Source organism: Cannabis sativa, chromosome 1 (assembly GCF_029168945.1).
Source record: "Cannabis sativa cultivar Pink pepper isolate KNU-18-1 chromosome 1, ASM2916894v1, whole genome shotgun sequence".
Lineage (NCBI taxonomy): Eukaryota > Viridiplantae > Streptophyta > Magnoliopsida > Rosales > Cannabaceae > Cannabis > Cannabis sativa.
Genome location: NC_083601.1, coordinates 51,062,629 through 51,132,789, shown reverse-complemented (window position 1 = coordinate 51,132,789; position 70,161 = coordinate 51,062,629). Strand labels below are relative to the sequence as shown.

At 31.9% G+C, this 70,161-nt stretch overlaps 9 protein-coding genes and 3 long non-coding RNA genes across 16 annotated transcripts; 4 read left to right on the top strand and 8 right to left on the bottom strand.

Annotated features, from left to right (window-relative positions):
* The first annotated feature begins 5,589 nt into the window (after positions 1-5,589).
* LOC115705213 (ALA-interacting subunit 3) lies at positions 5,590-10,332 on the top strand. Its single transcript, XM_030632477.2, has 8 exons — positions 5,590-6,107; positions 7,283-7,341; positions 7,455-7,529; positions 7,627-7,740; positions 7,910-7,980; positions 9,003-9,297; positions 9,662-9,951; positions 10,040-10,332. The coding sequence occupies exons 1-8, from the start codon at positions 6,020-6,022 to the stop codon at positions 10,092-10,094; spliced, it is 1,047 nt and encodes a 348-aa protein (XP_030488337.1). The 5' UTR covers positions 5,590-6,019; the 3' UTR covers positions 10,095-10,332.
* A 14,216-nt stretch (positions 10,333-24,548) lies between these two features.
* Positions 24,549-26,121, bottom strand: LOC133029318 (uncharacterized). The gene is made up of 3 exons (XM_061101836.1): positions 25,436-26,121; positions 25,023-25,348; positions 24,549-24,943 (listed from the first exon to the last, which is right to left on the bottom strand). The coding sequence occupies exons 1-3, from the start codon at positions 25,631-25,633 to the stop codon at positions 24,805-24,807; spliced, it is 663 nt and encodes a 220-aa protein (XP_060957819.1). The 5' UTR covers positions 25,634-26,121; the 3' UTR covers positions 24,549-24,804.
* A 222-nt stretch (positions 26,122-26,343) lies between these two features.
* Positions 26,344-28,593, bottom strand: LOC133033593 (uncharacterized). The gene is made up of 2 exons (XM_061108513.1): positions 26,808-28,593; positions 26,344-26,710 (listed from the first exon to the last, which is right to left on the bottom strand). Exons 1-2 carry the CDS (start codon positions 27,741-27,743, stop codon positions 26,429-26,431), a joined length of 1,218 nt encoding a protein of 405 aa, XP_060964496.1. The 5' UTR covers positions 27,744-28,593; the 3' UTR covers positions 26,344-26,428.
* A 992-nt stretch (positions 28,594-29,585) lies between these two features.
* LOC115707731 (uncharacterized) lies at positions 29,586-32,685 on the top strand. The gene is made up of 3 exons (XM_030635765.2): positions 29,586-29,844; positions 30,911-31,114; positions 32,152-32,685. Exons 2-3 carry the CDS (start codon positions 30,929-30,931, stop codon positions 32,341-32,343), a joined length of 378 nt encoding a protein of 125 aa, XP_030491625.1. The 5' UTR covers positions 29,586-29,844; positions 30,911-30,928; the 3' UTR covers positions 32,344-32,685.
* A 1,393-nt stretch (positions 32,686-34,078) lies between these two features.
* On the bottom strand, positions 34,079-35,372 carry LOC115707199 (uncharacterized). Its single transcript, XM_061110708.1, has 3 exons — positions 35,100-35,372; positions 34,325-34,909; positions 34,079-34,240 (listed from the first exon to the last, which is right to left on the bottom strand). Exons 1-3 carry the CDS (start codon positions 35,370-35,372, stop codon positions 34,079-34,081), a joined length of 1,020 nt encoding a protein of 339 aa, XP_060966691.1.
* A 63-nt stretch (positions 35,373-35,435) lies between these two features.
* Positions 35,436-36,378, bottom strand: LOC115710774 (uncharacterized). The gene is made up of 2 exons (XM_061110706.1): positions 35,996-36,378; positions 35,436-35,889 (listed from the first exon to the last, which is right to left on the bottom strand). Exons 1-2 carry the CDS (start codon positions 36,376-36,378, stop codon positions 35,436-35,438), a joined length of 837 nt encoding a protein of 278 aa, XP_060966689.1.
* A 2,237-nt stretch (positions 36,379-38,615) lies between these two features.
* On the top strand, positions 38,616-49,296 carry LOC115703692 (uncharacterized). 2 transcript variants are annotated; one of them, XR_009685736.1, is made up of 4 exons: positions 39,980-40,194; positions 42,814-43,310; positions 46,964-47,103; positions 48,811-49,296. It is a non-coding gene; the product is annotated as an uncharacterized LOC115703692 (long non-coding RNA). The 2 variants fall into 2 exon arrangements; XR_004009252.2 differs by lacking the exons at positions 46,964-47,103; positions 48,811-49,296 and having other exon boundaries at positions 38,616-40,194; positions 42,814-44,209.
* LOC133033592 (uncharacterized) lies at positions 40,642-40,947 on the bottom strand. The gene is made up of 2 exons (XR_009685739.1): positions 40,897-40,947; positions 40,642-40,744 (listed from the first exon to the last, which is right to left on the bottom strand). It is a non-coding gene; the product is annotated as an uncharacterized LOC133033592 (long non-coding RNA).
* On the bottom strand, positions 41,125-41,992 carry LOC133033590 (phosphatidylglycerophosphate phosphatase 1, chloroplastic/mitochondrial-like). Its single transcript, XM_061108512.1, has 2 exons — positions 41,419-41,992; positions 41,125-41,327 (listed from the first exon to the last, which is right to left on the bottom strand). The coding sequence occupies exons 1-2, from the start codon at positions 41,591-41,593 to the stop codon at positions 41,230-41,232; spliced, it is 273 nt and encodes a 90-aa protein (XP_060964495.1). The 5' UTR covers positions 41,594-41,992; the 3' UTR covers positions 41,125-41,229.
* An 893-nt stretch (positions 49,297-50,189) lies between the features above and the next one.
* Positions 50,190-52,650, bottom strand: LOC133033591 (uncharacterized). 2 transcript variants are annotated; one of them, XR_009685738.1, is made up of 3 exons: positions 52,323-52,650; positions 50,462-50,612; positions 50,190-50,314 (listed from the first exon to the last, which is right to left on the bottom strand). It is a non-coding gene; the product is annotated as an uncharacterized LOC133033591 (long non-coding RNA). The 2 variants fall into 2 exon arrangements; XR_009685737.1 differs by having other exon boundaries at positions 50,190-50,612; positions 52,323-52,459.
* LOC115707528 (uncharacterized) lies at positions 52,417-58,063 on the top strand. Of its 3 annotated transcripts, XM_061108511.1 has the most exons (8): positions 52,867-52,982; positions 53,894-53,947; positions 54,348-54,782; positions 54,952-55,029; positions 56,011-56,109; positions 56,358-56,550; positions 56,679-57,103; positions 57,378-58,063. In XM_061108511.1, exons 2-8 carry the CDS (start codon positions 53,945-53,947, stop codon positions 57,594-57,596), a joined length of 1,452 nt encoding a protein of 483 aa, XP_060964494.1. In that variant the 5' UTR covers positions 52,867-52,982; positions 53,894-53,944; the 3' UTR covers positions 57,597-58,063. The 3 variants fall into 3 exon arrangements, with proteins under 3 accessions (XP_060964493.1, XP_030491391.2, XP_060964494.1); XM_061108510.1 differs by lacking the exons at positions 52,867-52,982; positions 53,894-53,947 and adding an exon at positions 52,417-52,556; XM_030635531.2 differs by lacking the exon at positions 53,894-53,947 and having other exon boundaries at positions 52,846-52,982.
* An 8,560-nt stretch (positions 58,064-66,623) lies between these two features.
* On the bottom strand, positions 66,624-68,530 carry LOC115704037 (organic cation/carnitine transporter 3-like). The gene has a single exon (XM_030631260.2). The coding sequence runs from the start codon at positions 68,329-68,331 to the stop codon at positions 66,799-66,801; it is 1,533 nt and encodes a 510-aa protein (XP_030487120.2). The 5' UTR covers positions 68,332-68,530; the 3' UTR covers positions 66,624-66,798.
* Positions 68,531-70,161: the final 1,631 nt, after the last annotated feature.

The following is a 70,161-nucleotide window of genomic DNA, read 5'->3' as shown; positions in this document are numbered from 1 at the left end:
TTCGCAGAACCTACTTCACTACGGATGAATATTTAAGATATTCAAACTCAACTAAGCATGCATTGATAATTATTTATACTAACAAAAGGTTAGTGGATGGATATACCTATTGCAAATTCGATCAACACCGAAATATGTCGACCCTCAAATATTAGCACACAACCAATAACATAATGCAATATACAACCAATTTAAAATTTTAATTATTAAATTACTTACTAGTTATTAAACAAAGTAGCAAGTTACTAGCTAGTTACTAATTTCAATAGTTAATTTTTTAAAAAATAACATATAAATATATATACATATATAATCAATTATATATTCACACTACCATTATTTTAAAAACTTTATCTCTAAACTAATTAAATTCCTACTACCTCTCATTCTCATTCACAACAAATATATATACAATACAAATACACAAAATACACAAATAGTATATACACACAAGATATATATAAACACATATTCAATAATAAAACACAAAATATATACATATATATTATATATCAAGTTAATAAATATTTACCTTATAAACGCAATCCGGCGATAAAATGCTACAAAAATCCGACCACCTCTAGAACACACACAATATAATATTAATAAAAAAAAAATTCTAAAAAAATTTACAAAAACGAAATAATACCAATGTACATAAATAAAATGAATAGAAAGCATATTTATACCTTAATGGACGTTGAGACTCAACGTTTTCTCCGCTAAAATCGGTGGCCGGAGTTATACCCACCACCTTTCTTTGTAATAGGTTCGGTTTGGTATATAGAGGGGAAAAAAACTAAACTTTTTTACAGTATAGGTTTAGGTATAGAAAATAGAAGATTTTAAGACAAAAATGGGGTAAAATGGTTAAGAAATGAGGGAGAATGAGGTTGTTTTAGTGGTGGTTGGCGAGGGTTTTTTCGTGGGTTTTGGTACAACTTGTGGGTGGCTGTTCTTCGTGCTCAACAAGGTGTGAAATGAGGAAGTGAGGAAGACGAAGCAGACAGACTCTGATATATAACCCTATGGCGTCGGTTATTAGGTATTAACCGACGCCATAGGTGCCACGTGTCGAATAAAGGTGGCACCTATGGCGTCGGTTAATACCTAATAACCGACGCCATAGGGTTATATAAAAAAACCCTGATTTTTCCCAACCCCCAACCGACGGCATAGATATATATACACTCTATACCTACGGTTTTTACCAAAAAACCGCCTCTAAATGTCAATGCAGATATTTTCACCCCCTTTAGCTTCCCTTTTTATAAATTAGATTGAAAAAAGGGAAGCTAAAGGCTTAGATTGTAGTAGTTCATTGCACGTATACTTAATTATAGTTTTTATTTTTGTTAGGTGTATTTTTAAAATTTTATAAATTAAAGAAAACCACTTATTAATTTACTAAAATATTTATATTAATATTGTATATTAAACAATATTTTCTAATATTGTATATTTAACATACTCCCAATATTAAATCTATATCTATCTATATATATAAAGGAATGCACAAGACAATGTAAGGTGGCATTCTAAAAATTCATTTCTCTATGTTTTCTTTTTGGTTATTTTTTTGTATTTTTTAAGAAACTTTGTTAATTTTAACTAAATAATAGAAAGTTCTTTAGGAGAAGCAAAAATCCCACATCGTTTAGAAATCATTAAGAATGTTGTATTATAGGCTATATGAATGTGTAGTAATTTTTGTGAATGTTGTATAATGGGTGATTAATAGTATTAATCTAGCCCACATAGTTATTTTTTTTAAGTAAAATATATATTATTTTATTAATTATTTAAAAATCTAACAAATGAAAAAAAATTATTAATTTACTTTCAAAATTAAAGTTTTTTTTTTAAATTATATTTTTTTTAATGTTGACAAATCTATATTTCTATATGTATATATATTAGGTTATTGTTACGTTCATTGCACGTATACTTAATTATAGTTTTTATTTTTGTTATGTGTATTTTTAAAATTTTATAAATTAAAGAAAACCACTTATTAATTTACTAAAATATTTATATTAATATTGTATATTAAACAATATTTTCTAATATTGTATATTTAACATACTCCCAATATTAAAATAACAATAAAAAAATAATAATTTTACAAATAATATATTAATATTTATATATTTAAATTAATTTAAAATTATTATAAGTTCAATTATCCTAAAACAAATAATATTGATATTTATATATATTTAAATTAATCTAAAATAAATAATATTAATATTTATATATATTTATGAAAGTAATCTTACTAACATCGTTAAATTTAACATAATATTCTTATATTTATAAAATATTATGTTAAATAAAAAAAATCATTAAATAGGCACATTTTATATGTAAGATATAAAGGAATAAACAAGATAATGTAATGTGACATTCTAACAATCTATTACTCTATGTTTTCTTTTTTGTTATTTTTTTTTTTATATTTTTTAATTAACTTTGTTAATTTTTGACTCAATATTAGAGAGTTCTTTAGGAGAAGAAAAAAATCCCACATGGTTTAGATACCATTAAGGAGGTTGTATTATAGGTTATATAAGGGTGTTTAGTAATCTTTGTAAAAATTGTATAATGGGTGATTAATAGTATTAATCTAGCCTACTTAGTCATATTTTAATAAAATATATATTATTTTATTTTCAATCTTGGTAAAAATTTAAAATTTTAAAGATAATATATATTTTTTAAAATTTTATCAAAATAAAAATATTTTATTAATTTTTTAAAAAATTTTGAGTTTTTTAAATTATATTTTTTTAATGTTTCCAAATTAGTTAAAACATAAACATTTAAAAATAAAATCCTTTAAAAAAATTATTTGAGATTTTTATAAAATTAACAAATTATGATATAATAATTTTTCTTTTTTACATAAAATTTGAAGTTCCCACAAAATAACTAAATTGAAAATACAATTATAAAAAGTATGAGAAGTCAAATTCATCACTTCAAAATTAATAAAAATATAAGAAACCACTTTGAATATATATATATATATATTTATATATATATAACCATGAGTGGATAATTTACAAATTTTGAAGAAGAGAAAAAAATCATTCAATTGGTATTTATTTATTTTTATAATTATTTTAAAGTTTTCTAGATAACTTTGCTAATATAGTTTCACAGTTTTATTTTTTAAATAGCCTTACATGGTTTAAGAGCTATTTTTGGTGATGCTTGTGAGATATAAATAAAATATTTTTTATTCGTTTCGCTTTGATTTGTCTAAAAATATATGAGTGATTGATAACTTAATCTTCTCCAATTAATTATAATTTTATTATTATTATTTTGAGTCATCAAATCAAATCTATATATTTATCTAATATATATTTGAGGCAACATCCAATTATTTTAGGATTCTATTTTTTCTAATTTTTATTCATTTCTAGGTATTTAATATACTTATAAAAAAATTATACACAACAATATATTATAAATAATGATATAATAAAATCTAAATATACTTCAATTAATGAATAATAGGTAATCAATTTTTTTTAGTAATTAATAATGATATCTAATAATAGTTACATAAAGAAATAAGAAAAATTAAGGTGATGAAATATGAATTAAAATATTATTCCAGCTTTATTGAAAAATGGTAAACGATTATAATTTATAATATTTTACTTATTTAGTAAAAATGTTAACAACTACTTAAAATATGACTTTTTGAAATAAAAAATATAAAGAATAATCATAAATTAAAATTTATTTTTCAATGATCATAATGATTATGCGAAACACGATATGATTATAACAATCGCGCAATTGTATAACCAACTTCATACGTTACTTATTATTTTAATTATCGCAAAATAGTAAGATAAATAAATATTTTATTATGGAAATAATTAGTCATATGGATTATGAGTTTTCTTTTCATCATTACAATTTAAGGTATAAATTTTACATTCATATAATTTATTAAAATTAATTCTCTTATCTAAACATTTTGTATAGAAATATTCTATCACTAATAGTTTTATATAAATCTCGTAATTTTCAACTTTTTATAAAAAGATAATGTTACGACAATCCCTTTTATAGTTGTTATCCTACATTCATTTTTGTAGAGAAGGTATTTTAACAGCACCATAAAATAAAATGTAAAAACTTTTATAAATAATAATTAAATACACACATTAAAATATTATATTTTAGATATATCACTCAATATAAGTATAATAAATATATATATACAAATAAAGATTATAAAAGTTAAACAATACCGCGCGCGAAGCGCGGCTTAGTTACCTAGTAATTGATATTATATATCTTCATTAAATTATAAATATATAGTAAAAGTATTATTTTCTATGACGTTTGTAGAATCATTCTTTTAAATATATTTTTATATTATGTGAATCCTATTATGTTTTATAAGAAAACAAAATTACACGAAAGTAAAAGAAAGATAGACATAATAATAGACAGTATCAATATTTTTTTTTACTCTTTTAATTTAGTTTTTGAATTTTATTGGTGATTAGTTTTTGAAATTTTATTAGTGAGTTGAACAATTTTTCAAAAATTAATGTGTATTTCTGTTTTGATAAATTAATGAAAATAAAATTGTTATTGATGAGCAAGACACTACGAGTTCATCCAGGGTTGGGATTAGAGCATCTCTATTGGAGAATTATAAATATAGTGTATAATGTATTGTTATTTTTTAGAATATTTTGCTCAAATTTAATTCCGATGGTAATGTAAAGTGTGTGTCAAATTTGGCTCAATCTAAAAATTGTGCCAAATTTAGTACAAAGATAACACAGACCAAATTTAACCAAATTTTAGACCACAATAAATATTACATTTTTACCACTTATTAATATTATTTATTGACTTTCAATAAATGGTAAATACTATTTTGGACCATGTGTTTTGTAAAAGTTACTAATTGGACTCTTTGTTTTGTTAAATGACAAAATGGACCCTGTATTTTCTAAAATGGTACAAATAGGATCCTGAACTGATTTTTTGTCAAAATAAAATTTAATAATAATCCGATTTAAAAGTGTTATGATAAAACTGTTTATATTTTTTGTATTTGTTCGTGTTATGAATTATTTTTAAATTAGTCATATTAAAAAAAGAGTTATTAAAAATTAAGTTCAAGGTCTATTTTGTTATTTAACAAAACAGAAAGTCCAATTGATAAAAGTTTGGGGATTAATTTATCAAAAATAAAAGTTTAGAGATAAATTTGTCAAAACGTATATAATTTGAAAACTAATTTATCAAAATATAAAATTTAAAGATTAACTTGCCAAGATAAGCCTAATATTAATAATAAAAAAGAGATGCATATTTTGTTTGTGATAATTCAGTTACCACTTTCGTCACGAGTTATGTAACATTCTTACATTTTGAATATTAAGTTTTAGAGCAATAACCATGACCTTTTTTTTTTGTTTCCAAACCTAAAGAATGATAACTTTGACCATATTGATTTTGTATTTTGGTTAGAAAACGTGTGTAGTCTAGTCTGTCTAACTTCCCCTAATATATATATTTTTTTTGAAGAGAAAATAAAAGTAATTCAACATCTCTTACAAAATAAAATAAATAATAGTCTTTGTAATTTCCGTCCTCTCTTCTCTCTTTCTTTTATCTAAATTAAATTAATTAATTTCTTATTTTACTTCTAGAAAATTAGAGAGGCGGTGTCCGGCCGCCTAAAAGTCCTAACCTTGAATATAGAAATGTATATATATTTGTTCTCAAAAGAAAAAGAAAAAGAAAAAGAAAATATAATTTAATTTAATGGAAATAGAATAGGGGTAGAGAGAGAAATTTAGAGAGAGAGCTTCCAAAGTCAAAACAATCAAATCCATACCCGTTTTCCATAACCTCAAAACCTCTCTCATTCCCAAATCCCATCTTCGTCTTCGTCTTCATTTGGGTCTGGAGGTGTTGTTTTGTGTTGTGGTTGGGTTTCAGATCGATTAATTACAAATATCTGCCTTCTCTCATGAGTTCCAATACGGCAACTTCCAGCTCAGCGGCCGCTGGATCGGCCGATTCATCTGCCACCCGAAGAAATTCTAAGCGACCCAAATGTAATTATTCCTCTTTCATTTCTATATATATTTATTGTTATTGATATTTTGACGAGTACCGATATTTGATTTCGATTTGTATTCGGATATGAAATTCTTGTTTTAGAAGGGCTCTGGGGTTTTCTTGTGAAGTGAAAAAAGATTAGCGTTTATGAATTTGATGGTCAAATTGGTTATAATTTATTGTTTAATTTAAATTATGGATATGGGATGTTGTTTAGATTTAAGTTTCTACTTTTAATGTTTTAATGTTAGGGTTAAATTGATATATAAGACTGCATATTTGAGTCAGGAAGAAATTAATAACTGTTTATCACATGAGATAATCGATCAAAGTGACTCCTGTAACAATTTTTGAAACCAGGCTCTCTTTCTTAACCATACAATATTTGGGTACCAGAAAACTATATATATATTTTTTTTTTGGAAAAGAGACAGAGGTCACTTGTCTTAGACTGACCCACCCAAGATTATTGTAGAGCCTCACTTATGGCTGAGGAAAACTGTGGTAACCGTGGTACCAGAAAACAATATCAATTGCTATGTTATTACTCAGAAGAAACTAGAACATCAGACAATAATGTGGGGGGAAATCACATACCTGCCCCTTTGAGTTACCCCTCTTCGGTTGTCCCGTAACAACTTTTGGACCTGAAACCTCTGCACTCTGTGATTTCTGTGTTGTTTGTTTGGAACTAGACTTTGCAGCCTGATAGGTTGTAAGTTGAGGATTAGGAGGTTTGTTTAAGTTTGATGTGGAATTATATGGATTGACAACTTTCAACTCGGGCGTGCCTAAGCTTTTGAGTTTAATTTTAAAATGTCTATTGGAAGAGCGAAAGAACATCATGGTTGCTGCAGATTGTCATTTTGATATTGACACGTTATTCCATTGGTTGAATGCATGCTGTTTAATTTATTTAGTATCTTTGATCTTACAATATCAAAGAAAAGAATTTTTCTAAACAGACATATGGAAGTCACACAACTTTTGTTTTGATAAAAAGATGATAGGGTTAGCTATCATCTGTATTATAGCTTAGACGCTAGCAAAAAGTCTAAATCTAAAACATTGTACTAGAGTATGAATTATTTTATTATTGTTACCGACTAACTTCTATAAAGCTTTTCGTTATAATTTTTTTCTTAAATGATTCTACTTGAAACAATGTCAGATTCAAGATTTACTCAACAAGAACTTCCAGCATGCAAGCCCATTCTTACTCCAAGATGGGTAAGAAATACTTTTGTTGTTGCTCTAGATATATGTGTACATCTATGATGTTTCTAGTTGCTTTCTACAATCCAGAGGAATTGACTTATGTGTGTATAATTATGTTGCTGCAGGTGATTTCTGCCTTTATGCTTGTTAGCATTGTATTCATCCCCATTGGAGTTGCGTCACTCTATGCATCACGCGATGTATATTTACTAATCCTCAACTCTTCATCCTTTCATAAAATTACATTTTAGAATATCTAGTTGCATAGTTGTTAATCAGGAAAGACCTTTCTGGCAGGTGGTTGAAATTGTTGACCGATATGAAACTGAGTGCATACCTGAGCCTTTTAGAAAGAGTAAAGTTGAATTCATTCAGGGCCCTGGAACTAAATTGTGCAACAGAACAATAACGGTAGGACTATTCTTTTCTTATTGTCTTTTTATACCACTGCAACAATGTAAATGTTAGTGCACCATCAGAAGAGGTTTCATATGTGCACTGAGATTTTATTGCTAACATATAAATAATGAAGTCTAGTTGCTAAAAGTGTATGATGTTATCCTTTTTTTCTTCTTTGAAGGTTCCGAAGCGTATGAAGAAACCTATATATATCTATTATCAACTTGACAATTTCTATCAGAATCACCGCAGGTATAATACTTCTTTCTATTTTATTCCTAAATTTTTCCTTTTTTTATATGATTGTGCTGACCTTGAGAGCTATTTGAGTACTCATGCATGTAGAATTTAAGAGTGAATTCTCGGCCTGCTATGAATAACCGCTACTTTCATTCCCACCTGCCATGTGGGTTCTAAGATCTTAGAATGTAAATAGAGTTTAATTGTGCAAGAAAATGAAAGGAAATCAAACAGGTCTATCATAGAGCAAAATTTTGATTCTAGCTTTATTGTGAGCATTTTGTTTGTGCTGGGTAGGTGCATAATTTGACCTAATCATTTGTGTGTGTGTGTGTTTTTTTTTAACTGAAAGGAACGAAGCATGAGTTTGCTCTCTTGTTCTTGAATCCATTGTATGGAATGATGAATCTATTCCTTCTCTTTGCAAGTAAAAATAAACAGATTTTTTATGGAGTATAGAAGCAAATATTACGATGCAATGATACAAATGAGTGAACTACAGGTGTAGGACATGAATATAGGTAGGTGTAATGTGCTGTGTCGCGACTCACAAGGGTCCATGTGACCCAAAGATGGTCTCTTAGTGTCAGCATTTTGTATTTGACTTCATAATGGTATCAATCTGGATTTTAAAACATGGCTCTGTTTTCTTTACAAAAATTGTCCCGTTCGTCGAAATGTCTAAATTAACAGATTGATTAATATGGAAATTATTTTATTTTTCCCCTTTTATCTATAATGATTGAAAAGGCTCAAATAAATTCTTAAAATGTTAAAAAGAGAAGAACAAAATTCTCTTATGTCATCGCTCTATCTTTTGAGTGTCAGTGGGATTGGAGCTAATTTGCCACCAGAATGCTGCTGACAAATCTCACATTATTTTTCTTCCATCCACTGCATTTCCATCTTGATGGCTTATTGTTTCAGTAGTTCCATTGGCCCAAGTTGTGACTCCCTTTATATAGAGGTTCAAAGAACTTGAATATAAATCTCAGTTATATTACCAATTATAATATTTTCTATTTACAATTTAGGTATGTCAAGAGCCGAAGTGATAAACAGCTGAGAGATAATAGTGCGACTGATGTAAGCTCTTGTAAGCCTGAAGATATTGCAAATGGTCAGCAGATTGTGCCTTGCGGTCTAATTGCTTGGAGTTTGTTTAACGATACCTATAGTTTTTCCCGTGGAAACCAGCAGTTGGCAGTGAACAAAAAGGGTATCTCGTGGAAGAGTGATAGGGAACACAAGTTTGGTAAAGATGTCTTTCCAAAGAACTTTCAGAATGGAACTATTAAAGGTGGCAAAACTCTTAATGATACGATACCGGTAAGCATTTTACCACGTTTTAGAAATAAAATATTCCCTTCTCTTTTTCAGTGCTGTCCATGGGGTAAGACGTGAAACAAAAGAAGTAATTTTGTGTATCATTAAATAACAATTCCATTTTTATATAAGTGCTTTTTTTTCCTCGTCTATTATTTAAAAGTTGAATTATAAAACTTGTATGAATATAAAAAATATACAAGTAAATCATTTTTGATGAACCAATTCTTTTACAAATGTCATGTTTACTTGAGAAATGAAGTAATTTGTTAGTGTGGTTTCTCCTTTCTCTGCATGTCATCGTTTCTCTGTTTGTCTTTACTGATTGTGGTCGGCTAATCTGGTCAAAACATATTTTATTCTACAGTTGAGTGAGCAAGAAGACCTTATTGTTTGGATGCGAACTGCTGCTCTGCCAACCTTCAGAAAACTGTATGGGAGAATAGAGACAGATCTGGAGGCTAATGAAGTCATTCAGGTGGTACTGGAAAACAACTACAATACTTACAGTTTTGATGGAAAGAAGAAGCTTGTGCTTTCCACTACTAGTTGGCTTGGTGGCAAAAATGACTTCATGGGTATTGCATACCTCACTGTTGGTGGGCTGTGCTTCTTTTTGGCTATGGCTTTCACCATTGTATATCTTATTAAACCAAGGTAAATCCATTGTTTGTTCATGAGTAAATAGTAAGAAATGAATACTCTGGTTAATCTTATTGATTTGTTGGTTAATTGTTCTGTGCAGACAACTAGGGGATCCTTCGTATTTATCATGGAACAGAAATCCAGGAGGACACTAAGGTTGTGGAACCACCTAACATGTTTGGCTTGGCGTGGCTCAAACAAAACATGGTATTTTATATGTAATATGTAAGTGACCCTTGATGAATATGCAATCAAGAATCATTTTGCTCTCTCTGACGCTGGAATTGATTATTTTTAATTTTTTTTTTCTCTTGTTTTGTATGAAATGATAATGACAGACATTAAAAGCTTCCATGTATAAATCCAGAAATAGTATTAATTAATTACTTCCAATGTACTGTGTTCAAGCAGCAAGCAGTGATGATGAACATTTTTATATATTTATATTTATATATATTATAGTAAAAGAAGGGTGTTAGAAAAGGTAAGTGCCTTCCGGGTAAGCTGGGTCAATAGGATGGTCACACATGCATAATATGGATGTGTTGTATATAAAAAAGTGTAACAAATGCATATGGATTTGATAAAAAAAAATTGTAGTGGACATATTATATTCAGTTAATATATGCATTCCTTACATCTTATACATTTTATAAGGGGAAATTTCAATTTTTGGCCTTAATAATACAAGCCATATCAAAATTTATACCCTTCCTTAATTTGTACAAATTTAGTCCATTAATTACATGAACTTTCCATTTTACCCTTTTTTTTTTTTTAAAAAAAAAAGCTAAAATCTGAAATTGATATTTCTCTCTCTCTTCCCTCTTCCCTCTCTCTCGTGCACCACTCTCTCTCTGTAGAAAAAAACTGAAAAATTTATCAAAAAATTTCCCTCTATCCGTCCCACTCTCTCGTCACTCTCTTTATTCCCTGTTGAATGGTTGTTTTCTCGGTGGGTGTTGGTGGAAAACCGAAGCACAACTCAATATCACTCAAGAATCTTACACCATTATAATGGGTAAGTTGTATTTTAAGCATTTTGTTTGACTTTATGTAGTTTAAAATTGTTATATGTGTGTTTATTGTTGGAACTGCTGTTTTTTGGTCTGAAATTGTTGAGATCTGGCAGATCTGGTTTTCAGTCGAATTCTGGGTTTTCCAGTGTTATCGATGATATATCGATACTATGTCGATGGTTTGTCGATGATTACAAAAGGAAAGGTCAGTGACGACCATTATCGACGTTATGTCGACATAATGTCGACATGTTGTCGACATCATGCAACCAACATGGTATTTACTATTTGTCGACAGAATGTCGACCACAAGCATTTTTATTTTTTAAGAAGTTGTCGATATTTTGTCGACAAAATATCGATGCAAATGAAAAAAACCGTGAATAAAACATAAACATAACATTAACATTAAATAAAGTTCATTAAAAACATAAAATAACATAAAAAAAAAAAACAGAAAATAAAGTTCATAAAAAAAAAAAACAAACATTAAATAAAACTCACCACAAGCCATAACATAAGAAATTTTTTTTTTTTAAATTCTTTGGCTTGTGGGTGAGCCTTGCAATACTTGCATAATGTTCCAGGCTTCACCGGTTTACCGTTAAAGATGCCTAGTTTGCAACGACGGCATCCTTCGGGGAACCCTGGTGGTGGAGCCGGCCGTACACCAGTTTTGCAAAAATGTGCTTCAAGTTGCCTGAACCTGAACTCGTTCCCACATCGTTCTCTTTCGAAAGCTCTTTGGGCGTCAAAAACTTTCTGCATTTCAGGAGTAACTATGCCAACATCAGGCTCTGCTTGACTCTTCAGGAGTTAAGATGGGGAATTTGCCGTTCTTTCTTGGGGCCATATTTAGAACTTAAGAATAAGAGAAATTTTTAAGAGTAAGAGAGAAGTAGAAGACAAGAGCACTTATGAATAAGAAAGGGATTTGCTTTTATAGAGCAGTAAACATGTTGGGAATGTTTGAAAATTTAATGGTCATTAAATGCGTAACTGTACAGGTAAAACGCATGAAATGGTGTATTTGTCGACTGAATGTCGATACTATGTCGACATCATGTCGACAACATGCCAATTTAGTGTCACTGCTAACACATTTGTCGATGCCATGTCGACGTCATGTCGACATGTTGTCGATAGGACACGTGTCTGACATGCAACGTGTCAGTTGGGAAGGGTTGTTGGGAACGTAGGTAAAATTTATTAACATTAAATGTGCAACCGTTGTTAATTGTCGATTGAATGTCGATGGTATGTCGATATTATGTCGATGGCGAGCATGCTTGGTGTGGTTGTCGACGTTATGTCGATAGTATGTCAACACAATGTCGACAATCAGTGCCCTTATTTCTGCTGTTGTGATTATCGACATTATGTCTATTGATATCGATGGGATGTCGATTTTTATTTTTTTTTGGGTGTTTTTTCCTTTACTCACCTTGTTTTTTTGGTTTGCAATTGCAGGAGACAAAGTGTTCCTTGTTGTATCGTACGATGGTGTTTGGTTATGTGAGAATTATAATTGGATCTACAAAGCAAATAGCAGCTTGACGTTGACAGTTACAACCGAGACAACCCTACAAGAACTGCGACAAATTTTATATGAAGAGTTGGAAGTTGATCCGGTAGCGTATGATTTAAAGTTGGAGATTTGTTCCTTGTACATGAAGGGAAAAATGGTTGCGCCAGAGGTTATTAAGAGAGAACGCCAACTGAGAACGTTTTTAGAGATGAGGGCAACAATGTCAAATACAGAGTTTATGCCATTATTCGTGACCAAGGTGAGAAAAGTTGGGAATTCGGAGCCTACGCCGCCTACTAATCCTCTCCCTCGGAGTGTGGTAGGGTCTTGCGTTCCCGAAACAGATGTTGGGATTGGTGTGAATGAGGAGGTTCCGGCCAATTTAGAGGTTCCGACCAATTTAGAGGTTCCGACCAATGTAGGGCAAGAACAAGAAGCGACAGGATTTCATCAGTTTGAAGAGTTCGATACACCCTTCTACAATAACGATTCTATTGTAGATTTGAATATGGACGATGAACATGATTTAGCAGTCGATGAACCCGTAGCGGGACCATTGTTGAGGTTAGAGTGTGTACCGAGTAACCAAGGTACACAGCGAGAACGACAACCTCGTAGTGAAAATCGCACTACACCTGGAACTAGCAGTAGTCGACCAGGCAGAACTGAAGAACATGCTCGTCATGCAACGTTCTCAACGTTCTCCTCTTTTGAAGTTTGTACCAAGTTCAAAGCTCCCATGTGGACAGAGGAAGATATAATGGAAAATCATGAGCTAACTACTTGTTTACAAAGTAAGGAAGCAGGGGTGATAGAGCTTGGTAATTTTTATGAAAACAAGGAAGAACTGAGACAAGTAGTGGGTAGGTTTGCACTTAATAACAATTTCGAGTGGATGGTGAAGAAGTCATCCCCTGATGTGTTGTACGTTACATGCAATGCTCCAGATTGTAAATGGAGATTGAGGGGGAGGAAGAAGATGCATTCTGACAACTTTGAGGTCACTGTATTTCACAATGAACACACATGTAACTTGAGTGCGAGACGTTCAGATCACCGTCAAGCAGCACCATGGGCAGTTGGCCACCTTATTAAGGGGAAGTACACCCAAGACGGAACTAAGTACAAGGCTAAAGACATACAGAGGGACATGTTTGACAACTACGGTATCAGTATGAGTTATGTGAAGGCGTGGAGGTGCAGGGAGATGGGACTTACGTATGCTAGGGGTACGCCTGAGTTTTCATACATGAAGCTTCCTGGGTACTTGTACATGCTGGAACAGAAGAATCCAGGTACCATTACTGACTTGTACTTAGAGGATGAGCGATTCAAGTACTGTTTTATATCACTCGGTGCATGTAGAAGGGGCTTTTCTTTTTGTCGTCCTGTTTTGAGTATCGATGGCACCTTCTTGAAGACGAAGTACGGCGGTATAATGTTAGTTGCTGTGGCATACGATGCGAACAACCAATTGTTACCGGTTGCTTATGGTATCGTTGACAGTGAGAATAACGACTCCTGGACGTATTTCTTACAGAAGTTGAGGGTAGCAATTGGCGTGATTGAGAACTTAGTGTTTGTGTCAGATAGGCATCAAAGCATTGATCATGCTGTTGAACTCGTTTTACCAGGATCTTAGATCTACTCACAAGTATGTTTATTAACATCCTAAATATGAACTTTCTAAAACGATAAATTAAACACATATAAAGTTTAGGAAACCTTACATTGGGTGCAGCGGAATATAATGACTCCTTCCGTTCAGATATCTAGCCCTTGATTCCTTTCTGTAGCAGAGCATTATCAATATCTGAACCTGGATCTCTTTCTCTGAATCTTTGATGCTGAAACTCCTTTGCTGATGATCTTTCTTCACTATGATTGAGGTATTGCTTGATGTGTAAGGGCACTACTCTAATCACTAAGGATTTCGAAATATTGAAGAAGAAGAGAGAGAGTGGTCAGCTAAAGATAGGGAGAGAGAAGGCTCAGTTTTTCTGATTCAGAAAGTCTGAAGAAAAGTGTAATTTTCCTGAAGCCTTCACTATCTATTTATAGCATTCCACTAGGGTTAGATTTGAATTATATGGCATTAAAATAATGAAAAAATCAATTTAAAATAGCTACATAGGTGGCCGGCCATAGCATTAGTGGATTGGGCCTTGGGCTTTGCAATTTTGCAATTTTAACACCTTTTGTATCTGATTTTCTCAAAAATGCCAATTTCCTAATTCAACCATTTAAATGCCAATTCTAACTATTTAATAACTATAAATAATTATTAAATAATATTGTCATTTATCATATTTATTAATTGAACCATACAAAGTATCATAATTAACAAATATGCCCCTATAAACTCTTTCTTTACAATTTCGCCCTTACTTAGTGAAAATTTCACAAATAGACATAGTCTAACTTGTGAATTATAATTGATTAATCAAAACCAATTACATGAGTCTTACAAGCAATATTATCTCAACTAGTGGGGGGACCATGGGTCTATATAACCGAGCTTCCAATAAGTAGATCAAGAATTTAGCACTAAAATTCACTAACTTATTAATTCTTCGTTGAATCCACACATAGAACTTAGAATTGCACTCTCAGTATATAGAATGCTCTATATGTTCCACCATATAGACACATCATTAGTTATCCATTGTTATAATCCTAATGTGATCAATGATCCTCTATATGAATGATCTACATTGTAAAGGGATTAAATTACCGTTACACCCTACAATGTATTTATTCCTTAAAACAACGACCCCGTATAAATGATATTTCAGCTTATGTGAAATGAGTACTCCACCATTTATGTTCGTTTGGTCAAGCTCGAACGAGATCATCCTTTGCTTACTATTCGCCAGATAGAAGCTATAGATTCCATGTTTATGATAGCGCTCCCACTCAATTGCACTACCGTGTTCCCAAAATGTACGTATCACCCTGACCTAAAAGTAGGCTTAACTAACAAATCAAAGAACACGAATAGCCTTTCAAGATTGAGCCTAATCATATCAGGATTAAGATCATTTGATCTAGGATCAACTTGGCGATATTGACTTGAATAGATTTTACGGTAAGTTTAATAAATCTAAGTCAAATTTCAATATCGGTCCCTTCCGTTGCATACTCCATGCATCCAACCTGAGCTTTACTTTAACCAATGCTCTGGAAAGAACATAACACTTCTCCAAATGCAAGTAAACTCTGTTGTAGATTATCATATCAGTAAAACCCTATGTCTGATAAATCTAGGAAACTTTATTCACATAGTCATGTTTACTTTCCAATGTGTTGACGGCACAATAAACAGGATCAAGTATGTGAAAAGGGTTTCAGAGGAATCTATACATTATGTACATATAATAATGAAATAAATCATGTGAACCATGCAACATTAAATGTTATTTCTGATCTATATTAATAAGTAAATCTGATTATATTGAAATGAGTTTTATTTAGGGCATAAAACCCAACAAACTCCCACTTGCACTAATATAAAACAAAAGGTGCGTTTCAAATAATCTCAACACCTTGATATACAAATCAAGTGTAGTAGTAGTAAACTCCTCGTAATAGGATCTGAAAGGTTGAATTAACCACAACCTTTTCTCCACCATTACTCTTCCTTTAATCACAAAATCATTGATAATGTGAAATTCCTCTCTATATGTCTACTCTCTTGGGATACTGGATTCTATACATACCTTTGGCAACTACTTTTGGTTAATCAGGAAATTAACACTAGTAGTTTAAGGCAATTTGGAATGGTGCCAAAGATGTATAGAACTTTCCTTAGACTGAATAAGTACCTTTCCTGCAACTTTAACATTCAGTCTCTCTCTGGTAGACCTAGAGACTTCAGATAGGTTTTTACACTTCTCCAAAATCACTATTCCACCCCCAGAGTAACCACCATCTTATCAGAAAGATTTACTAGCACAAAGGCAAATTTCGAAATCTGATATGGTGTAGTCTAAGAGTTTTAAACACACCCTTATAGACCAACATATAGTTCCTCTTATTTATCTTAAGATTTACTTGATTGTCTTCCAATGTTCTTCTCCTGGATTAATCTGATACCTACTCATTACTCCCACTCAACAGCAGGTGTCTGGTCTAAGACATACAAAAGCATATCTAAGACCTCTCACTGTTGATATAAGAAATTCTTTCATGGCTTTATCTTTTCTGGAATAGTTAAGACTTTTCCTTAGATAAATAAAATCTATGTCTAAGAAGTTGTGAAGCTTCTATAGATTGCCATTAGAAAGAAAATGCTTCAGCATCTTACTAAAGTAAGTTGCTTGCATTAGAGTAAGTAATTACCAGGTATACCACAAGCCATAGGTTTAGATAAACTTAAACCTATAATACTAGGAACAGGAAGTTTTGTTAAGTCCATAGAATAGACTTATTAACTAAAATTTCCTTTTATGTCCTTGTAATAGAAAACTTTAGGTTACTCCATGTGAATGGATTAAACCATAGTTCTATTGGCTTTTCTTCTTAGTTTCTTATCTTGACAATCCATTACTTGTTTAAACTCACAATGGATTTTAATCACTAGTGTCTCCCAAGTCATAAGAAGGTGAGTTCCTAGAAACTCTCCCACTACGACAAGGTACCGTGAATTATGTCGAAGAAAACTAAATGGTATTAACCTCTTTGGTTGTGACAAGACAACAGAGGCAGTGGGATCATCATATGTTATATAAGATGATAGAACACTTTTGGAATCAAGAAAAATATCTCCTTTATTTGCTACTTGTTTTTCAGACTTAGTCATTTTCTTAGAAAAGTAGTATTTGTTTGAACAAACACTTTCTTATCTATTGACAATGGGATGGTCCACCCCTAATCACTTAGAAAAGCTAACAAACCATGGTTAACAGTTCTAGCTTTTCTTAAGATTTTTATTAGGTCATCCATGAATCTAGTAATGATTTACATTAAGTATACAACCATTACATCATTCTGAAATTGTATTACCATAGAAGGAATTAGGCAACGACTAGTAACTAATCATCAATACGCAACTCGAAATTTCTGGGGAGGTAAGTTTGGATATAATTCAAAAATCAATTTAATGATCTTTGAACTGCATATCTACTAACTATTTCTCCACCCCTATCAGTTCGCAAGATCTTTAACCACTTACCTTAATGGTATTAACCATTGCTAGAAATTAATGAAATTTTTAAACATTTTAAATTTCTTTGCATAAGGTATAATCTAGAGTTACGTTTTAAGAATACAACGAAAAACTCATATCCACCCCTGAATGTACATCCATCTGCGAATGAGGTGAACTACTTTCAGTGGATATAGGCATATTAACTCTTTGTAGAGATTGATCTTGTCAAATCCACTATGAACAAGATACAAATGCCATAGATTAAAAAAAATGTGGTAGAGTCTTTTGATGACATAGGTTTAGTTACATCAAAGAGTTCTTAGAATACTGCAAGTGGATCCTGGTCACAGAATACCTAACTCATATTCCATACAGTTTTAATCCATTAATAGAAGATGGATATTAAACACTTGAGAAAGTGTAACTGTATTGTATTCTGGAATTAGAAATATAAGAAAATTTCTATTTGGATTCTAAAATTAAAGTCAAAGACTTAAATTCAACCAAATATAATGTGTAATTCTTTCTTGGACCACCACTACTAATACAAACTCTAAGTCAGATTTGCCCATACAAGTAGGAGATTTCTAAGATTGAGGATTTATATCAATTAGGAATAGAATTTCGGGATTATAATCATATGCGTCATTTAATTTCTTAAGAGAAAATATAGAATGACATGAAATGATTTATAGACCATTCATCCAATGATATATTATTGAGCTAATTCGAAATGAATAAGCTAAGAGGAATTAGGATAATTTCGTTTAAAATAAGAATCCAACGATGCTTCGATTAGCGAAAGTCAAAGTAATCTTATTTATACAATCTTCTTGTTTCATATCGTAAAAATACTAGTCTAAGGTGTCATCAATTGATGAACAGCTAGATGTCGCATATACAATATTTATCTTTTGAGATCTAACACTATTATGTATGTCTAATGGTGAAAATCCACTAGGGATTTATCTCATTAGATAAACAAGCCAAGTTACACCAACAATGAAGATTCGAAATTAAACTACAACTTAATAACAGAAAATAACATGGTTCAATATAAATTCATACACAATTCAGAAATTATAAGCATATAGCAGGTAGGAATGACAAGTGAAAATACTAAAACTTACAATCCTAAATAATTTCCAAGGTTTTCAACAAACTGATATCAGTGTCCCGTTTAGGCGAGAGTCAAAGCTACCATTCATTGAATAGAGTTGTCAGCTCGTCTAAAATGTTAGACATTCTAGCAACCTTTTATTCGATCAAGATTGGAATTCAGCGTTGTCCCGTTTAGGCGAGAGTCAAGGCAATTCTCTCTTATGAGCTTCCACCATTGTTTCATAATTTGCAAGTCAAGTATGGTCGCCACCATTAGGGTGATCCATACCATACAAAACACTTACAAACTACTTATCATGCGAGGTTAAACGGTGCGAAATTGCTAATGAACGTTCCTCCATTAGGGAGGATTACCCACTAAAACAAACGCGGTGTAAAACCCACAATGGAGATCGAATATCTTAATAATAATCAAGCTCATTATTTAAAAAGAGTTGTATTTTCTTTGATTCTCTTTATTTATTCTATTTATTTTAAATATATATATATTTATTTAATTAAAATTTCCAATTTAGAATGAAAAGTTCCAAATATAAATTTTAATTTAATATTTATAAATTTTACTTAGATGGATATGAAAATAACATGAATTATTTCCATCTTAGTAATAATTTCCAATAAATATTTAGAAATAATCAATTTAAGTTGTTACAAAATTAATTTAAATTAATTTACAACTCAAATTTAATTTTCTATAAATATATATTGCATTTCGAAAAATTAAAGTATATAAGAATAAATTTTTCGAATAATGCATATTAAAATAAAAAAAAATAAATCCTGGAAAAATTATTCTAATTTAATGTTGGCCCAAAATTAATTAATAAAATTAATTTACAACAAAAAATATAATTTTCCTATTTAATTAAATATATAAGAAAAATTACAAATATTTAAGTATGATGATGAAAATCAACTTAAATATTAATTTTCTATTTAATTAAATACACTAGAAAAATACTTCAAGCAAAAATATCACCTATCTAGATTTTCCTTTGACTAATTAATTCAATTTCTAATAATATACTTTAATTCAATTTATTTTAAATTAATCAATAAATGAAAAAATCATTGATTTAAGTTGATCCAAGAATTAATTAAAATAAATAATTAATTTACAACTTAATCTATTTTTCAAGATAAAATTCAAAATTGTAGCATTTAAGAAATGCAATTTCGAAAATTGATTAATAAAATAAAGAAAAAATATATTTTGAAAATTATTTAAATTTAGTTGAAAAAATAAATTTCAACTAAAAATAATTTTCTATTTAATTAAATGTCATGAAAAAGAAATATTTAAGTATGATGATAAAATCAACTTAGATATTTAATTTTCAAATTAATTAAATGTATTAAATTCAAGAAATAAATAATTAAGTGTAGAGAAGGCTTAATTATTAATCTCTAGTTTAATACTAGGAAAAAATATACTTAAAATAAATTGTACCAAAATTAATTATTTAAATAATTAATTTCACAATGTATAATATTTTCCTATTTAATATTAGAAATAATAAGTAGTCTAGAAATAACTATCTAGAAAATATCTTATTTGACTAAGTATCTTTTCCACAAAATTTGAAAAAATATCTAATTTAAGTTGTATTAGAAAAAATCTAGAACTTAAATATTTTTCAAATTTAAATTTAATTAAATATCAAAAATTAAGTTGTAACCACTTAATTTGAAAATATTCCATTTTAAGTTAATATTCGAAAAGATATTAACTTAAAAAATATCTAAAGAATCTTAATAACCAATGCCTAAAATTCCTCAACTTAATTTTGAAATTTTGAATTCAAAAGATATTCAGATTTAAGTTGGTTAGTTGAAGATAACTAAATATCAACTTAAATAGGAATATTTAATGAAAAATTTAAATTAAGTTCCAGAAAGAATCTAGATGGTTATAATTCTATATTTAATTAAATACAAGAAAATACATATAGTTTAGCTTAGAATATAAAATTCTTTAAACTATGATTTTCTAAATTAATTTCAAAATAAATGAAATTAATTATGTTGCTAATCAATTTTAATTAGGTTAAACTAGTGTAATTAACCTAGTACAGTCATTCAAATCAGGCAAATGGGCCTTCACAATTGGGGTGGTTTGTGTGAGGGGGTGCTGGGTTCAGTATGTCGTACCCACTTCTATGGCTCCCAACTCTCACACAAGGCCCAAAAGAGAGGAATTTAACCTTAATAAGAACAACTGTTATTAATTGAATAAGCCCAATAACTAAATGGGCCTAAATAAATTCTATCAAGAACTATGATAATTTATTTTAGCAACAACAACCTATATGTATCTATAATCAAATTAAACACATAGGCTCACACAGGCACACTTTGGATGGGTCCTATCATGTTGCTAGGTCATACACAGATGAAAGAAGATTGTAAATATACCTGTTACAAATTATTATCTTGACCAAGGGAGCCATTAGATCATTAGATTCGGCAAAAGGTAACCATGGCTATTTGCAATCAAGTAATAATAGGTTTTGAAAACTTACACATAAGCTAAAACACATACTCCTGCAACAAGGTTAGCTGGATAGTTGGATGTAGGATTTATTTAATTTTAAATTAAATAATTAATTTCGAAATTAAATAATTAATTTAAAAAAAAATTCGAAAATTTTAAAAAAAAATTGAAATAAAAAAAATCGAAATTAAATTTAAATTTAAATTTAAAATTAAACCTACAATTTTGAAAAATTAGGTTTCAACCAACCTAAATATCATTTCAAAATTTGCTAACTACTTTTAAAATTTAAATGTTATTTTAAAAATAAAAATTAGAAAAGATAAATGAAATATCTTTTCAGATTTTAAATTTAATTTAAATAAATAAAATAACAAAATTTAAAAGTTAGCAAAATATCTTACATCTATTTAAAATTACATGATTATGAATATCTTATTTTAAATTTAAATAAGGTCAAAATATCTAAAAAGATTTTTAAAAAAAATCTTAAAAGATAAGATATAATTAAAAATATCTTAAAAGATAAGATATCTTAAAAATATCTTAAAAGATTTTATAAATATCTTATAAAATCTGACCTTAAATTTAAAAAAAATAAGATATAATCAAATTTAAAAATAAGATAGATTTTTAAGCAAGAAGATAGATACTAATTCTATTCAAATTCAAATTACACTAATATCTTGAATTAAATTTAAAAATATTAAATTAATTCAAAATGATAATTAGAATTGAATTAGGAATAGTAATAGTATAAATACAAAACTATACAAAAAATTGGAAGTTAATTCCATGAAAAAGCATGAAAAATTGAAGAAAAACAAAAAATTTCGAAACTGTACGGACAGATTTGCGATCGCAGGAAAATATCAGCACAGCCCCGATTTTTTCAAATCTTCAAAAAATCATAACTAATTCAAATAAAATCCAAATTAAGTTCTGTAAAAGGCTAACTTCCTTAATTTTTTCCATACTATCCAATAAAAATAATTCCAGAGATGAAATCGCAATTATTTTTCACGAAAATTTCACAAACATCAATCAATCATCAAATAACACTCAATACAACATGATACCATCCAAAGAACATACAAACAATCGTTTTAAAGTCCAAATTTCTTGCAAGTAAATCAATTACCATGGCTCTGAGGCCAGTTGTTGGAAATTATTTTACCAGGATCTTAGATCTACTCACAAGTATGTTTATTAACATCCTAAATATGAACTTTCTAAAACGATAAATTAAACACATATAAAGTTTAGGAAACCTTACATTGGGTGCAGCGGAATATAATGACTCCTTCCGTTCAAATATCTAGCCCTTGATTCCTTTATGTAGCAGAGCATTATCAATATCTGAACCTGGATCTCTTTCTCTGAATCTTTGATGCTGAAACTCCTTTGCTGATGATCTTTCTTCACGATCTTCCTCACTATGATTGAGGTATTGCTTGATGTGTAAGGGCACTACTCTAATCACTAAGGATTTCGAAATATTGAAGAAGAAGAGAGAGAGTGGTCAGCTAAAGATAGGGAGAGAGAAGGCTCAGTTTTTCTGATTCAGAAAGTCTGAAGAAAAGTGTAATTTTCCTGAAGCCTTCACTATCTATTTATAGCATTCCACTAGGGTTAGATTTGAATTATATGACATTAAAATAATGAAAAAATCAATTTAAAATAGCTACATAGGTGGCCGGCCATAGCATTAGTGGATTGGGCCTTGGGCTTTGCAATTTTACAATTTTAACACCTTTTGTATCTGATTTTCTCAAAAATGCCAATTTCCTAATTCAACCATTTAAATGCCAATTCTAACTATTTAATAACTATAAATAATTATTAAATAATATTGTCATTTATCATATTTATTAATTGAACCATACAAAGTATCATAATTAACAAATATGCCCCTATAAACTCTTTCTTTACAATTTCGCCCTTACTTAGTGAAAATTTCACAAATAGACATAGTCTAACTTGTGAATTATAATTGATTAATCAAAACCAATTACATGAGTCTTACAAGCAATATTATCTCAACTAGTGGGGGGACCATGGGTCTATATAACCGAGCTTCCAATAAGTAGATCAAGAATTTAGCACTAAAATTCACTAACTTATTAATTCTTCGTTGAATCCACACATAGAACTTAGAATTGCACTCTCAGTATATAGAATGCTCTATATGTTCCACCATATAGACACATCATTAGTTATCCATTGTTATAATCCTAATGTGATCAATGATCCTCTATATGAATGATCTACATTGTAAAGGGATTAAATTACCGTTACACCCTACAATGTATTTATTCCTTAAAACACTTGACCCCGTATAAATGATATTTCAGCTTATGTGAAATGAGTACTCCACCATTTATGTTCGTTTGGTCAAGCTCGAACGAGATCATCCTTTGCTTACTATTCGCCAGATAGAAGCTATAGATTCCATGTTTATGATAGCGCTCCCACTCAATTGCACTACCGTGTTCCCAAAATGTACGTATCACCCTGACCTAAAAGTAGGCTTAACTAACAAATCAAAGAACACGAATAGCCTTTCAAGATTGAGCCTAATCATATCAGGATTAAGATCATTTGATCTAGGATCAACTTGGCGATATTGACTTGATAGATTTTACGGTAAGTTTAATAAATCTAAGTCAAATTTCAATATCGGTCCCTTCCGTTGCATACTCCATGCATCCAACCTGAGCTTTACTTTAACCAATGCTCTGGAAAGAACATAACACTTCTCCAAATGCAAGTAAACTCTGTTGTAGATTATCATATCAGTAAAACCCTATGTCTGATAAATCTAGGAAACTTTATTCACATAGTCATGTTTACTTTCCAATGTGTTGACGGCACAATAAACAGGATCAAGTATGTGAAAAGGGTTTCAGATGAATCTATACATTATGTACATATAATCATGAAATAAATCATGTGAACCATGCAACATTAAATGTTATTTCTGATCTATATTAATAAGTAAATCTGATTACATTGAAATGAGTTTTATTTAGGGCATAAAACCCAACATTACGATGATACCATCAATCTTGCTGGTGACGAGGATGATTGGGTTCTCCCAGAACACATCAAGAATATGAAAGTTGGGGTACCTGTGGAAAAGAAGCTTGTAGGTCGTCCAAGAAAAAGCAACGCTGGAAGAAGACGGGAGAACCATTTCCCGTCTGGTGATAAAAAGGTTACGTACCACGAAACTGCAGCTCGTCAGGGCGCTCGTGCCACAACAGAGCAACATGCAAAGCCTGCATCTGAGGCGTCTTGTACGTATTCGTTGGGAAATTTGATATATTGTAATGATGCATATTTTGTCATAGTTATTTTTGTTGAGGTTGAATATTTTTCAAATATTTTAATTATTTTTAGGTTTAATAGTTATTTTTGTTGAATAATGTTGATATTTTATATTTGAAACCACGAATAATTATCAAAATTTGAACGAAAAGAAAATCTATATATACATAACTGTAATGTTAATTACACAAAATATACAATGTCCCAATAATTACACATATAATCAGCCAACATTTTGGTAAAATAAATCGACACACCACCGTTGACGAAACATAGCTATCCGGTCTGGCGTCACATCGGTCAATCCACGCTGCATCATGAGATGCTCCACATACTCAATGCAATAGACGCCACAATCACCACTAAATGCAAAATAAAATGTAAAGTCAGTCTAACGTAAAACATATTTTAATACTACAGTACTTTTTTATCGCTATGTACCTGGTTGCTGACTTCGGAACTAAGTCGTGAGTGGCTCGAGTCGCGTGCATTTTTGGAAGCACCGTGATGTCACAGTTAGCTAACGCCATGATCTGGTTGTTATGTGGAAATTCCCCGGTTGCAAGGATTAGCGAGGGCAGCAGTTCTGCCCAAACCTTCAGGATGGGTTCCAAGGCGGTCCAATGACAGACGCTGGAATCACAGTCGTAGACATTAATTTTCCACAGCTCTATGTCGACTTCAACTGTGACCCAGTGCCTTGCCTCGGGAAGGTTCAGAACGAAGTAAATAAACTCGTTACCCCTCCATCTCTCAAAGACTTGGGACTGTAATTACAGAGAACAACGAAACAATTAACAAACCATAATAATCTTACCAAACAATTAACATTTAAAATCTTACTAAAACAATACCTTATGAGCCCCTCTGCAGTAGTCCAGGATATAATCCTCCCATTTAAAGTTTTTTCTCGGACCCTTGTGGCTCGTCCATGCACTGCTCATCATGGCGGTCACGAATGTGGAGAGAATGATACCCTTCTGAGGAAATGTCAGTGGATAGTCGGTGCGTCGCCTCCTCAGCATATGCATTGCTGCATCTATATGCTGCATATAAAGGGAAATGTCAGTTAGACAGAAAAATATATTAATTGCACATAAAGTTGTAAAGTGAAGTAATATTATAAAATACTTTACTTACGTAATCTGTAAGCCATTCCTTTAGTATGAGCATTATCCAAAAGAATCCTGGACCGTAATCACCACTTCTCAAATCCCGAAGTCGGTGGTTCGGAATGAGTCCAACACACCACTTTCGGAAAGTGGTCAACAATTTCTCATCCGGTGGCTCTAGGGGATCAAAAGTCGAAGATGGCCTATGTCTCCTCTTCATCTCCGTATAGTCACCGAACCATACAGGAGGCTTTCTCTTCTTCTTCCGGCTCTTAACCACTGCAGGTTGTGCCTCTATCGACAGAATCTCACCCTGCGACTCGGTGTCATGTACATGGATAAGAGGTTGTGCCTCGATCGGAGTCGCTGGAGCTCCATCATAAGGATCGTAATCGTCGGGGAAGACCTCATCCTCTTCTACTGGGGGTGAAGCAGCTGGTGGTGGGGTAGATGGATCTGCTGGGGCCTCCGGTCTTTGAAGGCATCGTTGGCGGACGATTCAACATGGCCAATATGTGTACGAGCCGCTCCATAATTACGTTCGACCACCCTTCGGCTCTACATGGCCGGTCTCGTATGCCTTCTTCACTCGACATGAGCAAAGATACAGACCCTGAGTGTCAGCCTCGATCCTATCCAACCGAGCCACTAAATCAGTGTACTCGGCACCCTGAACGCCTGATGACGATGGTGCACTGGGCTGAGGTTCTGAACCAGTGGCCTGAAAAATATATATCAAAAAGATACGGTAAGCATACGATAATTCCACAATGTAACAAATATCACAAAACAAAAACAATAAAAAATAAAGACATAAAAAAAAGTTCCAAAAATTGGTACCTGAGTGTCTGTTTCCTGAGTATCTTGGACCTGAGTCTCTGGTACCTGACTACCTGCCTCAGCCTCTGTGTCATCCACAACATCATCAACCAGGTTCTCCACACCATCGTAAGATATGGTCCTCACAAATGCCTCCTCCTCTGTCCGTGGAAGTAGCCCCTTCACCACTTCAAGATTCTGTTTATGGTTCAAAAAATATCAAAATAAAACCATTTAGCATTTATTACAAGCATTTATGTTAAATAATTATTCTGAACATAAGTGAAAATCATACCCGTCTAGAAAATAATGCACTGACGTCTTTCTTCCCAATATCGCCTTTGCTCGTCCAGCTAAGCATCCTGGGGAACCGAATCCCGTGGTTCGTGCCATACCTCTTCCCAACCTCCAAAATGGCCTCGTACGCCCAATATTGTACTGCAGGTGCGAAGCCATATGCTGTGTATTTGCACTCGTGCTGAACATCCGAACTCAGCTTCTTCTCGTAGTTGGCCTTCTGTTTCAACATGTCTTTCTGAAGCGAGTGCATGAGTCTGGCGAATGAGTGCTTCCCCCAAGGAATCCGGAAGAAGAACTCGAGGTCTTCCACATATCTAAGTATGTGAGGCGTAATCAGCGCGTTCGCCTCGCGGCCCAGAAGCACTGACTCCACAAACAAGCACAAGCCGAGCTTGTACAAGTCTTCCGGGTTCTGGCAGTTTGTGAACTGAAGTTGGAGTGCTTCTGTCTTCACACTATCAGACCGGTTGAAATATCTGTTGATCAATCGGTCTGACCCCGAGCGCGCGACCTGCGCAGCCTTCTCCTCTTCTGTTGGCCCCGAGGAGAAGTCCAAACCCGTAATGAGTGCAAACTCCAGCACCCCGAATCGGACCTCCTTCCGACCAACATAAAACCTCATCCTCAACTCCTCCTGAGCATCCACTTTCATTTTGTGGAGCATCAGCTGGTGAAATAACACCGAGGAGAAGGTCAATGGTACGACATTCCAGAAGTTCCCGAAACGGCTTTCCTTCGCCGTGTTATTAAGGTTGAACTCCTCAAACCGAGCTTTGATTTTTGCAAAAATTCCAGTGCCCCTATATGTGACGCGGCCAGTAAAATGCTCGGGTGCTGGAATGATGAGTCTGGGAGCCATCTGAAAAAACAAAAAACAAATCAACATAACTGCCAAAAAAATAAAAAATGGTCGACATAACATCGACATCATGTCGATATTCAGTCGACATTATCAAACCATAAGTACACAAAAATTTCAAAACATGTCGACATTATGTCGACATACCGTCGACATTATGTCGACATTATCAAAAGCAGACACAATACTTTTATGTCGACAAAATATCGACATCCTGTCGACCTTCAGTCGACAATTCAATCAAATAACAATTACACAATATATCGACATACTGTCGACATACTGTCGACATTCAGTCGACAATACAACCTAACAATCAACAAGTTAATTTAATCGACATACCATCGACATACTGTCGACAAGTCGTCGACAATATAGGGCAGAAATACACTTAAACTACCAGTCGACATCCTATCGACATACAAGCGATATCCTATCGACATACAAATTACAGCAAAATTCAAACAGACACTCAATCTATCGACATCCTATCGACAACCTATCGACATGTCATCGACAACCCTGTAATATACACAGATTTCATTGAAACACTAACATCTACAACCTAAAGATCACAAAAGCTACACAAAATCCACTAATCTCAACAACATGCAATAATTGGCATCCAAATCTATGAAAAATGTATTTTTTTCTCAAAAATAAACATTACCTTTTAATGATCACGGGTGGTGGTGGCGACGGGTACTGCTCGTGGTGGCGATGGCCTCTGTTCGGTGTCGACGATCACGGGTGGTGGTGGTGGCGACGTTTTGTGGTGGTCCGTGGTGGTTTGTGGTGGTGGTCACTGGTCACTGGTCGTTCTGGTCCGTGGTGGTTCGTGGTTGGGTCGGGGTCGTGGGTGGATGGCCGGAGTGGGTCGTGGTCGTGGTGGGGTGTTGTTGGGACTGTGATGTTGGGTCGATGTCGAAGAGGGAATAGGGAACGACAGAGAGAGAGATGGAACGACAGAGAGAGAGAGAGAGAAAGAGAGAGAGAGAGTGAAAGAGAGGAAAATTAAATTTGAGGGGTATTTTGGATACAAATGAGTAATAGTGGAATTAATTTGTATAAATTAGTGGAGGGTATATATTTTGAAATGGGGTATTTTATTAGGGTCAATTAATGAAATTTCCCTTTTATAACGGCGTATTTAATTACAAAATTATTCCCTTCAAAATTGTTGGTCTATTTGAGTTTAGCCTTTGGTTGAACATACCGAAATTGTTTTTCATTTGAATGGACCATAAGATATTGAATTTGTTGTGTATAAGTTTGTTAACAAAATATGAAAGCATAGTAAATTAGCAAAAGTCAATGTTTTCTGTATGCGAGAAGCTTTAAAGAAACTGGTTTGAAATTGATTCAAAATAAAGAAAAACAATGTTACCTAAAGAATCTTTAATCTTTAAACAATGTTACCACTTTGTGTCATGGCCCAGGACGAACAAATAGTTATCATAAGAAGACTACTTCTCTTTGTCAATTTCACTGTTAAGCAATTTAAATTTCTATACATGGAAGTGGTTCTTTGTAGAACTTGGGTTCAGAACCAATTGGTTATGTGGTGAAAATGGATAACAGCATAAGGTTACCAGTACCACTTTTGACATTGCATTATAAAACTATACATATTTTTAGTGAGAATTATTATCATGTATAATTACACAAGACACTATTTTGAAAAAATTACATTTTTACGTTTGAATATTTTTTATTTTATATATATTTTTACAGTTTTTATAAAACAATACGAAAACTACATAAAAATAACATGAAAATAATATCTAAATAACATCAGAATAATAATAAAAAATCAACAACAGATGAACAGGAGTATAACATAAAAAAATTGTATTTTTTGTAAATAAAATCACAAAAATTGTAAAATTATTTAAAATTTCGTAAAACTGTATATTTATAAATTTTTTTATTATATTTGTGTATTCTTGAAATAATCCCTAAAATAAATTTAAAACCTATATTTTCGATAACAGCCATTAGAACACTAGAGTCGAGTGTTTCTGTAATACATACAATTGCAGAGGAAAGATAGATCATAGATAAAGGAAGAGGAGCTTACTTAATTCAAGTAGTGTTGGTAAAAGAGGCATCTTCACCACCAACTATACCAGCCGCCATTGCTTTCCATTCACTCCTAAGGTGTTAGTGTTAGGTACCTCTCAAAAACTACTTTTCCTTTTCTTTAACATATTGCGATATGAGATTTTGCAAAGATATTATTTCATTAAACCCATATGTGTTATTGTTGTTGTTTTTAATTATTAGATATATCTATATATATAAATATTATATACGGCTCTGATTTTTGTATCAACCATGAACTCTTGGTGTTTGATGAAAAGCCGAAATGGGTGTTTATATATATATTTGGATGAGCAATAATTGAGAGTAGACCTCTCCGCATTCATTTTACAATTTTTTTGTTTCCTTAATGATTATTTGTAAACGTGGAGTAAGGTCTGCTAGTTTATGTGGTTATGAACTAAATTCAACTGGCTAGTCGGTTGCTCATTTTGGAATATGGGAATTTCAGTGATGTGAAATATGTTGAATAAATTCAAGCATTTTTGGTTAACTTTTTTTTTTTCGGGGTTTGAAAGTATGTCTATTTTCCTAGCATAGTCATTTGTGCTGACCCTGTTGTACAATGAAATGAGATGGTGTTACTTGAGATTTGTGTGAGAAACAGTAATTGTTTAGAAACCTTTTGGACCTTGATTTGTTTAATTGGATTACCTTCTCTCTTTGTCTTTTTTTTCTTCTCATATTTGAATCATAAAAATCAGAAAATTCTATCGTAAAATTATAGTTGCTTTCTTCTTCTTAAAGACTTTAGGCCCGTTTGGCTAAGCTTAAAGAGTCATCTTTTTTGAGATGCTATTTTTAAATTAGAATAGCTTTAATTGATATTCAAACACTTGAAAAAAAACTTTTCATCTAAAAAATTTTCATGTAATAATTATAAGAGAAAAAATAAGCAGTGGCATTACTTATCTTAAGCTTTTAGCTATAAGCAAAATAAGAAGCTATCCAAATGGGACCATAATACTTTAGTTTAGATTATTAGAGCTAAGTTCAGGAAATAGTCTGCAGGCTAATATATTCTGCTTTGGCATTTTATTGTGAAACTGCCTCAGAGATCTTACTTAAGGAACTTCAGACTTTTTGACTGATTTTAGTTTGTAGTGAAGTAAGTGATTGTGTGTTTGATTCTTCAGTAAAAAGAAGTTTCAACAATGAACAAGGGTAAGATTTTTAAGCTAGCAAAGGGGTTCCGTGGACGGGCCAAGAATTGCATAAGAATAGCAAGGGAGAGGGTGGAAAAGGCATTGCAGTATTCCTACAGAGATCGTCGTAACAAGAAGCGAGACATGCGTTCCCTCTGGATCCAGCGGATAAACGCTGGCACTCGCCAACATGGGGTACACTCTCTATTTCTTGTTTCATAGATTTGTAACTTTGAATTAGAGTTTTGTATTTTGTTCTCAGTCTATACATGTCCTAAGGGATTGCGGACGATTCAGGGTTTCCTACTATGTAAGTTTGGTAGTATTGATCTCAGAATGAATCCTGCTCTAATTCTTAATTCTGTATTCAATTTCTTTTTAGCTAAACTATACCAATAATTTAGTTAATGCACTCATTCAGCTCAATAAACTTGTATCTTATAAATAAAATTAAAAATGTATTATTGGAATTTCAGAGGTGAGATACTTCTATTCTATGGAAGATGAAGAGAATAAACTATTTTGTACAATTTCTGGATGAGTAAATTACCTTTGTTTTTGTGGCTAAAAAAGCTTGTTTGCATTTTACTCTGGAGATTTATGGTGGAATCAGCAAGGCAGAGTGAGTTTTTATTTTAGATAGATTTTCCTTTGATTGTAAACGTTGTAGCCATTGTTGACGAACCAAAACTAGAGAAAATTTGTTTGATAGTTGAAGAGGAAATGTGATAGGATTGTAAGTATCTTGTCACACCAAAACACACAAGAACTACTGAAATTCCTCATTATTATTCAGTCACAAGGCTGGTATAGACCAATACTTTAAACATTACAAAGGTTGAGAGGCACCCCTCTTTGAAATATTGCCAAAATTTTCTAGAGTAAATCTCACTCTCTCTCTCTATGTAGAATATCTTCCCAACTTAACAGCCCCACAAACTTCTAGTTCTAACATAAGTCATTCTTATTGGAGGCTTATCAAAATGCTTATCTAATTAAATGCTTTTCTGAACTTGTGTTGGCTCTGCAAAATTTATTGGGAAAGCATTTGGCATTTTTCTTTGCAGTTTTTGTGTACTTTGGTGAGCTGAATATTTACTCAAATTGGCTGTTGATACATATTTAAGACAGGAAATAGCAGCTTCAGTCTACTCTCTTCTCTGATTCTTGTTGCTATTCGTGGCCTTTCATTCCTTATCAAGACATCACAAAATCTTGATGTTTTGTTTCAGGTTAATTATGGCAACTTCATGCATGGGCTTATGAAAGAAAACATTCAACTGAACAGGAAAGTTCTGTCTGAGTTGTCTATGCACGAACCATACAGTTTTAAATCCCTGGTCGACATCTCTCGTACTGCCTTCCCAGGAAACAAGCACATTGTTTTTCCTCCCAAAAAAGAAGGCATTTCAATAAATGTGTAATCGACCAATAGAGCTCTCTTCACGAGGAAGAACAGACAGCCACAATTCTTCATGGGCAGATTGTTTAGAGACAAATTAGCATAAGAAGGCTTGTTACCTTGCTTTGCTCCTGAGATAGCAACAGACATATTTTCACAGTTTTTGCGGTGTCTCTTTCGATATCTTTCTGTTTGGTAGCTGATATTTTTGATGTACTTTTCAACTGTTGCTATTAGTATTAGCTTAGAGTTTCTTCAGAACACTTGATTAACATTAAGCTTTCTTATATGATGGTGAAATGTTGATAATGTTCATATTGGTTTTAATAACTGGTGCCCAGTAGATGTGTTTTATTTACTAGTATGAAATTAATTTTACATTCATTCTGACCAACATATAAATGAATAGAATAAGGGTTATTTGCGGCAAAACCCCCTAAAGTAGAGAGGTTTTTGCACATAACCCTCAAATCTAAAATTTTGGTGGTAATACTACCTAAACCACTGGTCCGTTAGCAAATACACTCCCCCGTCTAATTGATCCCGTTTTTTGCTTATGTGGCTGGTTAGCCCAAGTGCCCAGTCAGTAAATCCATATTACGTGGCATTGTACCGTTTAAAATCTGGGTGTTTAACTGAAAATTAAAATTTAATTAAAACAATAACTAAATAAAATCAAATACCCCTTTAAACACAAATCCACTTTACCAGAATCAGAACCCCAAACCCAGATGTCACACCCATTTTAAATCAAAGGAAATCGAGAGAAGGGGGTCGAAATCAAAGAAGAAGATTAAGGTCCATAAAGTTCGAAGGGTTGGGGTACTCTTACCTGGTTTCATCCTCCATTGTCGAAGGGGAAGAACAAAGCTACTGAATATGTCGACGGGACCTCACCTCTGCCGATGTGATCCCCCTAGGGTTGCAGAGATGAAAACATCTTGGACGAATAAGAATCCTGGGCGAAGGTTCGTTAGATGCTCATTCCATCAGGTGAGATCCTGTTGCCTTAATTATTTGCCCTAATTTTTGTGTTCTTTCTTCTGGTCAGAATTTTTTTTTGGTTGTGGCAGCAAGAACAAGGGTGTAATTTTTGGATGTGGTATGACCCACCCATGTGTGAACGAGCCTTGGTTGTCATTCCTGGACTGCTAAGGAAGATTCGAAATTTGGAGATGGAAGTTTCCAATTTATCTGAAGCTTGTAACAGCAAAGAAGGACATGAATCTGTGGAGAACTATATTAACAACAAAGAACAAACTGAATGTGTGGAGAGTTGTCATGAAAGCACTCCCACCATGGTTGGCTATCCAAATGCAAGGCAAACCTGTGAATGTCAAAGGAGTGGAAATATTAGATGTTTTGTAATATGTATTGCAATATGTATGTTATTTTATTTTTTCAAATCATGAACAATGATGTGTAACTGAATGGATAAGTTAGTGTGACTGTTGTTGATCAATGAAAGAGTAAAAAATGTAGTCATTTTTGCTTTAATATAATCCCCTTTTCCATAAGTAATTATCATATGTTCATATTATGTGCATACTTCTGCACCAAACATGACAGTGTAATACAAAATACCTAACTGAACCTAAATTAGGGTTAACAGTTAATTGTTTCTGTAATTCAACACCATCAAGTGCACTAATTCAAAATACAACATCTTATGCACTAATTGTTTTTTGCATACCTAATACATTACTAAGGACTAAGTCAAAATAATAATTCAAAATACTACTTAAAAGTGGTGCATCCTATGCATTAGACCCTCCTGCATTGTTTGTTGGAGCAGATGGCCCAGCACCATCACCTTGTGCAGCCTTCCTAACTTTTTCCTTTTCCATTCTTTTCCTTCTCTTTAGAGTTTCCTTGGTTGGATTTTGGATGGGTGGTCTGCCTCCTTTTTTCTTTGGACCCTAAAAAACTGAAGTATTGAATCATTATTGGCAAGTAAAAACTAATACCAAAACCAACAAAGTAAGGTTTAGACAAATTCATACCTGTGCCTGAGGTGCTGCATCATTCGGGCAATACCTCCTATTATGTCCAGGTTGCTTGCATTTTCCACAATGCATAATTGCACCAGTTCTTCTCGCAGTTGAGGTAGCTGGAGGCGGTGGCTCATCAACACTTCTTCTTCTTTTTTTCTTGGGCCTGCCTGGCAAAATGTTTTCTCCAGGAGGAAGGATTGGGTTTTGACCTGTTTTTGGCCACTTGTCAAGACTTGGGATTGGGAAAACTGTGTGTGCATAACTCTTTTCGAAAGCCTCTTTGCTATAATAAGGGTGTACATAGAGATGGGAATTATGGTTGCACATCCAAATTGCAGCTAAGGCATGTCCACAAGGTATGCCTGTTAACTGAAACTTCCTACAGGTGCATGTTTTCTTCTCTAAGTCCACAGTGTTGCAACCTCCTGGATTCGTCTGAACTTGAAACATAGTTGCATTTGCTCTTGATACTCCACACCGTTTAGCAACTTCTGTTTCCTTTGCAATAATCTTGATGATGTTGTTGTGTATAGTATGTCTCCATCTAGGCAAACTCTCTCTCTTTTTTTGGTAAAACGACACATTAACCAGTGCCTGCAAAAATAGCATGACTAAGTGAGAATGCAAAAATTAAAACAATTAATTACTAACTGCCATTACTTAGAAATCACTGAAAATGTTACCTGATAGATTCTAGCAGAGTAATTATTGGTTTGTCCCTTGCATCAATGATTGCTTTGTTGAAGCTTTCACAAATATTGTTCAGCAACATATCACATTTAACCTCCTCTTTGAAGTGTGCTTTTGTCCATTCTGATGGGTTCTTTGCTGCCAGCCAATTGTATGCACTTGTGTTGATTTTCTTTATCTCATCCATCCTCATATCAAACTCTGCAGGAATAGTGGCTCTTGCAGCATTCCACACAAGTTGTTTTAGCAGTAGACCAGGAAACAGTTTTTTGAAATTTTCATGCATATGTCTGACACAAAACCTACTGTCAGGACTATTGAAAACTGTGTCCACTGCATTTTGAAGCCCCTTCTGCCTGTCACTCATAAAAGTGAATGACTGTGGCTGAATGGGATCCAAGTCATCCTTCAGCAGCTCTAAAAACCAAGTCTAGCTGTTGGTTGTCTCTTTCTCAGTGATGGCATAGGCTACTGGGAAGATGGAATTTGATGCATCAATCCCAATTGCAGCAAGTAAGATACCTTTACTGTATCCTTTCAGAAAGCACCCATCCAACCCTATAAATGGCCTGCATCCTTGTTTAAAATCTTCTTTACATGCATGTAGACACACATAACACCTTTGAAAGATTCTATGGTCACCTTGCATCTCACATTTGAGCTTAGCAGTGGTACCTGGATTGGTTTCCAGAAGTTGCTTGAAGTAGTCCTCCAGCATAGCATATTGCTCAATGACTGAGCCTTCAAGTTCCTTTCTCACTTGGTCTTTAGCTCTGTAAATAACTGCACTTTGAATATTTGGTGTCCTTTGTGATCTCCTGAAATGCCTTGTAATCCATGTTTGGATGTACTCTGAACTGGTTTTTGAAGTGAGTTGCCAGCCACTGTGCATTAATATGCTTGTTATCCAGAACAATACCACAATTCTCATGTGGTTGCTTAACTTTGTTGACCCTGAATGTTGTCCTATCTTGTTTGACATGTGCATACAACATCCAAGGGCATCCTTCTGCCTTACATTTCACCCTGAATTTCTGCCTGTCATTAGCCAACAGTATGTACTCCTTGTTGTTGTGAATGAAGTGTTCCCTAACAGTCTTCCTTAACAAGTCAATTGTTGCAAATTCCATATAACATTTGAAGTCCACATCCTCTGTGTTTGTCTCAGGGTTAAATGGAATCTTATGAGGTGTGGCTGCTTCATTCTCTTTATCACTATGCACACTCCCCATTTCAACTTCATCACCAATATCACTGTCATCAGCATTATCATGCACCAACTCAGTGTGCCTTCCCCACCAGCCACAATCTTGAGGTTGCACATTCTCATTCAACTCCACATTTGGTTCACCATTGTACTCCTCCTCATGCATTTCAAACTCAGCTTCAGATTGGGGTACTGTCTAGGCTATTTGGTTTGCAGTTTGGGGTTCATTTTGGTGTTCTACTTCAGGTTGGGGTACTGTTTGGGGTACTGGTTGGGGTGTTCTTGCAATTTGGTGTGCAGTTTGGGGTGCTGGTTGGGGTGTTCTTTGGGTTGCACATTGGGGTCTCATCCTCCTAAGTCTCTGTCTTCTACTCCTTGGTGACTCCTGTAAATCAAATGTTACACATTAGCATTTCCAGATTGTGTGTCTTTTACTTATTTAATGCTTTGAAATCTATAAAATCAATATACAATAAATTCTAACCATTTGTTCTGCTACTGCTACAGGTACACTTTGGGCAGGTTCTGTTGCAGCTTCAGGTTGTGGTGCTGTATTTTGAGTTGACTGTTGTGGTTCATTTTGGTTTGCAATTTCTGGTTCATTTTGGGGTTCTGTTGCAGCCTCAGATTGTGGTGTTGTTTGAGTTGCAGTATGGTGGGCAGACATCCTCCTTAGTCTCTGTCTTCTACTCCTTGGTGACTCATGTAAATCAAACACAACACAATATCAAATGAATCTGTGTGTCTTTTACTTATTGCAGGGTTTCAAATATATAAAATGCAACTCCACAACTTCTAACCATTTGCTGTGTTTGTTGTGCTGCAACTGCCACAGGCACACTTGTGGGTGCTGCTTCATGCTCAATTTGATGCTCAGTTTGCATCTGTTCAGGTTGGGATTGGGATGCAAAATCAAATTCTGGAAACTCGTATGCAGGTTGGGATATAATGTCTGGTTCACTCTCAGATGGGATTTGATGTTCAGTTTGCATCTGCTCACTTGAAACTGAATCATGCATGACCCTCCTCTGCCTCCTCTCTCTGAGTCTTTTGCTTCTTGGTGTCTCAAAACCTTCATTTACACCAACAATCACAACTTCTGGATCACTAGATAACCCACTTAATTCCTGCAATACCAACTTATTCATTATTTATCAGCAATGAAAAACAAATTTAATGCAACCAAAACTAACAAAATACTAAAAAAAAAAAAACAATAATCCTCACCTGGGCAGCTGGTGCAACATCTGGTATAGGAGGACTTTCTGGTGCAGGAGGGGGTGGGAGGATAGGGAAGGTTGGGAGGCCTCCATCATCATCTAGATGAGCTAAGTGCTCCTCAGCAAAGGCCATCATTTCCTGAAAATCTTCATCAACACCCCCATCTGAGTCATCCTCCTCATCTCCATTAGATCCATCATCTTGTTCATCATCTTCATCATCATTTTCATCATCTTCCTCATCATTTTCATCATCTTCCTCAGACTCAGATTCAGATGATGATGATATCTCGATTGTCTCTGGAACAGTATTTCCTGGTTGGGGGCTGCACTCACGAGAATCAACTTCCTCATCCACCCACTGTGCTGCTAAGTCTCCCCACTTGACAAATTTGTTGTAGAACACGTCATTGCGGTCATAATGACCAGGTGGATTGACAACAACATCTGCCACAATTCCACAGTTTGATGGCAGCTCCACCAAAGTGCTTCTCCAATTTCTCAGATGGTGGTTCTGGATTATGCCTTACAGCATCCTCAGAGAAATGCCAATCCAATGCAAATGTTGGATCTGGCAGTATCAAGTATATAGCAGCCTCCCTGTAGCTTCCGGACCTCAAATCATCCAACAACATTTCCACTTCCTCTTGTTCAACTACCTTGAATCCCATATTTAGGTGTTTCCCTTTAGGCTTAAATAGAAATCCAAATGGGAACTGGTATCCCAATTCCACAACCATCTCTTCCAAATGCAACTTGTTGAACCCTTCAAACCCACAGTGATCAAAATATGCAATTTCACCACCCTCATACATCTTATTGCCACAACGGGTATACCAGAACCCCCCATGGAATAATTTCACTGTGAAATTATCCGAATTCAAACCTGCAACATAAACTAGAGTTAATGGTGGATGTTTACTAGGCAAAACCTAACAACTTTACCCAAATATTTGACAAAACCCCCTAAACATTTAGCCCCCCCACATCATACATACAGACAAAAAAAAAAAACATGTGCAAATGTTCCTTTTGCAGAAGACAAAGGCATAAGATTCCCTAACAGCCTTTGACTACTTCGTTTTTACCCAAAAGTGCAATACTTTAATATCTATCTACCCGCTTGACCTGTGTATGGACCACAATTCAACAAACCCCACAACCTAACTATTATTAACTCCACTACCAGAATTAAAAGCCACTATAAATCCAGCACACTTATACCCAACATTTTTCAAAACCCTAAACACTATTACAAGAAAAAATCACTTACCGTAGTCTGGAGGAGCATCGTCCCTGTTCCGACGACGAAAAGCCATTTCATCAACCACTTCTGCTTTCTCAGTCTTCCTCTTCAACTTCTATGCCGTGTTTTTGGGTTTCCTTTGATTTTTCGATAATGGGTTTGTGGTTCTTACAGTGGTTCGGGTTTGTGTTCCCTTTTATTTCCAAACAGTGTCTTCGACTTCTCTCGATTTCGCAAAAAACGGTTTGGGGTTCTATCCTTACACTGGTTCGTGTTTCATTTCTCCTCCACCAGCTCTGGTTTCTGGGTTGTGCTTGTTTTTTTTTTTTTTTGAGATGAATGTTTCTTCTGGGTTGTTTGTCTTAAGCTTACTTGGTTTGTCGATTTATATTCATAAAGTTTTTTTTTTTAAATTTCATTTCCCCTGGCTTGAAACTGTTTAAAGTGGATTTGTGTTTAATGGGGTATTTGATTTTATTTAGTTATTGTTTTAATTAAATTTTAATTTTCAGTTAAACACCTAGGTTTTAAACGGTACAATGCCACGTAATATGGATTTGCTGATTGGGCACTTGGGCTAGCCAGCCACATAAGCAGAAAACGGGGTCAGTTAGACGGGGGAGTGTATTTGCTAACGGACCAGTGGTTTAGGTAGTATTACCACCAAAATTTTAGATTTAGGGGTTATGTGCAAAAACCTCTCTACTTTAGGGGGTTTTGCCGCAAATAACCCATAGAATAATTTAATTACTATGAGATAAATGTAACAAATTTATAATAAATAAAATGACATTTATTATTAAAGTAGAGGCTGCTTAGCACTCTTCTTTATATCAGTAATCGAATTTATATCATGATTTAGTAATAATAATTAAAGGTGTGTATAAATGTTTCCCTTGAACCAAATTAACCAAATTACAATAATAGAATTTGACTAATTCAAATTAAATTTTAATTCAATACAATAATTTTCTAAAATTTGGACCAATTAAGTATTAATGAGTTTTTAAAAGGAGGAAATTATACTCTATACCCTTTTTATAATGTCCTCTTTTATTTTTACCCTCTTTTTTAAAGTCTATCATTTTTACTTCTTTTTTTAAACATTGTACCAATTTTGCCCATGTCACTTCAAGATACTCTCCATGTGACTCTCTTATGTCAGGGTATTTTGGGTACAATACATATAAAAAGAGGTATATTTCAAATAAATATAAAACTAGAGGTAAATTTGATTAATTGTTTAATAAAAAGATATTTTTCAACTTACCCCTTTTAAAAGGGTCTATTAAAGAATTTTCCAATAATAAATAACCCAATAGTAACTGTAAATGTAATTGGCCCCCAAACCAAAAGCAGAAGAGGAGAAGAAGACATACCCACTCTCATCCCTTCCCTGAATCGAATCTCATCATCTCCTCCGGCGAGTTCTCATCCCTGCGGCCGGCTCAGTCCGGCGAGGCACTGCTGCCTCCTCTCTAACATCCAGTCCCGTACTCCTCCTCGTGTGTCTTAGGTATCATCTTTCTCTCTTCTTCAAACTTCACTTCAGTTCTTTAAGTTTAATGTTAAATTATATATACAATGTATATATATATACTAGAAGAAAGTTACGTGCAAGACACGTATGCATAGTTTTATGTTAGTCGCTATATATGTAACTGTAAAAATTGTAAAAAAGAAAACTAAAGGTCACCATAATAGTTCGTGACCTCTTTTGTATTGAATTAATCTTTGCCCCCTAACTAAGTCAGATATGAAATTGTTAATATTCATTTGACTACTCAAAGGGGCAGCAAATCCACATCTTTCTCAATTGTATCCAAGTTAAATGTGCAAAATTCAGTCTAAATTATCATTTGAAGTAACATAATTTCTAGCTAAAATCCACTGAAAATCATAAATAATATAGAAAAAAAAATCCAGATTAAATAGTGTGTTTAGTGCTAGCTATACCTCAAGAAAAACAAAATTAAGAAGAATGAGCTCTCAATCAAGCATCACCAATAATAGTGTCCAATAGCAACAGTCATTTCACTACTCACTGGAATCTACATCAGTCCCACCTAATGGTCAAAACTAAAGATTATCATAGAAATCTCAGTATTCATACATATAAAAACAATATATGATCAAGATAAAGAAACAAAAATAGCGAGATTCAAGCTTCGAAATCGAAAAAAATGAGAAGCAGATTGAAAGTAAACAGAATATGAACCTCAATGAAGATGTAGAAGAAGTGGATGCTTAGAATATGATTGTATTAGTCCAGCTAACAACAATTCAATGAGTCTTATTCTGATCTACCATAATAAGTTGGGATGCTTCACTTCCAAAGTGTTTCTCAACTTCTCCAGTCGTACCAGCTGATTTCTTCACTCCTATAGATTAAATATTAAAATAACCACATAAAAAACTAAGAAAAGTCAGCACTTCATGTTAAAATTTGGCTCCCAACACCAGAGGGGTCCTGACCTAATGAATCAGTATAGAGTCTAAAAGTTAGAAAATCTAATAAACGTAAAAGCTTGCAGCAGATTAAAATCTTCAATTAAGAAAAGAAATACTGACTATGCCTTATAACTTTAATTCCAATAGCCTTTTCAAGTGCCTTAGCTTCTGAACCATCATGGACATACTCATACAACCCTAACAAAAAAATAAAAAAATATAACTTTATATTGAAGAAAAATAGCAGCACGAACATGAAACCTTTTAACAAATTTAGAAAGGAAATTACCAGCAGAATTGCTGAACACTGCAATATTGGGTCTGAAGAGTGCTTTACACTCGTCCAACGAGGAGGCAAGAGCAGCCCAAAGATTCAATTGATAAGGGGCAGTGATTGTATTATCTTTATCAAACACAACATCCTTGAATTTCCTTTTACGAAGTTCAAACCAATCAATGTACATACTTGATTTCGTTACAACTGATGATATATGTTGAATTCACACCTGATAATATTAGGGATGAGTCACTCAAAAATCTTGGTTTCGGTACAACCGATAAGTCTGAGATCGACACCGAATGGCGACATCATCTCCTTCTTGGAGTTCTCCAATTTTGTTCATGCTAACACTGGCTTAATCAAGAATTGTATTTCAATTTAAGTGCTCATCATATACTGCACCCATCCATATTCATCGATTATATCCACCTTTAATTTGTTTCACATTTAAAGAAAAATAATGATCGAAAATTTAAAGTCCTTGAACGGGAAAAAAGAAAAAGAGAAATTGAGATGAAAGCATCACCGGAATAGCAGCGAAGTTGCTACTTGAATTATTTTTGAATGATAAGAGCTTAGCAATTGGCAGGTATCAAACCCCAAATTGTCGTCTTTATCATCATCATCGGCCTTGGCGAACTGCGAAACCAACCCTCAATCGGCATTAGCGTTGGCAACGATTAAAAGTTTCAATTGAATTTTTTTAAGCTTCCACCCTTAATCGTGGAAAAGCTCTTTTACCAACTCTCAATCGGAGATTTGTTAAAAAAAAAAAAAAGCTCTCAATCGGGGATGACTCCGTATCAAATCTATGGTTGTTTTTTTTTTTTAAATGGGTTGTGATATTTAATATGAGTTTAAATATCAATTTAAATATTAATAGGATTTGTTTTATTATTATTTTATTATATATAAATAATATTTTATTATTTTATTAAATAAAAATAAAAAGTCACCCATCAATTTCTCATAAAAGAATTTCAATTATAATTATATAGAATAGATATATAATATGATTAAGACAGTGTTATCGAATTTCAAAAAAAAAAAAACAAAACAAACAAACAGCGTTATTCAATCGGTCTGGTAGTCTTCTTGCATTGTCAACTCTTTGATGATTTTTCTTTTATAATATGTTTTTAGTTTTTACAAACTATTGGAACTTAAATTCATACTGTGCACTGTTTGATAATTGGGAGAAAATATGGAAAAGGAATTTTATTTATTTAGGTCATGCTTGTAAGCATAATTTTCATTCATTAAGGAATTTTGGATAATGTGATTGTTCATTGGTGTGTTTTTAGTTTACTAATAGTTTCAATTTTGAGTATCATTCATGATTATCAAATCCACAGTGAAAGGTAGAAACCCTAATCTCCCAAATTTTCTCCATTGATTTTTCAGTAACGCAGGCCTGATGGCTCCTTTCAAAGGCAAAGCAAAGATGTCCAAGCGTGATGAGGGAAAAGACGAAAGAATAGACCTCAAGAATATTATGAAAGATATTGAGCTTTTGGGTTACTCGCATATGACATGGAAGGAGAAGAAGGAATTTGAGAATAGGAAGGTGGTTTCCCTTGGGGAAAGCCTTCAAAACAACAGAGAATAGAGATTACCTCTTAGTGTAGCAAAACCGAAGATGAAAAAACAGAAGGAAAGAGAACAGAAAATGCTTCAAGAGAGGTTGATTCTCGGTCGATTTGGTGGGAAAAGATCCGATGTGAAGCGTCGTCGGCCAGAGGACAGAGTTCTGAAGTCAAGTCAAGGTGTTTTTAGAAAAGGTGTACTTGATGTGAAGCATTTGCTGAGTCATAATCCATCCAGAGCGACTGAACCTTCCACTCAGATGTTCAACAAAGGAAGAAAGACTGGAAATGGAAACAACAAAGGGAAGAGTGGTGGTATGAAAATGTTGAAATTTAATTTATAAGTAAAAAAAAAAGCCAGAATAATTCTTGTTTATGCATGACAAAATTATATTAGTTTTTAATTTGCCTTTTTATAGCTTTAGAGGGATCCGTATTCTCTCTCAGAAAGAGAAATCAGTATTTTTTTTCTTCGTAACTTAAATGGGAAGTATTGGTATTCATCCATTCAATCCGCACTTTTTTGGTCAAATAACATCCATACTAACTGCACATTTCATAATAGTTTCAATTTTGAGTTCCTTACTATTAGAAATTACACCTAATATGGTATTTTAAAATATTTTTACATAAATATGGCAATTTTAAGTTTGGCCATTTTGTATGGCATTTTTTTATTTTCAAACTTATATATGGTATATATTATGCCATATTTATGTTATTATTAGTTTTGAATACCATATTAATATGCTTTTGTATTTTTTCTAAGTCAAACCCTAATTCTTTCAAAGTTGTTTATCTCTTAGCTGCTGCCTCTCTCTTTCTTCTCTTTCTTCAGTGGCCGATTTTTGCTCCGATTATTGTTAGCTTCGGTAGTTGAAGATAGCTCCAGCGACCAATAGATTCTCGCCCAACCGCTATTAGCTCCGGTGAATGCTTGTATCTCGTCTAGACATTTCCAATCGGCAACATCGAATTTACCGTCGGAACTGTCGGAGGATCTATGGTAGAGGTTGCCAAAGTCGTGGAAGGAGCAGTCATATTTGTTCTCCTACTCCAGACAAATGTAGGAGAAAAGGTTCTTCTTTTTGAAAGAACTAGGGGAAAAAAAAGGAAAAAAAAGGAAAAAAAAGATTTCCTTAATGTTTACAATGTAAAAATTAACTTGGTCATGAGTATGATTGTGGTTTATCTTTGGTGTTCTAATTATTTGATTTTACAGGTTTTACTTTTATTTATATAGAAGATGAGAAATATGTTGATTATGCTAAAGTCTTGACAAAAGATAATTTGGTAGAAAATGACTACCTTTGGAATGGACTAAGATGAGTTAATTATCTTTAATAGTTTGGTTTGAAAAATTCAACAGTTAGGCACCTGGTTTGCCCTTAACAAACTAAAAAACTTGAGGTTTGAATTCCTCCTAGGCATCAACATAGTAACTGCTATGATTTTTTGGTTCCCAAATAATGTAGGGCCATTTATTTTTCTTTTCACAAAGCAATGAATAAGAATGGTATCTGATGAAAAAAAAAAATTCATGAGAGATTTGATTTTAGTTTATTTTTATGGATTTTTCACATCTTCGAAACTGGTTTCACAAGATTCACAGATTTAAAATTAGTTTTACAGGTTTTGAGGGTACTATAATGGGGTTGGTCCATTTTATGATATTACTTTTATTTTAATTTTGTTTTTATTATTTTGTTTCTAAGTTCGAAAATGGTTTTTACACTTGTATTTTTTTTTTTTTTGAATAATTATGGTACATTGTGTGTTGTTTTGATTATATATGTTAGTATTTTTTTTTTGGTTGACAGATAAAACCGGTTTCAGTTATATTCATTGTTTATCATTTATGTATTGTTATGATTTTTCATAAGATCAAAACTAGTTTCACAGGATTCATAAGTTCAAATTTACTTTCACAGGTTTGAGGGTTCTGTAATGGGGATTCTCCATTTTATGATGTTATTGTATCATTTTTAGATTATAATTTTTTGTATTATATTTTTCAGTATGATGTTGATAAAACTAGTTTTTTTTACTGCTTTTAATAAAATAAGAGATAATATGGCATAAATACACAAAAAAAAAAAAAAACTGGTTTTTTCTACTGAAAAAAACACAATACAAAATCATAAAATTAGTTTCATCAATATTAAAAGAAACTAATTATTTCATTAAAAGAGGCAAAAAAAAAATAGTTTCATCAATAACATAATAAAAAATATACAATGCCTAATAACTAAACTTTTACAAACGATACTAAATTTAAAATCAGTTTCGAACATATAAATTTTATATCAATACATCATAACTAAACTTCTAACTTCATTCTTTATTCTGGCATTTAATTTTTTATTTGTTTACTCAAAAATCAGAGTTGATTTAAACATACAATATGCAGCAAAGAGAAACAAAGAAAATTAAAGAGACAAAAATACAATAAAAACCATAAAAGAATAACAAAAAAAAAATAGTGGAATGTGAAAAACCAGTTAGTAAAACAACCAAAATAAAAACAAACAATTAAAAACCAACAGTAAAAAAAAACCAGTTATGAAAACTAGTTACTTAAAAAAAAACTAATTATGAAAATAATAAAATAAAATGTGTGTCAGAAACTGATTATTTAAAATAAAATAAAAATTGTTGTTCAAATATCATACAATAATAAAACTGGTTTTATACAAACTAAAAAAATATACAATAATATCATAAAAATGGAGCAACCCTATTACATAACAGTTAAACCTATGACACCAGTTTCGACCTGTGAAACCAGTTTTGACGCTATAAAAAATCATAACAAAATATAAATGTTATAATGAAGTTAACTGAAACCAGTTTCATCAGACAATCAAATAAAAAACACACACACAAATACAAAAAAAAAAAAAAAATACTAATGACAAATAGAATCAAAATAACACACAATGCATACCAATAATTTTTTTAAAAAAATATAAGTGTAAGTTTCGAACCTAAAAACAAAATAATAAAAAAGTAACTTAAAATAAAAAATTTGTAATAACTTAAAGAAATTATTTTTTCAATTCTTTTAATGAAATTATTAGTTTCTTTCAATGTTGATGGAATTGATTTTTAAAGTTTGTACTATTTTTGGATTATAATTTTTTATATTATTTTTTTTTTCAGGATGATGTTGATGAAACTGGTTTTTTTTTTCCTGCTGCTTTTAATGAAAAATTAGTTTTTAACAAAAAACAAAGAAAAAAAAAACAAATAGTAGTTTAAAATCTGTAAAAAAAATAGCATCTACAGTTGAAATTATTTTTTATTTATTTTTGTGTTTTATTTTTTAAAAAAGGAAAAAAAAATAAAAAGAAACACAAATTTAAAGTTTTTTATGGCATTCATCATGACTTTTTCCCATATTTGTAAGTTTTTTTTAAAAAATGCCATATTTAGTGTAATTAAGTATTTATGCCATATATATCAAAACTTATCTTCATTTTCCCATATTTTTGTAAATAGCCCTATTTTATTTCTTTGTTATTTGGAAATTAATACATTTATTTCTCAATGAAATTATCTGCTAATGGTCTTTGTTTTACGTTCATCAGTAGAAGACCAATACCCTTATACCCATTTTTGTTCATCATGGCAGAGATAAGAAAAGTAGAGTGAAAACAGCCATGTACACACCCAAAAGAAAATGTTAAAAATATAAAATTAAAGTTGTACTATGAATTTTTATTAAATATTTAGATATATATGGATAAATTTTAGTTTTAAGTAAGTTATGGTATATTTTTATTTTAAATTATTATATGATTTTTTTTTCATGTTTTTAAGTTTCTTTTATTTTTTTTTCTAGATATAGAAAACTAGTGGTTTTCTAGTTTCTTCACTCCGTCTTCTCCCATCTTCACCTCTCCGTTTTCCATTTCCTTCTCAGGCTGCTCCCATCTTCACCTCTCTATTTACCATTTCCTTCTCAGGCAGGTGTGATTTTCTTCTCAATCGGAGTTAGGGTTCGATTCCCTTTTCCGGCGAAGCTAGTGGTTCGATTCCGGCAGAGTTGGTGGCGCAAGTTTTCCCCAGGCGAATCGAGTTTTCAGGCGGAGATTTGGTTGCTCAGGTTCGATTCCACACTCTACTTCTTACCTTACTATTCTCCCATTTTAACATTGTGGTGGATTGATTCGATTGCTTACTGAGAAACACATTAAAGGAATTTGAGACCATAATCAAACAAAATGATCTGCTTTTGTTTTGTTTGGATTGTAATTTCTTGGTTGTTGAGAAACACAAACAAAGTCGGAATTTCTTGTATGCTTGGTTTCTGCTCCTAGAAATTTATCTGAAAGAGTAGTTGTTTATGTTGGTTACCGTTTTTAAAAAAGTTTATAACTAATCATTTGCTTATGTGGGTTTTGGCTTATTTGAATAACTCAATCTTCAGACTGTGTTTGGTTATTGAGAAAGTTAGGAGCTAATCCCACTATATTTGTTATTAATTTTTTTGCTTTTTCTTTATTTTGTCTAAAAAATATACATAAATATTTGCTAGTTTTGCTTGGATGGTCATATTGGGTCATCATATCGGTGTCCAAGAATGATTTTAGGTTGGGAAGAAGAGTAGTTATCAACTCATTGGCTATTACCCTTCTGATAACGCCAATATCTTATTTTGTATATTATAAATTAATTTTTCAGACTTAACTCAAATTTTCTCAGCAACCAAACAGAGGCCAGGTAAGATGAAAACGACAAAGTTGCTTCGCTCAGCATATTTGATTTCCTCAATCTGATAGTGATTCTACTTTCATATATTGTTAGGGAACATTTTATTTTGTAATATTTATTTAGTTTGCTCTGTCAGTTTTTGAATCGCGTTTGGTTTTTTTTTTTTTTTTAAAAAAAAACTACTGTAAATGATTTAAGTATAAAACCCTATATCTTGGAGCTTCTCTTCATGGTTAGTGTTTCTTTCACACATATATATTTATTGGGTTATACACATCATGTTAGTATGTTCATGGATTAGATTTTTAAATTATTTGTTAACGAAAGAAGGAATTTTTAAAGGGCGATTAATCTTTAGCTGAGTGTTCTTATTTTTGTTGAATGTGGAATCTAAGTTCAACTTGTTTTTTTTTTTTGGCCTTCTACGATATTTTATTATTTTTAGAAGCGTTTGTGATAAATGTGTGTGATGTGCGTGCTTTGCACACATAGCCAGCCACTTGCTCTTTGGCATATATCATGGCATTTTGGGAAATTAATCTTAGGGTTTTATAATGCCTCTCAATGTAACCTGGAATTTTACATTTGAATATGGTTGTGTTTGTTTTGTTGTGGTTGCAATTTATAGCAAAAAAATACTATGTCTTCAAAAAAGTCACCTGCAAGTTCAATCTTAGGGTTTTATATTGCATCTGAATGTAACCTGGTACTTTACATTTGAATATCTCGGGCTAGTGGCAGAGTCATTCACCGTTTTAGCAGGTGACAAAAAATCATGTCTTAAAAAAAGTCACCTATTAGTTCATTGTTAGGCTTTTATATTGCTTCAAAAAGTAACTTGGTAGTTTTCATTTGAATATGGTTAAGTGTGTTGTATTATATATAGTCTAAATAATGTTAATGAGCCTATTAGGTTGTGTGTGTTAATATTTTTTATAATTTAAAAGTAGTATTTATTACGTGTAGGGAAATGTATAAATAAATGGTATATAATTGAATGGAGTATAATGGAGATCTAAGCCATTGAACTAATCATATGTTATTCAAATGTTGTTTAATAAGATTCTAATGTCAGCTACTTTTTATTTTTATTTTTCAGGCCATTAATCATTTAGAGAATGTCTTCATCTGATTTTGAATCTCCTATGAAGAAAACATCTACAAATACACAATCCCCTTCTTCTACTCATGGTGTTAAAAGGCTAGGTGTTAAAAAGAAGTGCATTGGTGAAACTTCAAAATGGAACAAGGTTTTATGTTAAAATTTAATGCTATTCATCTTAGATTAGACTAATTTGATGCCTCTATTTATTTAGATTTAAATTTACCTAATTTTTTCCCTATTATTGTAGCTTACTTTTAATGATGTACCATGTTACTTTTGTTAATTTCTGCAGGTTCCTCAATATATGATTTTCCAAACAAAGCGATTTGGAACAAAAGTTTAGCCTTTCAATAATCTCTCTGTAATTTCTGACCTGGACACTACTTTTACTAATAAACAAAATGAGCTATTTAAAGCAAACACCTTTTGGACATTTTTTTACAATTTTCAAAGGATCTTAAATTTCAAGCTCAGTTAGTACATCACATCATGTTGAAAGAGGTCTATTCGATGTCTGAAGATGTTGATTTTTGGTTTAGGATAAATGGGACTATGGTACGGTTCTCGATAGAGGAATTTTCCTTGATTACTGGATTGAAATGTCATGGTAACGATGATGAATCTATCTTTGTTGAGAAGAATGAGAGTTTGAAGAAAGTATTTTTTAAGGAAAGTAAGGGTTTGATAACAAAAAAGAAGTTAGGAATGTTTTCATTCATAAGAGAGCAAAAGGGGATGTGAATATGGTCAAACTTGGTTTGGTCCATTTTCTTGCTAATTTTTAGTTTGGTACTGATCCTGAAACCAAAGTGAGCAATTTCTTTTGAAATGTTGTTGATTCAGATGATGCCACTTTTAAGCAATTCCCATATGGTAGACTTAATCTCATTGAATGACGAGATTTTTCCCATAAAAGTTTACTATATGGGAATTGCTTAAAAGTGGCATCATCAGAATCAACAATATTTCAAAAGAAATTGCTCACTTTGGTTTCAGGAACAATACCAAACAAAAAATTAGCAAGAAAATGGACCAAGCCAAGTTTGACCATATTCACATCCCCTTTTGCTCTCTTACGAATGAAAGCATTCCTAACTTCTTTTTTTGTTATCAAACCCTTCCTTTCCTTAAAAAGTACTTTCTTCAAACTCTCATCCTTCTCAACAAAGATAGATTCGTCATCGTTACCATGACATTTAATCCAGTAATCAAGGAAAATTTCTCTATCGAAAATTGTACCATAGCCCCATTTATCTTAAACCAAAAATCAACATCTTCAAACATCGAATAGACCTCTCTCAACATGATGTAATGTACTAACTGAGCTTGAAATTTAAGATCATTTGAAAATTGTAACAAATGTCCAAGAGGTGTTGCTTTAAATAGCTCCTTTTGTTTATTAGTAAAAGTAGTGTCCAGGTCAGAAATTACAGAGATTATTGAAAGGCTGAACTTTTGTTCCAAATCGCTTTGTTTGGAAAATCATATATTGAGGAACCTGCAGAAATTAACAAAAGTAACAAGGTACATCATTAAAAGTAAGCTACAATAATAGGGAAAAAATTAGGTAAATTTAAATCTAAATAAATAGAGGTATCAAATTAGTCTAATCTAAAATGAATAGCATTAAATTTTAACATAAAACCTTGTTCCATTTAGAAGTTTCACCAATGCACTTCTTTTTAACACCTAGCCTTTTAACACCATGAGTAGAAAAAGGGGATTGTGTATTTTTAGATGTTTTCTTCATATGAGATTCAAAATCAGATGAAGACATTCTCTAAATGATTAATGACCTGAAAAATAAAAATAAAAAGTAGTTGACATTAGAATCTTATTAAACAACATTTGAATAACATATGATTAGTTCAATGACTTAGATCTCCACTATACTCCATTCAATATTATACCACTTATTTACACATTTCCCTACATGTAATAAATACTACTTTTAAATTATAAAAAATATTAACACACACAACCTAATAGGCTCATTAACATTATTTGGACTATATAAATAATACAACACACTTAACCATATTCAAATGAAAACTACCAAATTATTTTTTGAAGCAATACAAAAGCCTAACAATGAACTAATAGGTGACTTTTTTTAAGACATGATTTTTTGTCACCTGCTAAAACGGTGAATGACTCTGTCACTGGCCCGAGATATTCAAATGTAAAGTACCAGGTTACATTCAGAGGCAATATAAAACCCTAAGATTGAACTTGCAGGTGACTTTTTTTTAAGACATAGTATTTTTTTGCTATAAATTGCAGCCACAACAAAACAAACACAATCATATTCAAATGTAAAGTTCCAGGTTACATTGAGAGGCATTATAAAACACTAAGATTAATTTCTCAAAATGCCATGATATATGCCAAAGTGCAAGTGGCTGGCTATGTGTGCAAAACACGCACATCACACACATTTATCACAAACCCTTCTAAAAATAATAAAATATCGTAAAAGGCCAAAAAAAAAAAGACAAGTTGAACTTAGATTCCACATTCAACAAAAATAAGAACACTCAGCTAAAGATTAATCGCCCTTTAAAAATTCCTTCTTTCGTTAACAAATAATTTAAAAATCTAATTCATGAACATACTAACATGATGTGTATAACCCAATAAATATATATGTGTGTGAAAGAAACACTAACTAGGAAGAGAAGCTCCAAGATATAGGGTTTTATACTTAAATCATTTATAGTAGTGTTTAAAAAAAAAAACCAAACGCGATTCAAAAACTGACAGAACAAACTAAATAAATATTACAAAATAAAATGTTCCCCAACAATATATGAAAGTAGAATCACTATCAGATTGAGGAAATCAAATATGCTGAGGGAAGCAACTATGTCGTTTTCATCTTACCTGGCCTCTGTTTGGTTGCTGAGAAAATTTGAGTTAAGTCTGAAAAAATAATTTATAATATACAAAATAAGATATTGGCGTTATCAGAAGGGTAATAGCCAATGAGTTGATAACTACTCCTCTTCCCAACCTAAAATCATTCTTGGTCACCGATATGATGACCCAATATGACCATCCAAGCAAAACTAGCAAATATTTATGTATATTTTTCAGACTAAATAAAGAAAAAGCAAAAAAATTAATAACAAATATAGTGGAATTGACTCTTAACTTTCTCAGTAACCAAACCCAGTCTGAAGATTGAGTTATTCAAATAACCGAAAACCCACATAAGCAAATGATTAGTTATAAACTTTTTTTTAAAACGGTAACCAACTTAAACAACTGCTTTTTCAGATAAATTTGTTGGAGCAAAAACCAAGCATACAAGAAATTCCCGCATTGTTTGTGTTTCTCAACAACTAAAAAATTACAATTCAACAAAACAAAACAAAAAGCAGATTATTTTATTTGATTACGGTCTCAAATTCCTTTAATGGATTTCTCAGTAAGCAATCGAATAAATCCACCATAATGTTAAAATGGGAGAATAGTAAGGTTAGAAGTAGAGTGTGGAATCGAACCTGAGCAACCAAATCTCCGCCTGAACAACTCGATTCGCCTGAGGAAAACTCGCACCACCAACTCCGTCGAAATCGAACCACTAGCTTTGCTGGAAAAGGGAATCGAACCCTAACTCTGATTGAGAAGAAAATCACACATGCCTGAGAAGGAAATGGTAAACAGAGAGGTGAAGATGGGAGCTGCCTGAGAAGGAAATGGAAAACGGAGAGGTGAAGATGGGAGAAGATGGAGAGGTGAAAATGGAAAACCACTAGTTTTCTATATCTGGAAAAAAAATAAAAGAAACTTAAAAAAATGAAAAAAAAAAACCACATAATAATTTAAAATAAAAAAATACCATAACTTAAAACTAAAATTTATCCATATATATCTAAACATTTAATAAAAATTCAAAGTACAAGTAATTTCCACAAATCCAAACCCCATGCACCCGCTCTCGAACTCGACCACCCGAAAACCCGAAAATCCGATCCGAGGTATTCATGCCGCAAACTTTTTTATTATAATATAAAAAAAATCAATTTTCAATTCAACCATTCCCTTATTTTTCTCCTCTTCTTTTTATATAATTTACTATTTCGTCTGCATCATCCTACAAGTTTCTCGCTCATTTGTGACAAAGGACACACCTAGTCGGGTCCTGGTGGCTCGGAAAAATGGTATTTGCTTGTGTTTTCTTTTTGGTGGAATTTTTTATTATTTAAAAGACATGACAGTGCTTCTTTTCCTTTTTCCTTCAATAGTGGTGGATTTGCTCTTAAAGATAACAAAAAGAAACTTCTTGTCATGTTATGCGTCACATGGGATTCACACTTTATGTTGTTGGGTCCCAATTTTCTAAACCAGGTTTAGACATCATTAGCTGTATTATTATAAATTTTTTTCATTAGCACACCACACCTTGTGGTGCTTAATTTAGACCAAGAGAATTAGAATAGAATAGAATGGAATAAAATTTAAAATATATAAAAAAATTATTAAATTTTTTCAAATCTTGCATTAGAATGGTCTTTCTTTCCATTTTAAAGAAAGACTCTTCTATTGAAATGATATTTCAATACTTTAAAATTCAACCAAACAAATGAATGGAATAAAAATTATTTCCTTTCCATTCCATTCTATTTTATTACCTCCAACCAAACGCCACCTAAACTAAACTTAGTAGCTTATTAGTTCTTACATGATAATGAAGGTAATTGTTAAGTAAGTTAAGTGTAACCACACCATTCTTATCCTCTTTGTGATGTTTGCTTATGTAACAATTTTTTTTTGGGGGGGCTTCATGTAACAAAAGTTTATGGTTAGAGAACTATGGTTTAGTTGGATTCTTAAATGGTGATGTTGGCATTTTGAATTTTTAATAAGATAAGGCAGGTGGTGATTTGTTGTTTATTGTTTAATATTCCATTATTTGGTTACTCTTGCATCACTATGGTGGGGGTTGCCAACCAATTTTTCTAGCTGGTGCATGTTATAATAACAAGTATTAGGGACTGATTTCTAAGAAATAGTTGACATTTCAATTTGGTTCCAATGAACAACCTCGAACCTGACAAGATTTCATGTTCAGGAGTTTTGGCGCTAAGAAGCGAAGCAAGTAATTAAATAGAAAAGTCTCATAATGGTATAATGCTACACTTTACAGAAAGTTCTCAACTTTTATTTTACAGCCTTTTCTTTAGGACTTTATTGACATATGACTCTGAATTGAGGGTCTCCTCACTTCAGTTTGATTGAAATGTATGCAACAAAAACACCCCAGAAGATTTGATTTCAATAATTTCTTTTTTGATTGATGCAAAATGAATATGTTATAAGATTATTGTATGTAGTTAAGGATGTTACTGTAACTGGTAAGTGGCTTCAGTTTGTTCATATACATACAGTTGTTTTTATTGAAAGATGAGTGAGAATTGCTCATTTTGCTTGCATATTGTTGTTGTATTATCATCTTTCTGAGCATACATTATATGTTTTTCCCTTATGAATTCAAATTTTGATATGTTTGTTGAAAACTTTTGAAGTCATCCCAAGAAAAATCTAGCACTATGCTTCCGGTGGGAGGTTACCGAGTGACTAGTGACTCTGAACCTCAAGTTGGACAAAGTGGGTCATTTCGCCATACAAGCAGTGCTAGTTCTTCAATGAGAAGGAGATCTTTTAATTTATCAGGTCTGCTCTCCTCACAAATAGATGACACCATTGAATGTGAGAGTGTGTCAGAGGCAGGTGATATTGGTGATAGGGCTCTTCATAGCAACATGAACAGTAGGAGTGCAAGCCTTCGCTTTTCTTTCGATCATGTATCAGAAAGTGGGGTGGTTGTTCCTATTGCAGAAAATTCCCTTTCACATTCGAATGTGTTAAACTCTCATGACCCTACAGTCTTGAACTCTGGCTCAGAACTTTTTTCTCCTCTTTCAACTGATGGTATAGTGCAAGCTGAAAGCAAAATTCAAGTAAGTTTTTTCTTATGTTTTTTGTTATCTTTAGAAGATATTCTTGCAACTTCTTGGTTTTAATATTTTGGTGATGATACTGAGAGTTCAGTCTAGATATAGTCATATCATGCCAGTACATCACAAGCTCTTGTGTGCTTATTTTGTTCACTTATTTATTTTAATGCAGAATGATAAGAAAGAAGTGCCAAAGCTGCTGGAGTACAGTTCTTGTCTCACTCATTTGGCTGTTTTTGGGATTTTGGGGGTAATATACTTGAGCATCACTTTTTCTTTTTTTCCAAAATATCAATTGCTCCCCTTTTCAGAATTTGTAGGAGTGCTCTTTATTTATGTTTTTCTTCTCTCTTTTAATCCGGGAGATTGTATGTTTAGTGTTAGAAGGAAACTGTTTAAATGAAAACAAATCATAGTAATGATTGTTTCAGATAAGGTAAATATGTTCAAATCATAGTAATGATTGTTTCAGATAAGGTAAATATGTTAAGTTTCTAAAGTTCAATGCTATAGATGTCATGCTAATTCAGATAAAAGTTACTAATTGGTACAGAATAAGGAGCTCTTCCCCCTTTTTGTTCACATACTTTTCTTAATAAATATAATGGTAAAGTTGTAGGGTGAGTAAAGTCAACAGTTATCTGTCTTATGTTGAAACATTGATTTATGAATTGTGGATAAAGTTTTTGATGCTGCCAAGAGCATTAATTGGAGATAATTACAATTGAAGTAATTTTTGATTGCAATGGTTAATCCAGCTACTTCAATAAGAATTGGTAATTTAAATTATAGTCTTTAGTAGGATTTTGCATCAGCCTAAAAACCTCATAAATAATAATATAGTTTGAAACTGTATGTAGGAGTGTGTTCCTTTTATGTTCATTTTGCTTTTGTTTCACCAAGCACTACATGAGTAACTAGATGTCCAAGTTCTAAACACAAAGACCTTTGATTTCCCAAAGCTTGATTACTAGCTCTCTGGTCTCAATACACATTGGCAACTTTCATTTCCTGCTGAATAGAACGTGTAATAATTTTTGGCAAATCAACTAATTTTATACTCTGTATGCCCATTAAGAACATTCTTCATTAACATATTTATACGGTGCTACAAATTTTATTCTAGAGTTTCTTGTCTCTAAAATGTTATATTTAAAAGTAATACATTCCCATTAAAGTTCCAATTGCTTTTGTCTTTCTCATCAACATATCTTTCTTGTTACATATGCAGGTCTTAACGAGGTATTTGCTACAAAAACTATTTGGTCCTGGAACTGCTGGAGTAACAAGCGACGAAACTCTTCTTTATCTCGACCTTCCTTCTAATATGGTTTCTCTCTCACTCTGTGTTTCCATCTCTCTGTCTCTGTACTTTCATACCTACACCTATATAGTATTCTGCTATATTTCCTTTGTGTATCTCTATTTTGAGAATATATTGTTTAGCTACAATTATTACAAGGAATTGTGTTGCATGTGATTTCATGATTATTGAACTTAAATTCAGTATCCAAGAGCGCTTGTAACTACTGAGGTTGTGAGACTCTCTTCAAGTGAAATTACTTTGCTTTCTTTCAGGTTGGCTCTTTTCTAATGGGGTGGTTTGGTGTTGTCTTCAAAGGCGACATATCTCGTGTGTCTGATTTTATTGCCATTGGTTTATCAACTGGTTACCTAGGAAGCCTTACAACTTTCAGTGGTTGGAACCAAAAAATGCTTGAACTTAGTGTCGAAGGCCACTGGGTTTCATCAGTGCTCGGTTTTCTAATAGGTAAGAGATGTTGATATTATGAGAATGATTTTTGTTTTGGGTATCTACAATCATGACAAGCAGCAACTGCTGCTAGATTGTTAGACCAAACTCCCCTAGTTGGCTGATCCCTTTATAGTTATTTTCAGGTTTGTTTCTTGCTGCTTACTCTATTATATTTGGAGTTGAGACAGCCAAGGGTTTTAGGCACCTTCTTGAAAAGAAAATAACAAACCAAAAGAGCAGCATTCACAGCTCTGAGAGTATCTGGAGAGTAGACAGTCGCGAGCGTCACATAGCTGTCATGGTGGTATTCTTTCTGATTCTATGTCTACTGTGGAGTGTGAGCGGTATAATGTTGAGAAAGGAGTTTAGAAACGGTGGCAGTGAGGCTCAGCTCTGGTTAGGCTGCATAGTAGGGCCCACAGGTGTGTGGATTAGGTGGTTCTTAGCTCGACTTAATGGATGTGGATTAGGAAGGGCGGGTTTGTTTAAATGGATTCCGTTTGGTACTCTAATTGCAAATGTAGCTGCATCATGTATCATGGCTGCACTCTCTACTATTAGAAATGCGGTATGACTATTCCTATCTTTTATATATTACGTATTTAAAGTCGTCTTAGCAAAACAGAAGTGTAAAACACAATGCCATTTGGTTTTCTTGGTGTGATTATTGTAGTGCATGCTATTATTGTAATTGATTTCTTTAATGTATGGTGCACAAATTATGTTAATAAGTGTAAACTTGGTATGCCTAATCGATTTCGCAATATGTTTGTGTCTGAAATAGGGAAGCAGCAGCATCTTTATGAAGAACTTAGCTAAGAACTGTTTTTTTTTTTATACAGGTGAACACTAAGACTTGTGATACTATAACTGCAGGCATACAACTTGGGTTTTTAGGTTGTTTGAGTACGGTTTCGACCTTCATTGCCGAGTTTAATGCAATGAGAGAAAGTAAGCATCCTTGGAGGGCATACGTATATGCTATGATCACTATATGCTTCTCATTTGGCTTGGGAACTCTTATCTTCTCTATACCAGTTTGGACTAAAGGATACAACTAACATGGGGTAAGATTCTTTCTTTCTGTTCTGCTCAACTTGACAAAGTCCTTAATCCAAAGGTCATCTTCGAAAAATAAGATCGAATTCGATAGGATAGGATTGGATGATTTTTATGTATGAGATTAGAAAATCTAATTGATCCACCTATTGCGCGGAATTTAACTACACGGAGAAGTTTGGTTAGTTTTATGTTATTCAATTTCTCATCTTAATGTGTATTAGCAAAAGGAAAAAGATTAAGCTTGTATAGTTTTTTTCCCTTTCATAATTTACTGTTGGCAAATGTTACTAATTCATATATATATTTTTTATATGTATAGGATTCTGAAATAGTCTTGGGCATGGATCAGTCTGTAAAAAAATAATATATAATGTGGCTGTGAGTCCAGTTCAATATACTATTGTTTTTCATATTTGGCATACGATACAAATTGCTAACGTCAGGTGGAATTGTATCTATTGTAATCGATTTTTGTGCCAAAACATTTCACATTTAATAATATTATTTTTTGAAGGATATAATTGTAATGTTACTCTATTTTTATTACACGCTGAATTGTTTCTTCGAGCTTTATAAATGTATCTGCTCAGTTTGAGAATTCTATTGTTGATCCTATAGTATGTCTTTTTATATCTTTCAACAATTCTTATAGAGACTCAATACCTTTTAAGATTGCGGCCAGCCTCTCTTCTTCTGTCAACCTTTTTACCTTTGTTGCTTATTTTCATGAATTTATTGATTTAGGTCCTCAAAGGTTTTCCTGGTATTTGCTTCACTTCTATCAAGTCTTCTAAGTGAGATGGGAGTTGCCGAGAAGAGAAGAACTGTGTACGAAACTCTGACATGAAAGAATTCCACGAATTAAACTTTCTTGGAGCTAATTTGAAGTACTACTGCTGGGCAGCCTTTGCCAAAGTAGCAGAGAAGATTTTACACTGTATATTACCTTTAACTGCTTGTAAGTCCATTTGTATTTCAAATATTTAATGTGAGACAAAGAATCTTCTTTGCCTATATACATTTTTCATGTTGGCATTTTAAATTTGGGCGGAAGGTCGAGAGCGTTGATTTCTAGTGAGAATGGTGATCTTCTAGTCCGGTCAAGTTCTAGATTTGTGAGTTTGGAGCTGGTCAGGCCTTGAACGAGGCTCTTAAGTTGATCTATTTGTGCTTGAACTAATGAATCAACTTGACCTGCCTATTGATAGACCTGTGTCACCTGAGGATCTCTTAGAGCTGGATCGGGCACGTAGTAATTTGTATTGTCTGATTGTATGGTAGGAGGAATATCCTATTTGTCCAATCCTCTTTTACGATTCAGATCATTCTTGAGGTCGTACACGGTACCCAGTCGGTCAAATATTGATGTGCCTAAAGGCCTTTGTGCTTGATCGTTGTGAATTATGGGTTGGCCCGATATCTCTATCTGAGGATAGGTGTTAAGCTGATCATTTCCTCCTAAGTAACGAGTTGGTAAAATTTGTCCGTCTACCATTTGGCCCACAGTTTGACTCTGCGACCTTAGATTGAACAGTCCATTAATTGGGATTTGTTGAGTATGTTTAGCTGGTCGTTCTTCTAGCTCGTGTCGTGGCCTAGTGGGAATATAAGCATCAATCACTGACTGTTGGCTGGTGACCTGATAGTCTCTCCTGATCAGCACAATAGCCTGCCTTGAACGGTTGTTGATTGCCGCTTGCTGGGCTCTCGTGAATTCCATCTCTCAATCCCTTAACTATTCGAACTGGCGCCGCTGCTCATGAAAAACAAAATTTATAGCTGCTCGAATATCTTGCTAGTCATAGTAAAGAGTGTTATTGTGGCCTTGTTTTATTCCCAATGCAGCTCGTAAATTCTGTAGTTCGGCGTCATCACCGATTGGCCTTTGAGAATTTTTAGTGGATGGGATTCCAGTACCGGGAGTAGTCTGCTCGGTTGCAATACTAGTATTTCTTGTCTCTTGCACGCGTGGAGTGAACCCAGCTAGAGGGGTTGTCACTCCTTGACCTACAGATTGTTTACATGTTGGTGGCTGAAAATTAATTACGACAGGGCCCATCCTAGTTGGATCTCTTGGGTTTACAAGTGTCTACACGCTTGGATTTGTCACCATTAGATCAGTTGTATTAGTTTGATTTCTCTTTCGTGTTTGCATAACCATCATGTGTCCTGAAAAAGACTTAAGACAAAAATTTGTGTGTCATTGTTCTCAATGAAAGCATTGAAATGTTGACCTTCCTTCAGCAAACGATAGTGAGTCAAATTAAAGCGATTGAGAATAGTTAAATAAAAGAATATAAATAATATAAAGTAAAAAGAATACCAAATTTATAGAGGTTTGACCCCTTATAGTTAGTAATAGTCTACTTTCGTTTTTGTTGTATTGACTTGTGAGATGATGAAAAAGAATGACTTATTCTCTCTCAAAAGCTCTTACAATAATCTCTAAGTAATTTACTCTTAGTTTGAAGTTTCTCTCTTGAGTGTTCTCTGTTAAAAATTATTGGGGTCACAATTGTATATATAAAATGTGTGTTGAGTCATCAAATAAATAAGTCAAATTTATATGGTCTATTTTGGAATAAAGTTTATCACTTAAGTGCATGATTGTCATGATTTTAATATGTGGATACCATAAGGACAATTTTTAATTTGATGAGGGGCCAAATAGAAATAGTCAATAAATATTACCAACAGTTTTGTCTGTTGGTAATATAAACGGTAATGGTCCCCAATTTGTATCGTATCTTTTCACTCTTGTATCTCCATCACCAAGAGAAAAGTTTCAGAGAAAAGTTTTGATGCAAATTGGAAGATCAAACCATTAAAGATCGATTCTATGGACACCGGTACGCTTCCGCTATTCTTTAATCTTATTGTTTGATTCTCATGAATTAATTAGGGCTAAATTAAGTTTTACAATGTTCTTAACATTCTCTGCTCCTGAATAGTGAGATGAGTTTACTATTTATGGGATCAATTACCTGAAATTAATTTTCCTAAATCAATAATAAATTAAATAAAAAACTAGTTTATTTCTATAATTACAATAAATAAATTAGGAAACTGAGGCAGGTTTTCTTTTTTCTCTGATGATACGAATCTATTCCATGAATGTAGAGATCGTGTCGTGACTTGCAAGCTTAGAGATTATCTCTAAAATTACCAACTCACATCCTGGTCGGTGCATGCAAGCTACCTGCTTGATAGAAGCTAGTAGGATGTCTATACAATGATCTGTCTGGACATCTCATCTTTTATTTACGACTTTCAGTATTATAACTTTCAGTAAATAGAAGATGGGATGTCCGGACAGGTCATGTATAGACATTTGACCAGCTTGCTGCAAAATGACTCACAGTCGTTAGCTAAAAGCGAGATCAACAGTAGGGCTGAACATTTCTAGCAGGTTCGACCCGAACCCGAGCAACCCGCCCGAACCCGAACTGGTGAACCCGCAATTTTTTTTTTTGAAAAAATGTTTGGGTGGGTCGAGTTCAACCCAGTACCCTTCGGGCGGGTTCGCGGGTTGAGTTTTTAGGAATACCAGGTTTCGGGTTGAACCCGCCAACCCGCCCGCCAACTCGCAATTTAAATATGTTATATATATTTTTATTTTTTATTACAATTTATATATATAAATATTAAATTATTAATTAAAAAATAAAAAATCCTAAACTTTTTTTAAAATTTAAACTCTCATTTTTTTTTTATTTTTTTACAAATTTATTTTCTTAAATAATATAAATTAAATAATTTTTATATATAATTTTTATTAAAAATTTATTTATATTATATTAAATAATTTATATTCAGAAATATATAATAATTTTTTAATAATATATTAAAATTTTATTTTAATTTATTGTTATTTTTATTAATTTTGAATAAAAAATTAATTTTTTTGAAGAGTTGACCGAGTTGATCAGGTCAACCCGCCAACCCGACCAATTGAAACCTGCCAACCCGTGACCCGCCAACCCGTGCCCTATTCGGGTCTTGGTTCGGTTTCATTTTTTTGAATCCGGAACCCGCGAACCCGAAACCCGGTAAACCCGCCCGATGTTCAGCCCTAATCAACAGTGTTTATATTTTTATTTTCGTTTTGGTAGTATTGAAGAACTGCATATGAGATTTAGATCTGGTTTTTGCAAAGTTGAAATATTTTTTTTAATTTTTTTAATCGTTTGTGATCTCTATGAAAATGATACAAAAAATGTAAAAATAGGTTTAAAAACTCATTTTCACCAATTCTCAACTGACGCAATAGTTTGTTCTTGTCATTCAAAAATAGACTAAAAAAAACTTTTTTGCATCAAAAAATAATATGTTGCTTGGCAACTAATGAAAAAAAGAACATTTTCTAGTAGTATATATATAAAATATATATAATTATATTATATTTTCGAGATGTTTAACTACATTAATAATTTGAATCTAGATATTATTTGTACCAATATGATACTAAACCGTATTTACAATTTCAATTAAAGAATTCTAAAACTTTAATTAGTTGATTATTTTATTCATTCGTGTGATCTTAATTATCTTTTACTAATATAAGATTACATTTTCAATGATAAATATGAATTTTTTTCGATATTTACTTAAATTATTCAATCAATAATTTAACAATTCAGATATAATAATAATTAATAAATTATTATATTTATTTATTCAATTTAAAAATAATAAATATTTTTACATATGCTTTTAAGACACATTCCTAACACCAACTAACTTGTTACCATTCAATAAATATATATATATTTCCTTCAAAAAAAAGTATATATATATACATATATATTTATATGATGGTGACTAAAAGAGTTTTTAGGGTTGTTGTAGCATTAAGCCAACGTGAGACACATGCATTTCTCTGACATAAATAGTCGTACCACATCAATATCAATATATATATATAGGAAAGTTTTAAAGAATTGAGGTGGCATTTTACAATCCATTCACTCTACCTATTTTATTTTTTTTGTTAAAAACTCACATTTTTAACTATTTTATTTTTATTTGTAAAAAAGTACTTTATAATAACAATAATGATACACCTTTTCACTTATTCATAAGCTTCTTACTATTATTGTATATTTATCACTAACATAAATAAGTAAAAAAAAAAAATCAGTTACAACTCTTTCACTTCCATACAACTCTTTGATTCTTACATATTACTCACTATATATAGGAATATAGATTTGAAGAAGATGTATTATAGTAAGTGGTAACAATAACCACAATAAAAATGAAATACAAAAATACATATCTCTACCATTTTTTTAATGAATTATTATACATAATTCATATATATAATCATATCATAACAATAAACGTTAAATATAAAGATACATTATCAGGTATAATTCCTTTCTTTTATTTCTTTGTATTGTCTTTCTATGAAATTATATAAAAATATTAGATTCTAAATTTTATTTATGTAGTGATCTATAAGTAAAAATTATCAATTCTTTCTTATTTTTTTTCTCACTATTCTTCTTTTTTACAAATATGTTATGCATGTCATACTAATTCTAATATATACACTCTTATTTTTTCTTTCACCTATGCACTTTATTATTATATTATTATATTTTATTCTGTTTATAATTTAATTTTGTTGTGTAGACAAACTTTTTTATTTTTCAATAAAATATCCCAAAATATAATATAATAAATATATTAATAATAAAATTACATATATAGTTATTTTTGAATTTATATTAAAAAACTATCTCTATAATTTTTTTTCTTATACAATCATATCTTTAAATTATTTATTTTTTTTAATTTCTATTTTTGTTTGATTATTCTCTATTTCATGGTACTTTAAATATCCATAATATTATATGTATATATGTATATTTTAACTAATTAAGTTAGCTCATTTATTTTAATATGTGATATAATTATATTTATAGATACAATTAAGAGGTGGGAAGACATTCTATCTTTTTAGGATTGTTATTTTTCTTTATTTTTTTTTTTGTGATTTTTTAAAATTAAGTTATTTTACTTATGCCTTTATTTTAATTATTAATTATCAGTATTAATAATTATTCACTTAAAAATGAGTGGACGTAATAAGAAGATGTAATAATTTATATAAGATATTTAATTAATATTTTTTTTTTAGTTTTTTTAATCATTTAATAATAGTACTCTATCATTTAATAATAGTACTCCATCATAAGATTAATATTTTCTTCATATTTATTCATTACATTATTTTTTTTTAACTTATTCTATTATAATTTGTGTACATGCTTCTAATTCATTTTATTGTCATTTATGCTTACATTTTTTTTTTGTTAATATTAATTGATAGTATTTTTTTTCATTTAATAATAAGATTATGAATTATTATTCATTTTTTATTTTTTTCTCCGTTCTCTTATTTATTTAATATTTTTGTTATTTTTATCATCACTATTAATTGCACCAATATTTTTAGTTCTCATAGGAAATTCAAAAGACAAGTTATTATTTAGTGTGTACAATACAATTATGTCTCTTGATTTATTTAAATTATGGATTAAGTATTTAAATTTATTTAGATATGTTATGGAATTTCAAAAGTTATTATAAAGAATATAGTTTACCATTGAATATCTCTTTTGTATACATAGCAACTTTATTCATTCTATTTTTTAAATTAATGCTATTAGGAAAAGGAAATATGAAAGGCCTCCTGCACAATAGAAAGTTGTTATAGAAGTTTTTAATTAATAATAAAAATAGATTAACCCATTTAATTAATATAGAATAATAACATGTTTTTATATTATTATTATTATTTTAATTTAATTATATATTATATTATTTGATAATACTAGATCATTAATTATAGTAATAGTAAATTTATAAAATTAAATTAAATTGCATCATATACATTGTAATTAATATGTGAGTGTTAATTAAAGCAAATAATAATTAATCTTTCTATAATAATTAAAGTAAATAATAATAATTAATCCTTTCATTTTATAGAATGTTATTTAATTATTTTTTTTTTCTTTTCATGAAATATTTAATCTTTCTATTTTAACATTCATTCATAAAATTGAGCATTAAAAAAAAAATAACAATAATTAAAGCAAATAATATAATAATCATTTACAATTGATATATCTAATAATATCATGTGGAAGGCTATATTTTGCCTCCACTCTAGGATCAGAGATAAAAGTTTATTTTTATTAATTATTTATATATTTGTTTTTAAAAAATAATAATAAATGGTTAGGTAATGTTTAAAATTAAAAATGTATAATATTTTTAAGGCAAAGTATATAAATTTAAATTATCATAAAATTATATTTTAATTATTTAAAATTATATTATTTTTAATATTTGGAGAAAATTATGGCATTATCATAATATAAACATTTGATTTAGTTCGAAAAGTTGACAAAAATGGTTCACTTGGTTGCCTGATAATTAGTTTCAGACAATTATTCATCTTATTAATTTATATAAAAAATATTAAATTTGTGAAATGATGTATAAAATTGTTAATTTAATAATTTTGTAAAGTAATATATAAGTTTTAATAATTATAAAATAACAATTTTAATTATTTAAAAGTAAGTTATTATTAATATTTAGCTTATTACAAAAATCATATTTGAAATATATTTTTCAAGAGTAAAATAAAAAAAAGTGAAGATTTATTTAATTATTATGCATAATTTAATGTAAGGGGTATTTATTTTTTGTATTATAAATTATTTTTGTTAATCGTAATTTTTATAAAAAGAATTAAAAAATATTATATTTTAAATTTCATTCCTAATAAAAAAAAATTATTTATTTTAATATAAAATTTAAAAAGATATTTAAAATTCGCGCGCTTATTCCCTAGTTATTAATGAAAGAAAACAAGATTGTGGGGTTGATCGATTATTAAATAGTTGATGATGTTACCCCTAAAAATGAAATTATTAATTATAGAGACACATGGAGTTATTGAAGGTCGTCAAAAAAAATGGGCCTTTTTGAAAGACAATGCAGAAAAAAGTAAATTCGAAAAAAGAAAAACCAAAAACTAACCATTAATCAAAATAAATGAAAGTGATTAATTTTAATTAAGGACTGAAATGTAAATAGGCAAAGAGAACTGGCTTATAGTGAACGGTTATGATTGTAATGAAAATTTTGTTGAAATAGTAACAAAACACCACGAAAGATGTCTTATGGAGAAGAAATCGAAAAGAAAAGAAAATGATAATTTCAAATGTTATTAAGAAAGGGAAGAAGCTTTTTGATGAACCGCCTAATATTTTATTATAATTTTTTTTTCTAGTTTTTCCTTAATTTGTGTATTTTGGCTTTATTTTTTAGTATTTTCATATGTAATTTTGTTTGTAGGGTTTCATACATACACATATATTTTGTTAGTTTTATTGTTTTATTAGTGATAACTTTACTAATTTTGAATTTTGTTAGATTCATATTGTTTATTATTGTTTTTTTTACATAGGTATAGTATTTCATTATTGAATTTTTTCTATGCATTTTTTATTTTATTTTGTAATGAGTCTGTGTGATTTTTTATATTAGTAGTTTCTTTTTTATGATTATTTTTTATTTGGTATGTTTGGTATGGTATTGATTTTTATTAGATTATTAATAGTTGTATTGTTGTAGTACTGTTACAATGTATTTAACACTGAGCTTTCATTTTGGCTATATTTTGTTTTTCAAGAATGGAAATAAATTTTCTTATATATTTTTATTTAGAGTATAAAAGTTTAAAATTCAAACAATTTTTCTTTCTCATATTATAAACATAAATAAATTATTAATGAAAGGCCAGAAGATAACATTTCCAGCTCATAACTATTAATTCAGTCTTCACTTTTTCTACAGAAAGATCATATCAAAGCTGGATCCATAAGAGTATCATCTTTCAACCAAAAGAAAAAAAAAGTAAATTATCATCTTTTAGTTTCTGAATTTTAAATGCTTAGAACTTAATACTTCATTACTATATCATTACTTAGTTACATAAAAGTGAGGTGAGGCAATCGTTTCTGAAAAAAAAAATTACTAAAAAAAAGTATATGTATTTAGTATTTTAATTATTCAACTCAATATTTTTATTATTTTTTTATTTTATATTATATTTAATACTAAAATATAAATTTACATCAATTTTTAACATGTTATACAATATATAAAATCTGCTCACTAGGTACAAGTGTTTGACAATTTATACTCTTCTTCATCCATTGTATCACAAATGGTTCTACCTTTAGTCTCCGGAAGATAAAGCACAAACAATCCAAAACACATTATCACTACTCCAAACACTCCATACGACACAAACCCATCTCCTCTCCCGGCGGCAGCCAGCACCGGACTAAACACACCGCCGACCACGATCGCTTGTCTAACCATCGAAACCGCCGAGTTTCGGACACAAGTAGGGAACAACTCAATTGTGTAAATCAGCAAAATATTGAATGCAGAACAAGCACTAAAAAACGACACCAATTCAACTCCAATTTGTAATGTCTTCGTATACCTCTTTACTTCTTTCACTACTGACATTATACTACAAATCCCACTAATGATACAAAACACCAAAATTGGGGTTCGGCGATTTAGATTTGCTATGAAAAAGAATGCAATAAGTGAAGCAGGGAACTCTGATAAGGCATTTAAAGTGACACTTAAGTAGAGATTATTAAATGCTAAGTTTCCAAGTGCTAAAGGCATACCATAGTAAACCAATCCCACGCCGAATCCTATTGCCATAATTGTTGATAATCGTTGTAAAGCCCATTTTTTCTTTATCAAGATTTTGATTGATGAGTATAGATTTACATTCCATTTTTCTTCCTCAAATGATAAGTACGAAATGCTTATGGTACTTTCGTAGTTTGCTTTATTAGCCATTTTTTTAAGGATATCAATACCTTCTTCTATTTCGCCTTTGATGAATAGCCATCTTGGAGACTCGAAAACAAAGAAGTAAACAATTATGGAGTATGCTATTGTGGGAATAGATGTATATAGGTAGAGATTTCTCCATGTAGAGCCAATGTTTACGTAAGCAATGGCGGGTAAAGAGAGAAATCCTAAGGTGTAGCAGAAGTAACCTATGACACCCACTTGGCCCCGCCATTGTTTCCCGACTAGCTCGGTTGACAGGACAAGAGCCGACGTGCTGATCGTGGAGCGGCTGAAGCCACAGATAAGCCGCAAAGCTGAGTAAGTCCACAAGTTATTTGCGAAAGCAGTGAGGAGAGTGGAGATAGCCATGGCTAGACAGGTGAAGCAAAGCATTTTCTTTCGGCCAAGCCACGAGTCTGCGATAGTGGCAAGGACGAACCCGCCAATAAGGCAGCCGGTGAAGAAGGCTGACTCGGGCAAGCTGGTGAGGATGGATCCAGCGCACTGTAAACCCCATTCGGATATGGTAGATGTGTGTTGAGGCAAATTCCAAGGCCATGAATAATCTGAGGATGATGATGAGATGTTGTTGCAGTTGGAAGAGGGTTGATCGTCTGCAAAGATGGAAATGAATGTCTGTTGAGCATCAAAGAACCATGCAAGGGAGACAAGGATGGGTTGGAGAGATTGAGCCCAGCTGATGTTTCCAATGGAGTTTTCAATGATTGAGTCCAGTGATGGGGTTTGTATGTGGGGAGATTGGGATGAATCGTCATCATAATGGGGTTGGGAGAGAAGCGGAATATGATTACTTGAATTGGCCATGGAATTGGGGAGAGTTAAGAAAGGCTAGTGTAGAAGAGAAACAAACATTAATAGGAAATTAAGCACCACCAATTGAGACACTGTTATTACTACTTTTTAATATTTGGTTAACCGTATCACTGTATAGTGTTAGATGTACATTTATTATGAAAAAAAATCTGCTGTCCCTAAATTAGTGTGCTTTTCTTGTTCTACCAGTTATTTGAGGACACATTATTTAGATCTATTTCACATGTATTAATTTAGTTTAGAGTTTGTTAACGGATTATTATACCTTAAATAGGTATAGATGATATGTACTAAAATAATTAATGAGATAGAAAGGGCACCCCAATTAAAGAGCAAATTTTCTTTCTTAGGGTTGGTTGAAAAGAATAAAAAACATAATTATAATGGAAATTATATTCTAATACTTTAAAATGAAACCAAACAAATGAATGAAATAAAAATTATCGCATTTTTATTCTATTCTATTTCATTACCTCAAACTAAATGCCACTTTATTGCTAGAGAACAATGACACCTTTTAATATATCTCTGATATTAATGTGAGCATGACTATAAATGAAAAAAATATGTTGTCTCTAAATTTGTGTGCCTTTCCTATCTCATTAATTATTTTACTACACATTATTTATACTTATTTAACATATAATAAATTCGTTAATAAACTCTAAACTAATTAATTGATACATGTAAAGTAGGTATAAACGATGTGTCCTAAAATAACTGGTGGACAAGGAAGGCACACTAATTTGGAGACAACAAGTTTTTTTTTTTTTTCATCTAATAGGGTGTTTGTGTGAATTTGAGTTAGAGGTAATAGAGTTGGAGGAAGTAAACTTAGAGAGAATATAAGTGTTTATCACCATTTTAATTTAAAAAGTAGGATTCACTTTGTTAAAATTTAATTTAGTTTGACATTCGCATTCCCATCAAGTCTGAACCTCATGTACTAAACACTGGTGTAATTAAGTTTTGGGTCTCATGTCATTTAATATAATTAAGTATTGGTATCAAGACATGATTCCTAGAGCCCTAAGGCAAGTGCCTATATCCACTATGAACTACATTTGATGAAATCAGGAGCCAAAGGTGGAGAATTGTGAAGATTGGTCCTTATTTCTCAAGCCAATCACTTGTGCACACTCAAATTTCTGACTTGGGGCAACAACCTGTTAAGATAGTTAGGCCAATTGTCTTAACTGTCCAAGCTCCCAACTGAAAATTGAATCGGTTATTCTGTTTATCACTTATGTCAAGCACCAACTAAAGCCTATATATTATCCCTAGACTGATCAACTAAAGGGTAGACATTATTTTACAAGCTGGTTTTGAACCAAGCTTAGAGAGAGTAGGTGAGATGAGAGGATAGAAAGAATGAGAGAGTTCAAATTGTTCGATCTGTGTTTGAGTGTGTAAAAGTAAGATTTTTTTGTAGTGACTCTTAGTTATTTTATTTTAATTTAGCGGTAATAATATTTAAGTTATAATTTTAGAATTTATGTAAGTAGCTAACTGTTAATTAATGTTAAGTAAATTTTCACGTGACAATTTTTTATTGGTCTAAATTATTAAATTTTTATTTTTTAAATTAGTTAAATATACTAATAAAAAAAATGATATGTGTATAATGACTTAACATTTAATGGTCAAATACTTACAGTATTCTAAAAAAATAACTTAAATATTATTATTATCAAAAATTAAATTTAAATATTTATACACAACCAAAAATTAAATTTAAATATTTATACTACAAATTATTTTTACATAAATATATTAAAATGACTTCTAGTGTAATAGTATTCACCATTCACGCACAAAGAG

Coding starts and splice junctions, on each gene's coding strand:
- LOC115705213 (XM_030632477.2), top strand. CDS start 6,020: ATGAGTTCCAATACGGCAACTTCCAGCTCAGCGGCCGCTGGATCGGCC. Junction 7,741..7,909: donor TGTGCAACAGAACAATAACG/GTAGGACTATTC, acceptor TCTTCTTTGAAG/GTTCCGAAGCGTATGAAGAA. Junction 9,298..9,661: donor CTCTTAATGATACGATACCG/GTAAGCATTTTA, acceptor TTTATTCTACAG/TTGAGTGAGCAAGAAGACCT.
- LOC133029318 (XM_061101836.1), bottom strand. CDS start 25,633: ATGCAGCATATAGATGCAGCAATGCATATGCTGAGGAGGCGACGCACC. Junction 25,349..25,435: donor ACTGCAGAGGGGCTCATAAG/GTATTGTTTTAG, acceptor CTGTAATTACAG/TCCCAAGTCTTTGAGAGATG. Junction 24,944..25,022: donor GTTCCGAAGTCAGCAACCAG/GTACATAGCGAT, acceptor TTTTGCATTTAG/TGGTGATTGTGGCGTCTATT.
- LOC133033593 (XM_061108513.1), bottom strand. CDS start 27,743: ATGATGTCGATGTTATGTCGACCATTTTTTATTTTTTTGGCAGTTATG. Junction 26,711..26,807: donor GTGCATTATTTTCTAGACGG/GTATGATTTTCA, acceptor AACCATAAACAG/AATCTTGAAGTGGTGAAGGG.
- LOC115707731 (XM_030635765.2), top strand. CDS start 30,929: ATGAACAAGGGTAAGATTTTTAAGCTAGCAAAGGGGTTCCGTGGACGG. Junction 31,115..32,151: donor CTGGCACTCGCCAACATGGG/GTACACTCTCTA, acceptor GTTTTGTTTCAG/GTTAATTATGGCAACTTCAT.
- LOC115707199 (XM_061110708.1), bottom strand. CDS start 35,372: ATGAGTGACAGGCAGAAGGGGCTTCAAAATGCAGTGGACACAGTTTTC. Junction 34,910..35,099: donor AAGCACACTTCAAAGAGGAG/GTTAAATGTGAT, acceptor CTATTTTTGCAG/GCACTGGTTAATGTGTCGTT. Junction 34,241..34,324: donor ATGCAGCACCTCAGGCACAG/GTATGAATTTGT, acceptor TCAGTTTTTTAG/GGTCCAAAGAAAAAAGGAGG.
- LOC115710774 (XM_061110706.1), bottom strand. CDS start 36,378: ATGCATGAGGAGGAGTACAATGGTGAACCAAATGTGGAGTTGAATGAG. Junction 35,890..35,995: donor GAAGGATGCCCTTGGATGTT/GTATGCACATGT, acceptor ATTAATGCACAG/TGGCTGGCAACTCACTTCAA.
- LOC133033590 (XM_061108512.1), bottom strand. CDS start 41,593: ATGTACATTGATTGGTTTGAACTTCGTAAAAGGAAATTCAAGGATGTT. Junction 41,328..41,418: donor AGTGTTCAGCAATTCTGCTG/GTAATTTCCTTT, acceptor TTTTTTTGTTAG/GGTTGTATGAGTATGTCCAT.
- LOC115707528 (XM_061108510.1), top strand. CDS start 52,518: ATGGAAAACGGAGAGGTGAAGATGGGAGAAGATGGAGAG. Junction 56,110..56,357: donor TCGACCTTCCTTCTAATATG/GTTTCTCTCTCA, acceptor GCTTTCTTTCAG/GTTGGCTCTTTTCTAATGGG. Junction 56,551..56,678: donor AGTGCTCGGTTTTCTAATAG/GTAAGAGATGTT, acceptor AGTTATTTTCAG/GTTTGTTTCTTGCTGCTTAC.
- LOC115704037 (XM_030631260.2), bottom strand. CDS start 68,331: ATGGCCAATTCAAGTAATCATATTCCGCTTCTCTCCCAACCCCATTAT.